Source organism: Alnus glutinosa, chromosome 7 (genome assembly GCF_958979055.1).
Source record: "Alnus glutinosa chromosome 7, dhAlnGlut1.1, whole genome shotgun sequence".
Classification (NCBI taxonomy): Eukaryota; Viridiplantae; Streptophyta; class Magnoliopsida; order Fagales; family Betulaceae; genus Alnus; species Alnus glutinosa.
The window spans coordinates 21737986-21810074 of NC_084892.1; the positions used below are offsets into that span (position 1 = coordinate 21737986).

At 35.5% G+C, this 72089-nt stretch overlaps 3 protein-coding genes and 1 non-coding gene across 4 annotated transcripts; 1 reads left to right on the plus strand and 3 right to left on the minus strand.

The window, feature by feature from the left end:
- Positions 1-12860: 12860 nt before the first annotated feature.
- Positions 12861-14297, minus strand: LOC133872183 (peroxidase 44-like). The gene is made up of 2 exons (XM_062309623.1): positions 14061-14297; positions 12861-13713 (listed from the first exon to the last, which is right to left on the minus strand). The coding sequence occupies exons 1-2, from the start codon at positions 14256-14258 to the stop codon at positions 12955-12957; spliced, it is 957 nt and encodes a 318-aa protein (XP_062165607.1). The 5' UTR covers positions 14259-14297; the 3' UTR covers positions 12861-12954.
- An 8566-nt stretch (positions 14298-22863) lies between these two features.
- On the minus strand, positions 22864-26984 carry LOC133872398 (uncharacterized). Its single transcript, XM_062309902.1, has 4 exons — positions 26738-26984; positions 26509-26620; positions 23922-23993; positions 22864-23498 (listed from the first exon to the last, which is right to left on the minus strand). Exons 1-4 carry the CDS (start codon positions 26863-26865, stop codon positions 23409-23411), a joined length of 402 nt encoding a protein of 133 aa, XP_062165886.1. The 5' UTR covers positions 26866-26984; the 3' UTR covers positions 22864-23408.
- A 5264-nt stretch (positions 26985-32248) lies between these two features.
- On the plus strand, positions 32249-32320 carry TRNAD-GUC (transfer RNA aspartic acid (anticodon GUC)). Its single transcript has one exon. It is a non-coding gene; the product is annotated as a tRNA-Asp (tRNA).
- Positions 32321-51945: 19625 nt separating this feature from the next.
- On the minus strand, positions 51946-53159 carry LOC133873067 (protein S40-4). The gene has a single exon (XM_062310783.1). It carries the CDS (start codon positions 52987-52989, stop codon positions 52477-52479), a length of 513 nt encoding a protein of 170 aa, XP_062166767.1. The 5' UTR covers positions 52990-53159; the 3' UTR covers positions 51946-52476.
- Positions 53160-72089: the final 18930 nt, after the last annotated feature.

Below are 72089 nucleotides of genomic sequence, written 5' to 3' on the forward strand. Positions count from 1 at the left end.
TTTTGAACATATCAAAGGTAAAACCACTTTGCAGCAACTAAATTCAGAAAATTTGTTGTGGGTTGATAAAAATTTTAAGTTTAAATGTCTAGTAAGGAAATGTTAATTGATTATTAAGGACAAGTGGTAAGTATTTATTTTTTACTGGTTATGTGACCACTAGTTTAGAATTTTTGGTTATTGAGTTTGAAAATTTATTGGGCTTGAGCGAGCAGTAATTTTTGTCATTTAGCAAAAACGAACTAAGAAAATTGCTACATTAGTTTGTTTTGAGGTTGTAGTTGTAGTTGTATAGGTATAAATTGTGTTACTGTTTGGAGTAATTAGTAGAAAGAATTATAAAAGGACAACACATATAATAGGAATTACAACCTGAGTGACTTAATTATGGAACTAAGAGTGACCAAATACTTAGATTTGAACTTTTTTTATTTTAATTTTTTTTTTAGGACAAGACTTAGTTTTGTCAAGAGCATAAGTTCTAATCAAGTAGTCATAAGAAACGTTTATGTGTAGGCAAGTGATTAATTTAAAGATAAATTGTGATTTGGAGTCTATTAAGGTTAGTTAGAAAATTTTGTAAACATGGATTTAGATTGAATGGTTTGACTTGTGGAGAAAAGTTTACCTAAAACCTTGAAAATTCAGTAATTAAGAAGTTTAATGATCGTATCTGGGAGATTTCCAATATTTTACAGTGGAAGATGGATATTTTGCAATATGATGAGATTGAGTACGTAAGTAGCTTTGTTGACCAAGGAAAAATTTAGGTATTGATGCTTGGATATGCTTAAAGATTTTTAAGTTGCAAGATGAATTATAAGGCCATTATTATTGATATAAAAGTATTAAAATTTCAAATTTATATGCACACTTAAGGTATAAAAGCTTAGGCGATAACTTTTGAGGACAACAAATTAATCTTGGAATAATAAATTTTTTTTTTTGGTGACCAAGTAAGGATATTTAGAGACAAAGTTTCATATTGAATATTTTAAAATATGTTTAATTATCAATGATTCATGTATAAGAATAATACAATAACAATTATATATGCTAGTAGACATTCAGAAGCACTATAAAATTTTGGATACTTAAAAGAGCATTATTGGGTTAATAACGGAGTATTAATTGGTATATTCTATAAAATTTTGAGGTTTCAGATGAGAATAAAAGTTTCTAGTAAAGGTGAATTTTTTAGGTCGTGCAAATTTCAAAGATTAAATTTTTATCAAAAGAGGGAAAATGTGAGACCCATCTTATAACTATCCAACAAGAATATTTAACAATGGGCTTAGTAGGTATATTTTCGATTCTATTTAGACTCAATTTATGAGTTTAGGACAAATGAGGTAGAAACAAATTTTAATTTTGGACTTTTAGCTCATTAAGATGTTAGATTAGATTTAAGACCTAGCAGGCTTAAATTTTTTGGAACAAATAGAAGCTTGGATCATTAATTTGTAAGAAATTACATATGTGTCCCTTAGACACATTTAATTCATTGTAACGGTTGGAATTTAAATAATTATCATAACGGTAATTATTTAATATAAAGATTAAATATGATTTATTCCACATTAAGTTATATGAAATCATAACGGTTTAAAACGGTTTTTTATATTAATTTTCTGATTTATTCTTCTTGATGGGAGGAGAATAATCAGCCATCTAATTAATAACGAGGGTCCCTAGCCTACCTATATAAAGAGCCCCGTGTATCCATCTATTGACACACTCATAGGCATAGGCCAGAAGAACTCTCTAAATTTTAGTTAGAATACTTTGTATTGCAGAAAATTCATTCGTTTCTTTGTTCTTTGTTCTTCGTTCTTCATCAAGCTTGAACAAAATATGGCTGGATAATTCCGCTGCTTATTATTTTATAGCATTTTATTTATATATTATGTTTACATGTGGTATCAGAGCCAGCCTCTATGCCAATTTGTTCAGCTTTTAGTTTTGGTAATTCTTTATTGGTTGAATTGTGCAAATTTCCGTGTATCTGTTTATTGATAATTTTACGTATTGTTTTTGGAGTTTTACATATGTGTGAAAATCTCTCAATAATTGCACATCGTAAAACATGAACACTGTAAAGCATGAAAGCATAGATATGGATATTTTTATTTACAGTTTTGCCATTGAGAAACTTGCTACACTAACATGTGGGTATTTGGGTAGGGTTTAAAACCCATGCAGTTTTTGGGTTATAAAGTGGGCTGACCCATTTATAGTAGCTCATCCAGAATTTTTTTTTTAAAAATAAAATAAAATAAAATAAAATAAATTTGGGTTATTGTGGGGTTTAGAATATCATAAATTTATTTTTGTTATGTTTTATATGTTCAGTATTAAAATTATTGTTTCTTTAATACTTGAACTTAGGAATAGAATTAATTTTTAATTATATTGTTTAAATATAATTGGTTTGATGCCTAAACCTAAGAATAAAACCATACATGCTGGAATGTTTACAGTAATATCCAAGAATGCAATGTCTAGAAAAGTTCTGGCTAAGGAAAGTCTTGGGATTTAAGTGTGTCCGTTGTGACCCCCCTCACTTTCCTGGGAACTCACCTGGTTGCACCTTGAAAAATTACTGTTTACCCCATTTAGGTATTGGTTTGTTATATTCTTGGGACTTTTGTGAGCATCTATACAGTTAATAGATGTTAATGAAGTAGTAATTATTATAATATTTTTGGGAGAGCCACAGCATCCCAATTTTAAAATAATAATTACATCAAGGTTATACACATGAACTTCATATAGAAAAAATTAACATCGATTATGTAATTAATTCATAAATTTAATTGCTAATCCCTACAGGGAAGTTTTTATTTTTATGACTTAATTAGAATAAGATAATAAATTTAATGTTAAAAATAAAATTTCTCTTAGGCCCACAGGTACGGAGAATTTTATTTATTAATATTTAAATTTATTAGTCTTATTAATAAAGGGTAAATTTTATGCGTGATGCAACCTTTGCCCACAGGTAGGTTGAAATTTACTATTTACTATTAAATTAGCATTGGTTAATTTAAAATAAAGTTTCATAGCATTAAAATTTTTTTCTTGATTATTGCAGCTATTTCTACTACTGCTATTCTAGAAAGTATTGTTCCAATGCTTAATGGGAACAATTTTTCTGAGTGGAAAGAAAATTTACTTTTCTATTTGGGGTGCTTAAAACTTGATTTGGCGCTCCGTGAGAACGAACCACCTGCCCTCACGGATACTAGTACGCCATTAGAAGTTACGAAGCATGAGAGGTGGGAGCGATCTAATCGCCTAAGTCTCATGTTTATGAAGTCTCACGTAACTAAGGGCATTAGGGGTTCTATCCCTGAATGCAAAAAGGCAACAGAGTTCATGCGGGCTGTTGAGGAACAATTTGTAAGTTCCGATAAAGCATTGGCAAGCACCCTAATGAAGAAACTCTCAAGCAAAACCTTTGACAGATCCAGAAGTGTGCGAGAGCACATTATGGAAATGAGGGATATGGCAGCTCAACTGAAGTCCCTAGAGGTTGATATTTCTGATTCCTTCTTAGTTCATTTCATCTTGAACTCACTCCCGACTGAGTACTCTCCTTTTAAGATATCCTATAACACACATAAGGATAAATGGTCAGTGAATGAACTTCTGACCATGTGTGTTCAAGAGGAGGAAAGGCTAAAGCAGGAGAAACCACAGAATGTTCACTTTGTGGCTACTCATGATAAGGGAAAGAGTAAAAGAGGAAAAAGTGCCCCGCATCTCAAGAAAGATAACAAGTTGTCAATCAAGAAAAATGACAATAAGGATACTTGTTTCTTCTGCAAGAAATGGGGGCATATGAAGAAGGATTGCCAAAAGTACAAAAGATGGCTTGAAAAGAAAGGTAATATCATATCTCTAGTATGTCATGAATCTTTTTTTGTTGAGGCTCCTTGTAATACATGGTTGATTGATTCTGGTTCTACAATCCATATTGTTAATACAATGCAGGGTTTTCTCAACACAAGGAAACCGGCAAGCAATGAGCAACGGGTCTATTCCGGAAATAAGTTGTTTTCTCATGTGGAAGTGGTCGGGACATTTAGATTAATTTTGAAAACTGGTTATATTTTAGATTTGGAAAATGTATTTTTTATTCCATGTTTATCTAGAAACTTAATTTCGGTTTCTAAACTGGATGTTATTGGTTTTAGTTTTTGGTTTATAAACTCTACCTTTAGTATTTTTAAAGGTGAAAATTTTATTGGTGGTGGAACCAAAATTGATGGTTTATTCAAAATTGATCTAGATCCCGACTTTGAAAACAATCATTTATCATTGCATTCTAGTGTTGGCATAAAGAGGAACCTTGTGAATGAAAACTCCACTTTGTTATGGCACAGGAGATTGGCACATATCTCCATAGAGATAATTAAAAGATTAGTAAATGATGGAGTCTTAAAAACTCTTGATTTTACTGATTTTGGTACTTGTGTGGATTGCATAAAGGGAAAGCAAACCAACAAGACCACTAAAGGTGCCAGAAGGAGTTCTGAGATTCTTAAAATCATACATACAGATATCGGTGGACCTTTTCCTACTCCCTGCCTAAATGGTCAAAGATATTTTATATCTTTTATTGATGACCATACACGGTATATGTATCTCTACTTTCTAAATGATAAGGCTGAAGCACTCAATGCTTTTAAGACCTATAAGGTAGAAGTAGAGAAACAAAAGGAAAAGAAAATCAAGATCGTAAGATCTGATAGAGGCGGAGAGTACTATGGAAGGTACACAGAAAAGGGACAAATGATAGGTCCATTTGCGCAATTTCTTGAAGAAGAAGGCATTGTTGCTCAATACACAATGCCTGGCACACCACAACAAAATGGTGTTGCAGAAAGGAGAAATCGCACACTTATGGACATGGTAAGGAGCATGCTCAGTAATTTTGAGTTACCTTTATTTCTATGGAGTGAAGCCTTAAAAACTGCTGTGTATGTATTAAACCGGGTACCATCCAAGGCTGTCCCTAAGACACCTTTTGAATTATGGAATGAATGGAAACCAAGTTTAAATCACTTACACATATGGGGTTGTCCTGCTGAAGTGAGGATTTATAATCCAAATATAAAGAAGTTAGACCCAAGGACAACCATCGGTCATTTTATCGGCTATGCAGTCAACTCCAAAGGATTTAAGTTTTATTGTCCTTCTAATAATACTAGAATTGTTGAATCTATGAATGCAAAATTCTTAGAGGATCTTGAACATAGTGGGAGTGCTTATCCTCAAAGGATTGAATTAGAGGAAGCACAAGAGTTGACTGATGCTCCTTTATCTAAAGGACGTTTGATTATGTTTAAGGAAATCCAAACAGATTGCCTTGAACCACAATCAATTTCAGAACAGTCAGCTCATGAGGAACAAGTTCATATTGAACCTACTCAACCCCCTCAAAATGAGGAGGAGGTAGGATTAAGAAGATCTTCTAGAATAATTAGACCAGCAATCTCTAGTGATTATATTGTATACCTCCAAGAGTCCGATTTCGATGTTGGGCCTAAGGATGATCCAAATTCATTTTCACAAGCCATGAGTGGGGAACACTCCACATTATGGTTAAATGCCATGAAGGAAGAAATGGAATCTATGGCTAAAAATCAAGTCTGGGATCTTGTTGACTTACCAAAGAAAGCTGTAGCCATAGGCTGCAAATGGGTTTACAAAACCAAAAGGGATGCTTCTGGTAATGTTGAACGATATAAAGTTAGACTTGTGGCCAAGGGTTTCACACAAAAGGAAGGTATTGATTATCATGAAACCTTCTCTCCAGTATCCAAGAAGGATTCATTTAGGATAATCATGGCATTAGTAGCTCATTTTGATCTAGAGCTACATCAAATGGATGTGAAAACAACCTTTTTGAATGGGGATCTTGAAGAAGAGGTTTACATGAAACAACCTGAAGGTTTTGATGATAACACTCAGAAAGCTTGCAAACTAAATAAATCTATTTATGGACTAAAACAAGCCTCCCGTCAATGGTATATTAAATTTCACAAAGTTATTACCTCATTTGGTTTTATTGAGAACTTTGTTGATCAATGTATACACCTTAAGGTCAGTGGGAGTAAAGTCATATTTTTAGTCCTATATGTAGATGATATTTTACTTGCAAGTAATGATTTAGGTTTACTGCATGAAACCAAACAGTTTCTTTCTCAAAATTTTGAAATGAAGGATTTGGGTGAAGCCTCTTATGTCATTGGCATAGAGATTCACAGAGACAGAAAACAGAAAATATTAAAACTGTCCCAAAAGGCCTACATTGAAAAAGTTTTGGAAAGATTCAGAATGAAGAACTGTTCGGCTTCTGTAGCACCTATCATTAAAGGAGACATTCAGTAATGATTAATGTCCCCGAAATGCATTGGAATAGGAGCAGATGAAGAACATTCCATATGCATCTGCAATTGGCAGTCTATTGTATGCACAAGTTTGCACTAGACCTGACATTGCGATGGCAGTTGGAATGTTGGGTCGATATAAAAGTAACCCAGGAATGGAACATTGGAAAGCTGAAAAGAAAGTCATGCGGTATTTGCAAGGAACAAAGGACTACGGTTTGACATTCAGACACACTGACCATTTGGAGGTGGTTGGGTATTCAGATTCAGATTTTGCTGGATGTGTAGATAGTAGAAAATCTACTTCAGGGTATATCTTTCTCTTGGCTGGAGGGGCTATATCCTGGAGAAGTAACAAGCAAACTATAGTTGCTACATCTAAATGGAAGCAGAATTTATTGCGTGCTATGAAGCCACTACATAGGCGCTATGGTTAAGAAATTTTGTTGGTGGTCTCAAAATTGTCGATTCTATAGCGAGACCAATCAAGTATCTTCGTGTGAGAGAGAACATCAAAAGAAATGAAGTGCTCGTTGAGCATATCAGTACTGAATTGATGATTGCGGATCCTATGACTAAAGGTTTACCGGTAAAGCTGTTTAAAAGTTATTTTTAATAAAGTTTGTGCACATTTGTTATATTATCCATGGGGATAAATTTAAAGTTGGACCCGAATAACTTATAGGAAGTTTATTCATAAAGTTTGATTGCCCATATAGTACTCATTTAAGAAATATTTTATATGTAATACATGGAATGGACGACTTATTACATAAAGTTTTACCGCCATGATTCATGTGTAATATTCCTTATGTGAGTGGGAGGATTTCATGAATGGCTGGAATAAATAAAGTGATAATCATATTGAAGAACCGGACATCTAGGGAATTATATGTGTCATAAGGGCCAAGTGGGAGAATGTAAAAAATTACATATGTGTCCCTTAGACACATTTAATTCATTGTAACGGTTGAAATTTAAATAATTATCATAACGGTAATTATTTAATTTGTAACGGTTGGAATTTAAATAATTATCATAACGGTAATTATTTAATATAAAGATTAAATATGATTTATTCCACATTAAGTTATGAAATCATAACGGTTTAAAACGGTTTTTTATATTAATTTTCTGATTTATTCTTCTTGATGGGAGGAGAATAATCAGCCATCTAATTAATAACGAGGGTCCCTAGCCTACCTATATAAAGAGCCCTGTGTATCCATCTATTGACACACTCATAGGCATAGGCCAGAAGAACTCTCTAAATTTTTGTTAGAATACTTTGTATTGCAGAAAATTCATTCGTTTCTTTGTTCTTTGTTCTTCGTTCTTCATCAAGCTTGAACAAAATATGGCTGGAGGTATTTATAATTCCGCTGTTTATTATTTTATAGCATTTTATTTATATATTATGTTTACATAATTATGATATTTTTTTAGGGAAAATAAGAAGGAAAAAAGGAAAATATGTGTGTGTGTGTGTGTGAAAGAACATTCTAATTTGGAGATAAGCTTCATAGCACATCAACGTTAACTAGAAGGCCACCTGTCCATACCCATTAATTATGAAAAAACATGAGAGTAAGTTTTAAAGCTTTCTTTAGCTTCACAAAAGGAAACTTTGTAAAGAAGATTTTAAGCTCTTCTTGCATGAGTAGCTTGACTTTATGTAAGAAGTTAAATTGTTTGGGACCAAGCGATCCCCAAGTGCTATAAAAGGAGAGTATGAAGAGGAAGAGCTTTTTCTTTAAGGGTCTCATGTAATAGGGAATTTTCTATATGTTGGCATCCAAGTAAGTAAATACTTGAAAACCATCACAAATGCATTCTATTAAACTGATAATGTTTTTATAAATGTCGGAAAATTTCTAAGTGCATGCATTTTTAGTACTTTCTTCTGCATTTTAGAATTCATGATTAGTGACACGGTTTACAAAACATGCTATTTTTAAAGATGTTGTTATAAAGTGATTTCCATGATGTTTTATGACCTAAATAATGACCGAATTTTACAAAAATGCTATGATATCGTTAAAAGGCACATTCAATGTTATGCACAAAGATTATGAGCTCTATGATGTATATGAGTTTATGAACTCAATGATGATATGGTTATGAAAGATGCATGTGCACTATGTTTCTCCACCACACCATTATGATGACGGTATGACCGGTATCGAGTATATTATAAGCCCACTATGATGATGTTTATGATGTATGGGTAGCATGACAAACCACACAGATGCATTTGTGGGCTATCAGTTGGGTGACCTTCACCTAGGGAAGCTCCCACTTTGGTAGCTCTCCTATGGCCACAAGATTAATTTCACGATGATCCTACGGGACAAGCCAACATGCACTGCTTAGAGTTTAAGAAATGCAAAGATGAGCTAATTTTGTAGGGCCCGTCTTGTTGGTCCACTAAGATGAGCTTGGGGTGCCTCTTGTATTGGGCTCTCTTATGATCTCGCATTGCATGTGGGTTGGGTTTCCTTAGGCTAAAAAGAGTAGCTGTCACGCCCCTATTTTGGCATATAAGGGGAAACGCGAACTTGAGTACTAAAAACATTTAAATGAAAGCGTACATATAAAATATATAGATTGTAACTTTCTATTTTGTTATTCCTGTCTATAATAGTTCTTTACAATGCCATGAACTCCAAAAAAAAAAAAAAAAATACTATACACTATAAAGGTTGGGTCGGTCCACAACGATCTATTGCTCTTAGCGAGGTCTATCAGCTTCTTTTGATCTCATCCATTGGTCGAGAATCACCCTTGAGCAGCAAGTTTGGTGAGACACAACTTGGGCAACACGTTTGGCTTCTAGAAGGGGAGATATTTGTACAAAAAAAATCAACTAAAGGGGGACTACCTGTTAAAACGAGAGAGAGAGGACTGAATCAACGCGGGCTGGGCTGAGCTTCATGTGCTGGGCTGGGTTGTTTAAATAATGTGGGTATAAGATGGGCCTATAAATGTTAGATATCAATTTTCGTCCAAAACAGGGGTAGTAGTTTTCGCAGGTGTTTTCATACTCTTAACGAAGTCCAAAAATTATGAAATTCGGGGGTAGCTAAAGGACTTCGAGACAAGCGTTCTGGCTTTTGAATTGACAAAAACGGCGTTCGTTTGACCATAATTTCATTATTCCAAAGTTTCAGGTCCGTTTGAACTTTTATTAAACTAAAACTATAAACGCTTCTTAATAAATGAATATTTATTTTTATAAATATTCATATTTATTCTTTTGCCTTATTATTAGGTCTTAAATTATATTTTAAGATATCTTAAAATACGGGGTGTTACAGTAGCCCTCAACACAAATTTATAAATCACTTCTCTCGTTAGATTTTTAACAGTGGGCAATGACATGTAGACTGATAGCCACGTCATATCCAATAAAATTTTAATATATGTACATATTGTTGTAATTAGCACCGATTAACTTTGCCACATCATTTAAAAATTGCCACATAAGAAAAAATAAAAAATAAAACCAAGAAAAAAAATGAAAAGGAAAGAAAAATAAAAAAGATAGGTGGTTGGGGGTGCCTTTGGCTAGTAGGGGTTGTCGAACCACCCCAGAAAAGGCTACTTTGGGGTGGCCCAACCACCCCTAGTGGCAAAAAGGAGAAGCCAATCCCTAATGGCCAAAGACCAAAGGCCATGTTGGGTGTGTAGTTTTGCCAACCCTAACCGGCTACATATGTTTTTTCTTTCTTTCTTTCTCTCTTTTTTTTTTTTTTTTTTTTCTTGGTTTTCAATTTTTTTTTCCTAGTGTGGCATTTTTAAAATAATATGCGAAATTTAATTGATGTTAACTCAACAACTTGTACACGTGTCAAAAAATTTATTGGATATGAGGTGGACATCAATATATATGTCATTGCTCACTGTTAAAAAAATCTAATGGAATGAGTGATTTGGTAGTAGGGCATATCTTAAAGAGTCAGTTATGTATTTAAATTGCATTTTAAATGTTAGAGTATTATTTGATAAAAGGTGAATCCATATAGGATACGTTTGTTGATGTGTTTTAGGGGGTGTTTTTAGTTTTTATTTGAAAAAGTGTTTTAGTCTAACATAAATGTGAAAACAATTTTCATAAGTGTTTTTTGGGGTCTACATTTGAGAAAATGATTTTTTATAGGGTGCATTTGCTTATTTTGAGATACTCATATAGATGTAGAGCCTTGTGAAAAAAAAAAAAAAAAAAAATACAAGATAAATTGAAAACATAAAAAAAAAAGGAGTAATTATCTTTTCTCTACATCAACTACCAAGAAATGCGCGATGCCACCACGAACTACCAACTCAACCAAAATAGAGCATTCAACTATCACAGTTACATACTTTGCCCTCTTCTGTCAGTCAGAGTGGTTAAAATAGACGGTCAACGGGTCACGTGGCCGTCACGTGCTATCTAACAAATTTCTCTTCCTATTTTACTATCGTCTTTGTTGTCAGTTCATGGGGGCATGTTGGAAGATGATGGTAGTTCATGAGGGAAAAAGGTAATTACCCCCATGTACCAAAGTTACAGTTTTTTCTTTTTTTTTTTTTGTAAACGCCAACAATTCTTTTTCACAATTCAAATCAATTTCTTTATATTTTTATCTGAAAATGTTTAAGTTTATGTAATTAAACTTTTATATTTAAATTTGTATTGATTTGTTCATATTTTTATGCTACATTTTTACGTAATTTGTATTGATTTGTATGTATCCTCTCCTAATTTATAGTTTTTGTAATTTCTTCATATTTTTATGCTATACTAATTGATTTGTTAATTCCAATATATATATATATACAATTTTATTGTTGAAAATAGTATGGCATTTGTGTAATTGTAGCTGAATATGGTTGTTTGTACATATGATTTTCTTGGTATATATTACCAACACAACAATCACCAACAACAATTCTAGTAAAATATGAAGTCAAAAATGTTGTCATAAATCGTGTCCTTCTTCTAGCAAACTTTTTCATCATTTGAGGATTGTCACTTGCAAAACCTCGTACAAAAAGCTGAGAGAAAGAGACCTACATACATGGACCTTTATTAAATATAAAAGTTTAATTACGTAAACTTAAACCTTTTTAGATAAAAATATGAAGAAATTGATTTGAATTAATTGTAAAAAAGAATTGTTGGCATTAAAAAAAAAAAAAAAAAAAAAAAAAAAAAAAAAGAAACAAAGAAAAACCATAACTTTGGTACATGAGGGTAATTACCTTTTGCTCCCGTGAATTACCATCATTTTCCAACATGCCCCCATGAACTAACAACAAAGACAAGGGTAAAATAGGAAGAGAAATTTGTTAGACGGCATATGACGATCACGTGACCCGTTGACCGTCTATTTTAACAACTCTGACTGACTGAAGGTAGCAAAGTATGTAACTGTGATAGTTGAATGCTCTATTTTGGTCGAGTTAGTAGTTCATAGGGACATCGTGCATTTCTTGGTAGTTGACGGGGGGAAAAAGTAATTACAAAAAAAAAGAAAAAGGAAAAAAGAAAAAGAGAGGCCAGTGTAGTGTCGTGGGCACCCCAACCAGCACAAGGGGTGGCTGCCAATCCTCCACTTAGGGTTGCCACACGGCCACCCTAATTATTTTTCTCTCTTCTTCTTCTTCTTCTTCTATTATTATTATTATTATTATAGTTTTGTAATCTTTCATTTTAATTTTTTTTTTTAAGAAAAATAATAAGTTAGCTCTCACCTCTTTAAAAATTAAGCACCTTTGTCAAGATATTCCTACACTAAGAGAAGAATATAGATTAATAAAAAAATGTTTTTTCTTTTGAGTTGTTTGTTAATATATTTGTTTTTTGAAAACAAAAAACAAAAAGAAAAAAAATTTAACAAACATAACTGATGAGTCTTTATTTATGGTAATTAAGAATCTTTGTCCATCAATAATTAGGAGCCATTATATTTCTAATTCCTTTTAGAATTTCCAATAATCTTAGGATTAGAAATTGAATTGTAGTCTATCAAATGCATGGTTTAGACTTACTTATCACTCATAATCAATCAACTCTACTTCCATCAAGTTTTCTTCAATAGAGTACTTTTTCTATTATATGGTAGATTCAATTAAATGTTTCTTTGTTCGATTTCAGATATTCTTGTACAACTATTGTAATTTGTAACTATTCAGGGAAAAACGTTAGCGACAGTTACATTATCACCCAAAAAAGACTAGTCAATTTAGAGCTTTCCTAAAATTTCTTATAAAGCCCAATTTCACCTAGTAACTAGATAATGTAGGACTTAGCACCCAGTAATATATTTATAAACCACTCACTCTATGTGAGTTATTCATCTCTTCTCAATATAGGACCGGAGAATTACAACTATTTATTTAAGTAATCAAACTAAGAAAAAAGACAAAGAAAGCCGTTTACTTCATTAAGAAACTGAAAAAAAAAAAAAATCAACCACATTTTCTTTTTTGGTAAGTGAAGATCCGCTGATTAGCGAACGAAGATGCAGCTTCGAATAATTTGAAAACACTGGATATAAGTTCTTAAACGGCCCTAGTTTGCTGCCTTTCTGTTGGCCAGATTGAAAGCTCTGCAGTTGTTTCGAATTTCCCCTGCTTTTCCTACAAGAACTTGGAGGTTCCCCAACTTTATCATAGCTTTTGCAAAACTCTGCCGGAATCCAATCCCATTTGATGCAAAACCAGACACAATACGAGAAGTTGAATTATCCAATGCAAGTTCCTGATCAATCTGCAATATTCCTCTTCTCAGAAGAATCTGTTTATAGTACTGGTTGTCAATAGTAAAAGGCGTCCTGCTTTGATCCAAAAATGCAGTAGCCTCATCATTCCCCGCACAGGTCTTCTTGAGCTTGGCGACCAAAGCAGGATCCATTGTAGGATCAGGACTCGAAAGCCGATCGTTGAAGAAGAAGCAATGCGCGACTCCGACCGTATGTGCTCCCAAAAGTGTAACCATTTCATTGCCGGTCATCCCTTTTGCAGAAAACATCTGCAATGCCCCAGACACAGAGATTTCTGGTCCCGGCAAGATCACCTTACTGGGACTGGACTCCAATCCATCGCGCCTTCCCGTTGCCACTGTGTAGTTGGGGCCTCCGGCTAGAGCAACCGCATCACGGACAGCCAAAGTAATAATATCTGCACAAGAAACGGTTGAAGGGCATGCATCCTCTAGGCGTTTCTTGGCCTTATCAATAACCTCGTATCCTCGTACGGTCTGGTTTGGGCCAGCCTCTTTCTCTGATGGCTTTTTATTGGTTGAATCTATTAGTATGGATGCATCACAACCCTAATATAAATAAATAAATGTTAATGCATCGAACAAAGGAAAAACAACCTTAATTAACATACTATTTTTTTTTTAGGTGTTAAATTACCACTTATTTCAAAAGTTTAAGTTATTAGAAAAAATGTAAATTTAATCATTTAATCAATATTTTAATGCTCTCCTTTACGTGTGGGCTCAAACTTTATTTTAATATGTAAGGTTTAACACGTGAAATATTTAATTGAAATGAAAGTATATGACCGAGCCAAGAAGTTCAAACTCAAGATAATTAGATTTGATATCATGTTAAACTTTGACAGTAGTGAAGTATGTTAATGCAGCCCTAAATATATATATATATAGCTTACACTGACAAAACAATCGTGAAAATGCATGCGGAGCAGGGCTGCGGTTATGGATCGATCCCCAGTGAATTCATTTTGCACCACTTGTCGTACAATTGATTCTGCTTGTGGACAGGTGGGTTTGTAGAAACCAACCTGCAGGTCGGCCATGACAAAAGGAAGAGCAAAGAAGAAGAGCAGGAAAAACATTTTCATGTGCATTTTTCTTAGGATATATATAACGATTATATGTAGCACGCATTCTTGTTATTGGGTTTTGGGAGCGGTTTTGAGAGCGTCTATATATATAGAGGGATGGGAGAGATTGGAATAATTAAATAATGCAGAACAGCAGGCTAGGCGTGACGTCCAAGGTGAAAGATAACTATCATACAACTATATACGTAAAAAATAAACCTATTACGTTCACATATATTCATTAGTACCAAAACAAATTATGGTATAAGAGGGATTATTTATTCTTAAGTACATATATATATATATATAAGAGGTGCATGGCAGGGCAGGACGGCTTCAAAGCAGGTACCAAGAAGACAAAGAATGATTGTGTTGGGGCAGCTGCATGCATGCCATGCATTTCATGTGCCATGCACCACTAATATAATTTAACGGATAGGGTTAGATTTGATTGCATTAAGTTACAAATAATAATTTGACAATGTGTGGTTGTATCTTTGTGAATTGATTGAGTATATGACGACAAGTTTAGCTAATGAAGTGAAACACATACATATGTCGCTAGGCGAGCTAGTGTTGAAAGCTTCATGCTAGAGTGGACATCCTATATATATATATATATATCCTCTGGATTTATTATTATTATTATTATTATTATTTTTATATTTTCTGTTTTTCTTTTAGGAATGAATAAATTTTTAAACTTTTGCTTACCATTGCTATACAAATAAAAGGAATACTGTACAAAAAGAAATTACAAAATGACATGCCTGTGTGCACCAAATTTCAAATGCAGGGCAAGTTCGATACATTTTGAGGGTTAAGACGATAAGCTACTACAAAAAATGGTCACTAATTAGTGGTTTTTATTTTCTTAGCTTCTTAGAAAAATGATGCTAACATCTCCATTTGGCACTGGTTTTGTTAAATGCTGTAAATTATCGTCTTTTCTATGCAAATGACGCCAATCTATAAATATTTTAATATTTTATGTTGTTTCTTAAAATCATCGTAAGATTAGTGTTTGTTTTTATGTAAAGGACGTAAATTTAGAAATGATTTTCGTTGTTTCTTTCAATATGTCGGAAAGTTTGACAAACTTGTTCTTTCCATATAAACGTCGACGTCCAATATCCTCGCTTTTTATGGAAAGGACATGTATTATTATTATTATTATTATTTATCATATTTTAGCATCATTTAATGCAAATGACGCTAACAATATGTTATAAATAAGAAGATTACAAACAGCTAGCTACTCAATGCTCATTACATAAGCCAGTTTTATAATAATTTATTTACTAAGCGTTGGACATACAAAATTACTTTCTTCCACCGGTGGAACGCCTCGATGTTTTGCAGTGTAGCAGGTTGTCAGGATATAAAGTAAAAAAATTTGCTGGAATGAAGATGCTCAACGAATGACTTGCATTATCAGGTTTATTTAGACAGAAGTTAATTGTAAATGTTATTAGAAAGTTTGTTTGGAAGCTCTGATTCTATATTAATGATACATAATGCATGTTATTGAAGGCTATATCTTACTTTGTCTCAGATTATTTATTTCCTCTTTCCGTTATGGTATGCTATGATAATTAGAATTGTGTAATGAATTCAGCTAATTAATTACTAGTTCAATATTAGTTTGAAGGCACTACGAGTAATACGCCAAGTAAATTTAATTATTTTGATTTTCGGGCGTTATAACTTAGTATTGGGCTAATTTGGCTCGGTGGTTTGAAATGTCATTAAAACACTAAATTGACATTTTGTGTCCACTATCCATCAATTGACATTATTTGAATGCAATTAAAGTCAATTCATTGGATTCTTTTTTTTTTTTTTTTTTTTTTCTCGAGAATACAGTTCAATTCAATTGTATTTTGTATTTTTTTTTTTTCCTTTACTTGTACTGTCCAAAGTTTATAAATAGATGTATTTTTTCATATTAGAATTCAGTTTATAAATACTTGTATTTTCCCGATGTTTACAATTCAATTTGTATTTTTATTTTACAATTTATAAGTGTATTTAGTTTAAAAAATGGATTAACCCCATCTAAAAAACCGCATAAAAAGCTTTGAAAAAAAAAAAAAAGCCCTTTTGGATTAAGCCCATAGTTTAAAAAACAAAAATCAAAAAGCCGAGAAGAAGCCCAAAAAAGAATTCAAAATACATAGCGAATGTCACAGGCAGTTAGTACAAAAAATCCGTCTTCTCGAGTTTGGTTATGAGCAGATTCAGCCCGCCCTAAATAGACGGGCAGTTACTAAAATGCACTAGCTGCAAAGTGCAAATTCATATGCAGAATAAGGGAGATGCACATATTGTGCATTTTACACCCCTTATGCACGTTGGACATTGATGAATATGAAAATTGGAAAGTAAACAAGTAAGAATTAATTCCAAGAATTTATGTACTTTGAAAAACTTATGATATCAGGGGCCTTAATTAATTATTTGGTTGTGAAATTGTTTTTGTTTTTGGTACAAATTTCTATGTAAGTTTAGAATTCAGTCATGTAAAACAAATTAAAGTTTTACCTTCTTCTTTTTCTCCCTAAAATTTAGGCTCGGTACAAATTTTAAAAAGCACTCAAAGTATCCCTAACCACGTTCATTTCTGAAATTTAAGATCCAAATTTGAGTTTGAGTTCACTTCTAAACAAGGACTCATGAAAAGTCCCGTCATTATGAACATAAATTGTACACATCATAAGAAATTGAATGATTACATGTCTAGCTAGAATCGATATATTATTATTTTCATGTCTAGAGATTTTTTAAGGCCTCAATATTGTAAAATTATTATTATTTTTTACCATAGAGGTCCTTAATTAAAGATTATTTATTATTATTTTTTTACAGTATTAGAGTTTAAAATAAAAATGGAAAGAACCTCTAATGTACAATTATTAATTGATGGAGATTATTGTTTTAAATTTTTACCATATTGGAGCCTTAAAATATTTTTTTTTGAAAAAACTTTTATTATACAATTATTAATTGGGGCCTTACGCAACTGCCTAAGTTGCCTAAGGGTTGAGTCGTCATTGGTAAAATGAATGAAGAGTCAGGCTATATGAAACTACAGTTGATGAAAATAACTGATCACCCAAACCAGTAGACCAGAATTGATCGAAACCGACCAAAGTTGGGCGATAATGTAACGCCCTAAAAATTAATTAAATAAAATAATTAAATTTGAGTGTTACTCATATTGTCTTCATACTAATTAACCCATAATTTGCTGAATTTATTACCCTTAACACTAACTGTCTACGTAAAATATAGCAAATAAGGGAAAAGAACGATCTCATACAACTAAATATATATGTATATGATGATCAACGGTATATGTTCAATTCCAAAAATAAAGTTATCATTTGCAATTATAATCGTTCGATGAAAATATTATGCTCATAAAATAAATGAATTAAGAGAAGTTGAAATTTAGGCTCCATTTGTTTCGATGAAAATCCTTTTTCCTGGAAAAGGTTTATTCTATTTTCATGTACTTGGTAAGACCGAAAATATATCTTGATCAAACAGAAAACATTTTCGATTAATCAGAAAAACCTCTTTAGGCTTCGTAAAATCGTTTCCCGTTTTTATTTCCGTAAAACATTTTTTGAGTTTAACTTTCTCTCACATTCTCCACCGCAGCCAGAACTCGCTAGCTAGAATCAGTCACCGGAGGTCTCCGGAATCTGCCACTGGAAGTTTGCTGAATGTGGCTAATTTTTAGTATGAGCCGAATGCCAAAAAAATGAATTCATTGAAAATTTGAAAATATTTTACTTCGAAATAAATTAAATGGAGCCTTAGGTTGATTTTGTTGTTGAATTTGAATGGGTGAATGACCGAATGGGGAGAAGTCTGATTAGATATTTAATTTGTTGTTTGACAAGCCTAGTTCGCTGGATAGCATGATGGCATCATAGTGTTTGATAAATTCCTTACGCTAATTACAAATGCAATGGTTAATTAATTAGATTAGTTGTATATAAAGAAGATGGAAAGGCCATGCTTTTAATTAGCGTGTACTCTAGCTGTTGTTCATCGACTACGCCTTTCGGCCTCATCTTAGGCCCGAGTCAGGTTTCTGTTTTTAGAGTGGTATTCAGTTTTCACAATTTAGAACTTTTCATATATATAATGCCAACATGCGAAGTCCAACTGATCAAGTGAAGAATCGTATAGTTTCAAGGGTTTAGTCATCAGTATTAGCTACCCATTGGAAGAACTCATAAATCCTGATCTTGTAGCTGTCCAGAATTTCCACCAAGCAGTTAGTTTCCTCTGCTCCCAGTCTCTTTCATCCACCAAAAGTCAAGTTTTTTAAACCCTAGCTAATTAAATAGCAACGCCCAAGATCACAACTTTTGCTATCCTAAAGCCAAACAAGCACAGCGTAGACGGATTTCTTTAATTTGCTTACATCAGATCGTGTAATAGAGCAAAGATCGATCCTAAGAGAAGATTTTTGCTGAAATTTTCTTTCTAGTGCATTGTGGTGACTATGATGGAACCCCACAGCTAATAACAGAAATACATTGATAATATTAACTCATTTCGGATACAAGAGACCACAAATGAATTCAATTAGGGCTAGAAACAAATCACAAACAAGCTTTTACTTAATAATTCTTTTCTAATCGTTACTCACAATGAACCCTTATTTATGCTACTCTTATCTATGAAAAGAATACATAATAGTATATATACTAATTCATAGAACTACTGCCAAACTTAGACTACCTACTACTAGCTACTACAACTCATGTTAGAGCATTATTCTTTGGCTTCCCATCTTGGCTAGCTAGGATTCTAGCTACTGCACCATGATGCGGAGCTCGATCTATCATACTAAAGTGTTTATTTTGTTTTTTCACTAATTTTTTTTTTTTATTATTATAAGTAAGTCATGTCACAATATAATTAGTGCTGACGTGGTATATAATAGATTAATTTCGTCAAACTTTTTAACGGCTTGGACCTATTTGTTTTTTGTGTCTACCCTGAAAGTATTTTGTCACTTTTTAAACCTCATCAAACTATTTGTCACAACCCCAAACCACACAGACTAAAAGAGTTCCTTAACTTTTAACCAACCACCTTCATCAAACCAGGAAAGTCTGGAGTCCCTATCTTGTTTTATTTAGGTTTTGTTTTTTTAATAGATGAGTGAAAATGACATTACAACAGCAAACCAAAATTACATATAACCAAAAAACAACATGATCCATTCCACAGCAGTACTAGAAGGATTGAAGGAACCTCAAGATGGAAGTAGTAAGAGGAAAAACTGCCAGCGGCCCACTGTGGAATTTGTGTGCATAAGTCACCTGAAAGATTCTAACTTCAAAAGAAATGCATAAAGAGCTACGAAATCTAAGAGATAACTGTACAATCAGATTATGAGTCTCACCATAGATTGTGAAACAAATTTCAACATAGGCAATATATTATGAGGCCCAAATCTGGATCTGAAATTTTCTTTGGAGCAAAAGAGTTTCCCAACGAGCCAGAGAAGCAGGAATAGAAAACTGTCAAATCTACCAGAAAGAACCAAAATGGGTGTTGGCGCTTGCCACAAATTACTCTCGTTGATACAAAAAAAAGTTTACAGTTTCAATCATTTGGTTTTAACGCATATCAAATTCTTGAATTGATCTTGATCATCCCAGTCGCATTTTGCGTGAACAATTGTGAAAGTGCCTTTTAGGGTTTGTATTTTGAAAGCACATTCTTCATGCTTATACTTTGGTATAAAGGGGATAATGCTAATCATTTAATTAGTTAATCGTTTTGATAACTACCGTTGGAAAGCAATTATAAGTTACAGAATCTTACCATAAATTCGAGGTTTCTGTGAAAGAAGACAAATTGGCAACCTCCAACCATCTACTTTTGCCTCATATGATATCTAATAATATTTCACGAATTTCATGCCTCTCCGTTTTCTTTTCGGTTCCCCTTTGACCACAAAAGCGTGTCAAGCATGTTTCAACTTTCCACAGTCGATGGAAGCATCGATCTTGTTCGAAAAAGTCTGTGATTTATCAAATAAAAAAAATTAAAATTATGTTTGGTACGAAAGGATGACTATTTTATTAAGAAAATAAATAATTTTTGTTGAAAATTAAAAAAAAAAAAAAAAAAATGTAAAATGAAATAGCCTTCGAATAGCCATTCTTATTGTATATAAGAGAATGAAATAGTCATTTTGCATACCAAAAATAACTTAAGAATTTGTTTGGAATTGAGTTAAAGAACTTAAAAAGTATTTTAAATACATAAAAAGCTGTGCAAAGCAAAAAATGGATTCGTTTAGTTAAAAACTCAAAAAAAAAAAAAAAAAAACCTCTTTGACTTTTTTGCTCTAAAAATACCAAAAAAAACATTTTTTGAAAAATTTGGAAAATGATATATTTTTTTTCTTAAAAGCTTTTTCTGGATATAAAATCTCAATTTCCCAACATAATCCCTAAGAGCATGTTTGAAATTGTGTTGAAAAATAAAGCTTTTATATATAGAAAAAGCCTAAAAATCCAAGTTTTTTCCAAAATGCAGTTTTTTACTTTTTTAGAACAAAAAAATAAAATAAATAATAAGTATTTTTTAAGATTTTAACGAAATGAACCCATTTTTATTTGGCACTTCTTTTTATATACTAAGCCTCTTAATTAACAAAATTTCAAATAGGCTATAAGAGTGTTCTAAGAATTGAAAATATTAATCGAGTCAAGCCTTTGTTTAAAGATTTTTTCTTTTTCTTTTTTTTTCTAAGCTTAGTTTTAAGAATGTTAATAAAATGTAGTTTTTTTTTTTTTTTTTTTTTTAAAAAAAATTTCCCTTTATCTGGCAAGGGGTTTACTCTCTTCTCATTGGTTCTCTTAATTTGTGTTAGCCTTTGCAGTTACAAATTAAGTCATCTCTCTCTATCGGAGAAGGCTTTGACGACGGAGTTCCGAACTTCCGATCCTCATCACGAGGATAATGTTTAAATGCGTAATGGAGAAGTTGTGGCGGGGAAGATAACGGTCTTCTTATCTTCTTTCTATTGCCTCTGCAGAGGACAGTTTGATAACGGCCATATCAGATGTCTTAAAGCAGCCATCTCTTCCCATGCCATTGACATGCTCCTTAAGACCTTAACCCACTATATATACGTCCAGCTTAATTCCCTGTCATCTTCACCAACAATCTGTCCCAAAGAGAGACACACACAGAGATCGTCGTAGGTTTGATAATGTCCAACCACGTTGAAGATGAGACAAGGCTCTATCAGTGTGCAAAGAAGTACGAAAAAATTGTAAAACAGGTACTTCATAGTTCCATACATGTCTATTGTACGATAAACACTTGGGAAAAACCAGAATTTCATTTAAGGTTTGTGTGTTTTCTGTTTTTTCCAGTTCGATGAGCTGATAGAGATGATGAACACTAAGACCAGACTGCCAAAGCGACGAAGGGTAATGCTATTTAGTAGACTGTCATACAACTGTCACATAGCTTGATAATAGAAACAGTGAAAATCATTTATTAAATCAGCACTTCTAAAAAATAAAAAATCAATGCTGAATTTTACTGTCGCATCATCACAGTTATATGATAGTTTATTAAATAACATTACTCTTTTTTAATTACTACTTTATTTTATGAGAAACTTCACTTAATCCCCCTAAAATTTCATCGCTTTTGCACTCGCCCCTAAAGTTTAAAAACTCTCAATTTAGTATATTCAACTTTAAAATATTGGCAATGTCACCCATCCGCTAGGATTTAACGGAAGTCAAAATGCTTAAAATACCCTTGTTTAAAAATTAAAAAGAAAAAAGTTATGTCGGACTAAGCCACAGCCAAGCTGTGAGTTCCATGTTTTTTCTTTTCTTTTTTAAGAATTTTTAATTATTAAAATTAAATAATTTTTAAATATAAGAGTATAATAGACATTTCACCTATATTTTGTCCAATTTAACCCCAAAACTTAACAGTATGGGTGACATTGAAATTTTTAAAAGTTTGATACACTAAATTGAAAAATTTTCAACTTTAAGGGAGTGCTTGCAAAAGCAATGAAAAATCAACGGGGTTAAATGAAATTTTTACTTTATTTTATGATCAATAATTTTTATTTTTATTTTTCTTTTGGTAGGGTTCAAGAGGAAGCAATTCTACTGCAGCCCCTGGCTCCTCGAGCCAACCTGAAAACAACGAAGTTTTAGTGCAGACGATAACAAGATTTCTCCATGAACTAAAAACTAACCCTACTGATCCTGATTGCTCAACAATTACCCGAGATTGAAGGCAGTTCTTAAGGAATAATTGTTATTTTACAACCTAAGAATCCGATACTGTAGAGACATGATCTGCTCCCACCACCTAACTAACTAGTGTAGCCATTTGCCTTAAAAAGGCAGGGACAATTATGTGAATGAAGGACCAGGGTTCACCATGATTAACATCATAATCGTTGTCTTCTGAAACCGCATGAGTAACTTCAAAGCAATGAGAGAGAGAGAGAGAGAGAGAGAGAGAGAGAGAGAGAGAAGAGGAGGATTTATGCATGCAATAATTTCAAAAAGCCAAATGCTACACACTCTCACTTCCACACTCACATGGCTTTTAAAATCCCAAATTTAATGGTGATCATTAGCACTTCTCTGTAGAGGAGTTTCAGCTTAACGGGCGACATTTGTTTGGAACAAGAGAGATTACAGCAAGAAGACAATTATATAAAATTTAATCTTTTGCAACCAAATAAATCTCCGCCTAAATTTCAAGAAACCCTATTGACAAGAGATTTCCTCTCCTAAAAGACTAAAGAGAAAGTTACATTGGTAAGACAGGTATTCTTAGACCAACCAGACCTCCCCCTCAGCAATTAAGAAGTTGAAAAGATGAGAAGAACAGAGTCGCCATTCTTTAAGCACCTCCTAGTGGAAAAACTCACTGTCCTAAGCATTCTACACGATGGCTCAAAAGGAACCATGTATCTCATAAAATATATAGATATATTTCCCACGGTTGATTAACTGAGAAGAAAGCTGCAAAGTCACTTGGAAAATTTTCCTCAGGAAACACTGCTTCCCTCAGAGACATGCTAATGAGACATGAAGGCAAAGCTTGATATGAAGAGTTGTCTTCCCAATATCAAATTATTGGTGATCAAGAAATCTTATGCAAGTTGCACTTTAACTTTACATCCTCAAGCTCCTGTCTCAAGGTTTCCACCCTTTCGAGCAAGGCCGTATTTTCCTGATAAAGTTCAAACTTGTGAGAAAAAGAAAATATACTCGAGTGGAATCATTTTTTAAGTTATTCTTCCTATAGTGGAACTCCATTGTCTTCCATGATTAATGAAGTAAAAACATGTAAAAAAGAATGTTTGATGTAAATTTTTTCTACTGGCCTTTTGGAAGAAATATCTTCAATTGCTTTTGACACAGTTTTTAGGGGTATATAATAAAAGTTCAATTTATCTCAAGCACTGTATTTGATACTAATTTGTAAGCAATTTTTAGCTTAGTTGTTATTAACTGTTGAATTTGGTGTTTCCCGTGATGCAGAAAGGGAAGGCATCCTAAAACATGTCAAATAAAACATTGAGGGAAAGAGGAAAAGAGAAAAGGATAAGGAAAATGCATGAGAAATCATGATGATATGGAAGTAAAGAGTCACCTTTTGTAGCATTGCCCATTTCTCGTTAATGTTAACAGCATCTTCCGCCTTGTTTTCGAAAGACTCCTTAATCTGTCAATGGGTTACATACTTATTCAACTCAAAGAAAGAGAGGCTCAAATTAGACCTCTAATTACTTCTTAAAAGGGAGGGACATGTACAGAATAGGAAAAGAGAGAAGTTTAATAATTCTAAACATGTATGGGGGTTCCTTAAAACAAAAACTGCCAAGTACATGGCTAAAGCAAATATCTGTCAACTATTTCAACTGCTATATATTGATTCATCTAAATGATATATATATATATATATATATATATATATTTTTGGATGAATAACCTTCATTTACTAAACAACAAACACAATACAAGACTCAAGCAAACCGGATCACATCTGCTGCAGAATTCACAGCAAACAAGACCATATTTGCAGAGTTACAACTCTAAACCACAAACTGCAACTAATGCTCTTTCTACTACATCTGACTACTGAAAGACATTAATATACAGCATCTGCAGAATCAGAATCAACTATATACTAACATCTATTACAAACAAGACAAGAACACCTGGAGTCTCTATATCCAGTTCTCCACTGAAACAAAGTCCTACTTCAAGTAAAATTTTGCAGGACGTTAGTATGCAGCATCTACAATCTACCATATACCACCATCTATACAAGCCAACCAAACACAAACTCTGTCTCTGCTCTTATCTATAAAGAACCTTATCTTGAATCCCTCGCTGCAAAGCTCCATATGTTCCAATGTTGTCTTAAATCTCCCAATACCCATCATCCTGATTCTGATTTCCCAATGTTCCTCTGTTCTTGCTGCATTCCTGTGTTTTAAATCATTTCGTTGCCACCATACATGATAAACAACCGCACCCAAAGCCTGTTTACACAAGGAAGATTTCAGACTTTTTTCCCTTAAGCTTCTTAACTCTCCATTCAATCACATCTTCCTATTCAATTTTTGGATTCTCTATTAAGCATTTCTGAAGGGCTACCCTCCAAATTCTACGACTGAAGCCACACTGAAAGTACAAATGCTCCCTGCTCTCTATACATCCTCGACAGAAAGGACAAAGAACATCTCCTTGAAATCCCCAACTCAATAAATGATCTCCCATTGTTAAACTGTTTCTGAGAGCTAGCCACGAAATAAATCCATGCCAAGGAATTAATATGAAGTTCCAAACAATTTTCCACCACGACACTTCATTAGATTTCGTTATAATAGCTTCCCACATTTCATCACACAAATACATACCATTCTTAGAAACAACCCATCTCAGTATATCAACATCTCCAAAGGGAACCAAAGCCAATTTGCTTTGAATTCCCACCACTTTTCAGACCAAGCCGGGGACCAACTCCAATCTTTATTTTTTAACATACTCTCCAACTTGGCATTACTCTTACACACTGCTTCATACACCTTTCTAAATCCATATCTTTCATATAACACTCCATTCGGGGTGCCACCTATCCCACCATAAGTAAATATCTTTCCCATTCCCCAGTTTAAATTGTATGAAGTTTTTAGCTGATTCTCTCATCTTCATGATCTTCCTCCAACTCCAAGAGCAACCTTGCGGCACTTTAATTTGCCACAAACTCTTTCCTTTTAGAAGATTCATCTAAATGATAGTTCAAAAGCATTCAGTCCACCACCTCTATGTGCATTATACACATACAAATTCTCTTGTTTCTTAACAAGCCATTTCTGGGGAACCATGTTGGAAATGATCCGAGGGGATGAATGGAGATGATATCCATACAAAGAGACCAGAGCCCAACTTTGTGGTATTACAACCAACACAATTCACCAGAAAAAAGTAACTAGATCATCTGGTGCAGGGGCATTGCCTACGAGTCTCTAGTAGATCCCTTCCAAAGTTTGGCCCAGTCCCACTTCACAATTCATGAAGCCAAAGATCAAAGGAGAAAGATTTTTGGTTTGACAAAAAAATATGGTGTAGTTTCCCAAAAAATGGTTTTCTGAATGAAGAATTACAGGTCAATTTCATACTCCACATTTGCTCAGTCATCCAGAGGACTCTAACCATGCAATGTCACCAACTCACTGTTACAGTTTATAAGCTGAAATTTGCAACAGCAAAACTATCATCAGCCCCACAGTACAGCTTTTTCTCTAGACTTGGTTTAGGAACCTTTAGTATAAGAACACTACAAGGCTAAGCAAGGGAAAATGAGTTTCCACAAAAAATGAAGGCAGAACGTATCAATTATTACTGCAATTCATAAATATGAAAATAAATAAACTAAAAACTTTGCAAGGTTATCTGTCATGGAAATGATTCATAGTAGATGATACAAGTACATGACAGCAGCATTATCATTATCGATTTTACATGTACTTCAAAAAATCCCATGGCTTGATATGGCTAAATCACATAGATATAAATAGATATCTATAAGTCTGCATCCAACAAGCCCAAAGCACAACAACTGAACGAAAAGCCCCATGGATTTAGCTAAAAACAAAAAACCCACATAAGAATGAATTTCAATATTATTCAGTTAACAAAGAAGAAAAAGAAGAAGAAGCTAAAGAGTACACCTCTTGAAGCTCCTTCACACACTTGTTAGCGCTCTCTGCTTGTTCGTCATATTTAAGCCTCCATTCAGCAGATTCATCCATTGCTTCCTTGCTAGCAAGATCGAACTGTCTCCTACAAGATTTGAATACCAGACAGACAGAAACCTCGTTTAAATGACAATTTGAAATATCATAAAAGAAAAAGAGATTACGAACTGAAATTGAAGGAAGAGAGAGAAGGGAGCCAAACCTTAAGAGTTCATTGTCATCGGAAGAAATAGAATAATCGATGCTCCAAAGCCTAAAGTAAACTGCAATTCCCAAAAACATTGCCAAAGCCAACCCCACCAACGTTCTCCTCCTCCCTCCTCCACCCATACCCTCTCTCTCTCTCTCGTAAGGCTCTGTGCCTGGACGGGCAAACCAACAACTCGGACAGCTACTTGGGCTCGAGGCTGTCGGACACGCAAAAGGCCACTCTTTTCGTCGGTTTGAGTTTGGATATGATGCAGTTACCAAAAGGCCTCTCATTTCTTCTTTTTTTCTTTTTCTTTTTTTTTTTTTTTCCCTTTTTTTTTCAGCTTTTTTTTTTTATTCAAATGTGGCAAAATGACTAATGGCTATATGGGATCGAAGAACCATAAAGGAGTGAACACCATAACAGCAAAGCCCAAACAGAAAAGACAATACAGAAAAAAGCGCAAACAGTTAGGAGTGAGCATATCCCCACAGAACCCGCACCGCCCCGCAAAGCCTAAAACCCGCACCCATGGTTCGGGCCACGGGGCCTTATTTGAGCCCCCCACACGGTGCGGGGCAGGTTCCGAGGGGGGACCTTGAAATTTCTTGGGTCCCCGCCCCGCAGATAAAAAAAAAAAAAAAAGAGAGGCAGAAAAATGTAAAAAACGTTAAGCAGGCTAAAGCAGCCACTAGTCCACTGCAGCCCTTTCAACTTTTCTTACTTTCCTTCTAAGTTCTAATCTAACCCTAACTTTTAACTTCTCTAACTCCCTAAGCGCCGCAGCCCGCATCAAAGAGACATGGTGCTCCTGATGTCTTTGCTTCAATTGTCTCTTTCACAAGATTCGACAATGGTGTTGTCGGCCTCAATAGTGTCTTAGGGGGTGCCTTCTTTGTTTCTAGTATTGTTGTCGGAGTTATAAGTATCTTAGTTAGCCCACACCAGATTTCAGTCGGTAAGCCTAGCTTTATTAGAGATGTCTTGTTCTTCCTTTTCTCTCTTTTTTTCTCTTGTCCTTATAATAGCGAATGGAAAAATCAACTTGTGGGGTGCCATTTGTTTTACTTCTATCTACTTGATTTATGTTTGTGTTGTTTGGGCCACTCATTTCTTCTGTGGAAATGAAGAGACTATGCATAGCCACAAAAATATCAGCGAGATTTCCATACCATTACTAACCTATGTTGATGATGAAAAACCAGTCTTGGTGGAGAAAACCGACCTTGAAGATCAACAAGCAAAAATTCCAAGCTTTTTGAATCATTTGGGCAGAATCTTACATGTATTGGAGCTGCCTCTTTACTTGCCAAGAAGATTGATAAGTGGCAACTAGCGAGAGTTTTCAAACAGGCATAACCCGCGGGGATCCTCGCCCCATCCCCACCCGCACCGTGCGGGTGCATGGGGTTTTTCGCGGGGTGCGGGTTCCCTCAAAGGGAACCCGCACCTCTGCAGGGCTGGGTCAAAAAATCCTCATCCCTGCCCCCCCCTCCCGCGCCCCATGCTCAGCCCTACAAACAGTAGGCAATGGTTTTATCTATGATTTCAAAAGAACCATAAATAACTCGAGCCTTTCTAAAGGCCACAAAAGGCAAAAGGACTCAGAATAGAGCCTCAACAGGTAAAGGCAACAACTAGAGTGAAATAGTTGTTGCAAGAGATATACTACTAAAAACCAAAATGGATCTTTTGAGGAATAACGTACACTGGCTACAAAAGTCTCCAACATTGGATCAAACCACATAAAACTAATGAGACAGTAACTCAAAAAAAAAAAAAAAAAAAAAAAAAAGAACTTCACGTATAACCCCTGAATCCCTGATCTTTCATCACTTTCAAAAAAATGTACCCTATCTTTAAAAAGTATCAATTTACGGTATTCATCTTTTAATTTTTTTCAATTTCAACTCTCCATTAGAATTTTCCGTTAAATCCTATCAAAATTCTCAAAATACCCCTCCTTTTTTATGGAAAAAAAAAAATAAAAAAATAGAGAGGTCAAAATTGCTATGATTTTAGGTGCTGGTTAGAATTTAACAGAATTTGCAAAAATATCCATACTTGAATCTTTGAAAAAATTTATAATTTTTTTTAAATAAATAAATACATAGGTATTTTGGAAATTTTGATAGGATTTAACAAAAAAATCTAACTGATGGTTTAAATTAAAAAAAAATTGAAAGATGGATACCCTAAATTGAAACTTTTAAAAGGTTGAGTTCATTTTTTTTCAAAAATAATAAAAAATCAGAGGCCATAAGTGAAGTTTTCCCTAAAAAAATTATAAGATACAGAGAAACAAACAATAAAACAACCAAAAAATCCCAAAACACAACATCGTCTGCGGTGGGTGAGACTGAGGATCTATAGGCTGGTGGAGGTCCGGCGTGTGTGATCCACGTATGGGTGGGTGTCGGGTATATCAGTGTCGGAAATGGTGTTTCTGACTCTCGACTGAAATTGTCGGTAAAGTCGGGTAATTACCCAACTTTATTCCGATAAGAAACATTTTCAAAATTTTTGGTTAATTATGAATAATCGGATAAATCAGTAATTATCGGTCGGATAAATCGAAAATTCAACCATTAATTCAACAAGATTATAACAAGATTATAGCTTAAAATTCCAAGTTTCCAACAAACCTAATAACCCAAAACTCTCATACTCATACTCAAACAATAATCAAACCCACAACTGAGATACCCAGTCCCCACCAAAAATTCAAAACCCTTGACCACAAATCAAGAACCCCATTTACCCCTATTTTGCTGAACAAGCAATGGTGCAAAACCCCATTTAGAGAGAATGAAAATGATCGACTATAAATCATTAGCAGATATGAGCCATAAATCACAATAAATATAAATCAAAGAAAAAAAAATAAACCCAGGTACCAATTCAACAAGATTGGCTCATGGTCCTCGTGAATCACGATCTTCTTAGTTCTGACTTCTTGCTGCACAGACCAGACGTGACATCGTGGACGGTGGACCTTGTGGTACATGTGGACAGTGCAATGGAGGCTTGCAGAAGCAAAGGGCAGCAGATGTTTTGTGAGGTGTGAGTGGGGGGGGGGGACTGGGGATGGAGTGTTTAGGGTTAGCAAATGATGCATTTTGGAGGGAAAAATGACTATGTAGAGTACCAAAACAACGCCCTTTTGAAATACTGGTTGAGTTGAGTCGGGTCAATAACCGACGAAAATAAATTTCCACCGATTACCGACTGACTATAATTTCGAAAATTAAATTTATTCCGATTTTCGAATTTTTAAATATTCGATAAGTGGTAAGCAGTTTGGTGGCGGTCGATAGGTTTTTGATAGTTGGTAATCGGATAATTTTCGCACCCCCTAGATCCACGCAGGGGGGCATGGACACCAGATGGTTGAGCGAAGGGCATTGGCGGGAAGCTGAAGTGCTGGAGAAGACGATGAGAGGGCACATAGGAGGCTAGGAGTGAATGAGGAAAGTATATCTAGCTTTGAAACTAGATATGAGAACCAAACCCATCTCGATTGGCGAACGGTGAGGGGGAGAAGGCGACTGGCGGTGACGAAAAACCAGCTGGGCCTATAGTAGAAGGGGAAAAGACCCGAAATAATCAGGAAAACAAGAGGGGAAACGAGAGGGAAAGAGGGAGGGAAGAGATCCCTCCTCCCCCAGCAATATCGCACATGCAAGGTAGAGGCTAGACCTTACAATAGAGGTAGAAAATCAACACTGAGGTTGAGAGCTTCTCTCTCTAAAAGAAAGAGAGAGAAGCGGTTATTACTAAAATGCCACTCTTATATCTAGTTCGGCTGGTACAAAAACTCACCTTATCTTTTAAGAATTTCAGTTTTTTTTTTTTTTTTTTTTTTTTTGCAATAAATTTAGAGTAGACCTACAATTGGTATATGACTATTTTTACCTTTTTTTAAGTAAAACTTTTTTAGTGATGCTAGAAATCACTTTTTTATTTTATAATACTGACTTGTTAATCTCAACCAATCTTTGGATAAGTATTTGTTAAAAAATAATAATCCAATAGTTAGTTGGGATTGCCACATCAGCATTGTGGAATAATTGTAGAATAAAAATGTAATTTATAGCATTACTCAAAAAAATTACAACTATGTTCCAACTAAAGATTCAACATTTATTCCTTATCTCCCCATTTTTTCCAACAAACCCACCTATTTATTAAAAAAAGTCTAGCTGGCAAATTAGCCATATATGTCGGAAGGCAAATTCCACTACACATGGTTTAGCGAAGATTGTCATTAAACATATTTGTGATATTGTTTTGTTAAAACGATATGCTTTATTGATTAATAAATGAAATTCAAATATTTATTAAAAAAAAGTCTAGATCGACATAGCCAACTAGCTACCCAACTCTCATACCTTGCTCTCCAACTCCGTTTTATACTTGCTTTCTTTGAATATTCAAGTTTTTTCAAGAAAGCTTTGAGCTTTGTTAATGGAAGAGCCCTTCTCGTCCACCCATCAATCAAAATATCACCATTATCTTCACACACTCACGCATCATTAACTCAAAAAATTGTTGGGGATTATACCCCTAAATCCCAAATGTTCGATTGACATCCAAGTTTGTAATGACTAAAAGATGTTATTCAGTGATCTATTTATTTGAGCATAGGGCATATGATCTTTTACATGCTTATTATAATTATGTATATTATGCATGTGAAATACCCTTGGGTTACATTGAATATGGTATATGGTGTGAGGAACAAGGTTATCACACAAAGTCTTAATCCATAAACCTTGTAATGTTAAACCTTAAGTAATTCGTAGTCGATAATGGAATTGGGAATGCCATTTGTGAAGAGTTTTACACATCAAATATTGATGATTTACCTTGATCAAGCAAAGTTGGAGGCTTGGGGTTGATGTGTAGGTGTTATGCACTGAACGGACTATGAGATTTGTTTTCCCACAAAAATAATGTAAATGGGACAACTGTAACTCTCAAAACTTCTTATTATATTGATTCTAAATTCTGAGATGATTGTGTACTCATATGTGAAGTGTAGATCATTTTGATGCATTTTATGAGTGCGTGTTTTGTTATGGTCAACATTCTCGGTGCATTAGATGATTACATGTAGCATTGTAAGAAAGTTTTTCTGAAAAATGAATCCAAGTCCTTTATTCAAAGTATAAGAAATTTACCCTTGACATAGATTGTATAGATTGGATTATTTTCAGTCTCTAGCCAGAGCATTTTGGTATGGATTACCGAAATACTATGTACATGTGATAAGTCTTTCACAAGTATGAGAATAATAAATAAAATCAATGATTCGAGAATAAAGAGGTAGAGAATTAAGTGTCAATCTCTTTGGCCTTAATTCTACTACGAAAAATTTTATGGAGGAAGCAAAAGTCAATATTAAGTCTAAGGGATTAATTGATTTAATAAAAACAATAAATACTATAGTGCAATTACATTTCTTTAGTTGAATTAAATGTAATTAAATAGAAGCCTGGTGACAGTTATAGAGATAATTGGGTCGTTGTAGTATAGTGGTAAGTATTCCCGCCTGTCACGCGGGTGACCCGGGTTCGATCCCCGGCAACGGCGCCAAAAACTTGTTGTGCAAATATCTACCTAAATAAATAGGCAAATACTTGTACGTTTTACTCGCAAGTGCACAAGATCAAAACAATAGTATAGCAGGCAAATACGAGATCATTCCCACGAGGATTGGTATAAATTGTCTTTAAAGAGAAATTCCTAAAAGCGATATGTTGAATAAGACAGGATAAAAGATTGAATTAAAAATACTATGAAGAAAAGGTAGGGCTTCGATATCCACCGCTAATCATACTCAAATAAGATTCGCAATATGCACAATACTACAATCATAACATGATGCTTAATGCTTACCAGCCACAAGGGAATGGTATCTTCTCCTAAAGCTATTGATTTCCCTAAACAACGAGTTAGGCATGGTATCTACTCTAACTCTTTTCTTCCTTGAAGGATTTAGCATGGTATCTACTAAATTGTTCTTCAAGGAAGCATAAATCTATGGAAATCGGTAAACACACTCAGATTGGAATATGGTATCTATTCCAGTTGTCTTTATGTTGATTAATCCAAGAACCTGTGTCGGGGTTCTTTTGTTACTCTATTATGCCCAGGACTCGGTCATCCAAATTGACATAAATAACAAATCCATACCACATGCATATGATGGCCAAACATAAACATATGAGGAATTCAAGAAACTAGGAAATAATCAAGTTAAGCATCAATATATGAATTGTAGCAAAGGCGCCAATTGAAAACCTTAACGAGACATAATTAGGGCTTCAATCGAGCCCTAACTAAAGTATTAGTTACAACTAATATAAACTAAAATTATATACATATAGAAAATAAATAAATAAAGAAAATAAAAACTAGGAAGAACCTCCTTCTTGATGGAACCTTTGATTCTTCCTCAAAGCTTGTATGTCTTTCTTCAAAGGCTAGAGGCCTATTTATAGGGATTAGAGAAGCTTTAGAAGCTCTAGAATTCCTATTACAATTCTAAGTAGGTTTTCTAGTCCAAAAAGAATAATTACAAGTCTTCTCCTTTTTCTGAAATTTCTATCCAAGTAGGAAAAGGATTCCAAAATTCGTACAGATTTGCGGTCTTTTATTGCGGGGCGATTTTGGCATGGAAAACGTCTGAATTAGGAAAAACCTATTTCTGACATATTTGTTTCATTTATTATTATCTTTCCAACGCCATCAATTTTGTTGCAATCTGATACTTGATCCGAAAGTTATGATTAAATTACTGTGACGTGCTCATTCTGAATTCTTTCCAAAGATAACGAATTTTTGCCAACTTCTCTTTCCTTAAATTCAAAATTGATTTGGAGTTTGAATCTATCCAAAAGTGAGTTTGCTGACTTCATTATAATCTTGGAATTTGATTGGTTTTTTCTTCTAAAACCTGTAAAATATAAGAAAACACAAAAACAACACAAAACATCAAATTATAACAAAACTAAGAGCATAACATATGTAAATTAAGGGGCTTGAATGTGTAACATTCAGCACTTATCACATGCCTATTAAGCTAGTTTTATTTTTTCCTTTTAGGTTCCTCATCAAGCTGATGTAATTTAACCAAGTCAGACTTTCTTATTTATTAGGCTATTTGTTTTATTTATTAAAACATGGATTAAAGAAAAACTGTGCAGAAGAAACAAGAGATGGAGATTGGGTTAGATAAAAACCCAAGCCCAAAAGCCATGTAGTGGACGCATGGGCCAGGAAGCAATTCCCTGGCCCTATGCATCACTTATGGAGGAGGTGGAGGCTAGTGTTTTCCTACCCTAGCCGCCCACTCCTAAGCCTATACATAAAGAAGTATGTAGCTCTTGCAAAATAACTAATCACAACAGTTCTTTAGTTTTTACGAAGAACTAATATTCTTGAGTGAACTCTCGAGAATAACTTGAAAATTTTTAAGAGCAAGTTGAGAGAGCCCACACTCTCGGTTATTATTAGTCATTGGTGAGAAAATCCAAAGGTCTCGTAATTCTTGAGACTACACATGTTCTTTGGAGGAGTAAGAAAGAAATTTTTTGCCCAAAGGCCAAGTAGTAGCCGTGATCTTCAAGTTAGTATTCTTGTTTTGTAGTTTAATTTTAAATAGCATAGTTTTTTACCCGTTCTTCTTAAAGTGTGATTTTGGCATGAAAATTTTTATTTTTCGCTGCACACATATTTTTGCAATCATATTCCCTACAAAAATAACAAACCATGCACAATAAATCACATAAACTTCATGAAAGCTAAGAGAAAAAAACCTTAGGTTCTGACCCTTGACGCTTAATCCACACATCTATACTCAAAGAATACTCGAAGATCTCATATTTCTCCCCCTCTCTCTCTTTCTCTCTTCATGCGGTCCGGAGGAATAGGGTGGTTCAAAATGAACTAAACTCTAAAACTCCCTTTTTTATAGCTCATATCGTGACCTATATCTAGCACTACCAAACCATCTCATTCGAAGAGACCTCACTTAATACGTTACACGTCCTGCACATGCTTTAACTCTCGTCCCGTTTGAACGGGACTGAGTTTCATTTGAACACGGTTCCCAAGTATGCATATTAGGGACAACATCGTGCATTAAAATGGGCATACATTTTACTACAAGTTTTAGAATTGTGCATATTATCACAACGGGAGAGAAATGATTGAGGGGGGACTTTTAACCGTCGCCCTCATTCCCTTTTTAATAAAAGTTTTAATTTTATTTCAAAAAGTGTATTTTTTTTTCTTGTTTTGTTTTTTTTTTTTGAAATTTTTATTAATACAATTGAATTTTTTATTAAAAAGGGGGTGAGGGGGTACGGTTAAAAGTCCCCCTTCAATCATCTCTCCAACCTGAAAAGTTCTTTTTGAAGCGCTTGTCATGGCCTTGGAGAAAAGTTCGTTGAGTGTTGTTTTCGGGCTCAAAATTCAAAATTTACTGTTCTTCCATCCAATTTCAGTTTTTTTTTTTTTTTTTTTTAGGAATCATATTTTTAACTTTAATGCCTTAATTGTTCCAATAATCATTTGTCTAAGTATTCCCTTTTTAGGTACTAATTTGTACCACGTATTTTTACTGGATTTTTATCATCATTATATTTAGTTTTACATTTTAATTGATGTGTTTATAAATGGAGTTTTACACTAAACCTCCGAGACCACCCCTCACACAGGTCATGGAGAGGGCCGAGGGTCCTAGGGCCTCTACGACCTCGGGTGGTTTTCCATGGCCGACAGTAGAGACCTATGGCTAACCATGGGGAGGAGACCCTGCCATGGCGAGAGACCCTACTGAAGGGTAATGTTAGGGAAATATTTGTCCCACTTTGGAGTGGGCCGGGTTGGCCCACTCATGGGATTTTGGATCCCGGAAAAGGTTAGTCCCCGGACGAGAACCTTGGTTGCAGGAAGCTTTCAATATTTATGAGACCAGTCAAATCAAGTCAGAGAAGATATCAGACGTCTCCATTGGGCCTTGTGCTTGACAGGGGTAAAAAGGACATATAGCACATCGGGGTATAAAAAGGGAATAAAAAAAATAATGAAAGGGTAATTCATTATTCTCTGAGCTCTCTCTTTCTCTCCTCTTCACTTAAATACTGGACTGACTTGAACGTCAGAGGAGGCTCCGTCGGCCAACCCCCGGCGGGTCTTTCTTGTTTTGCAGGACAAGGCGCGGATGAAGGGGACGTCTCTGATCATGCCACGTCACCGGCCTAAAAAAATCATCAACAATTGGCACCATCTGTGGGAACGACGTGGTCGCTCCTACCAAAACAAAAATTCAGAACGATGACTGGTGACCTGAAACACCCTTCGTCAAGAAAGGGAGAGCAGATGGAGTAGATGTGGGGTTTATGTCTGACAGATCTGGACGCAAGTGTTATGGACCCAAACTCAATGTTTCCGTGGGAACTCGTCCTAGTATGACTTGCTGTTGGCAATCGTCTCTGTGTGTGTGTAGACAAGATAAGTTCTCTACTCTTCTTCCATGGTTTGCATCAGTTGCGACTCTGTATCTTCGTTTTAAAAAAATTTTAGATTCAAAGTGATATTTTGATAATCTTGACGGAAGAAGGTAATTTCTTGGTGGTCAACCTTGGAAGACAGAGGGTGAGTGAGGATTCCCATAGTTGATTAGAAAGCTTATGGAAGGTGATTGGTGATTTCACACGTGTGAAAGGAATGGCTTTTAATATTAAATGTATTTGTGAAAAGCACAAGGTTAAGAAGTGGACACGTTTCAGATTAAAAGAAGGTTGTAAGAAGTATAAGCCTTTGCTTTATTGGTTGTCGTGTAAAATCATGATTACCTGACAATATTATTGATTTTGCTTGGAAACTAATGAGGGTAAAATTTTCATAGTGTCCTTATCTTTGAAGGGTGAATAAACTTTCTCTTTGGTATTGCTGGGACAGAAGTCCGACATTGAAGTGGGGTCCATTTGGCCTCATTAAATGGAGCGAAGATCTAATATTCAGCTCATCGGTTATGTATATTATGAAGGAGAGGTAACAACGTTTTAAGCGGGAAGAAGGTCATGAAATGTGGGTCCCATTTTGGTGACCCTTGCAGAGATTGGTATCTTTCTCACGATATTTTTACCAGTTATGGCGAAAGAAGAAGCCTGTGGGAATAGATAAAAATTTTCTTGACTTCCCCGAATAGTTCACCAAGTGCAAGCTGATGTTCAGTTTTGCATGTTCATCATCCCCTCTTCTTGATTGGAAGGCCCCTCGTGGGGCATGTGCTTGTTAGCAAGAATTGAGGGCTTGAATGGTTCTGAAAAGAGTTTTGGGTTAGTCCGAGGATGTCCAACGTTATAGTGCGCTATGGATGGCCATCTCCGTGCGTAGGCAAGGAGTCTTGCTTGAAAAAGACTCATCTTACCGGAGGATCAGGGTCCCATCAGCAGATGGTCACTTCCCTCCTTTGCTCCTCAGCTATAGGAATTATGGTGGAAGTTACTGGAAGGGTAGCCCATGAGAGATCAACTGTTTCTTGCATGACTGGAGGGCGGTCTTCTCCTGAGGAAGCAGCAAGAGATCTAACCTGGACCCTGGACTTCAAGTTAAACCCCGGACCCTAGAGATAGCAACGTGTAAATGAAGTCTTCACCATATTTTTGGGAATAAGTTGTGAAAACTTTTACCCACACTGACCTCGGCGACAGGTTAGACTTGTTTGGACGTCGTCGATATGGTGTGCGTTTTGCCAACCAAATCTAGATTGTTCAAGATCCTGACCGGACCACGAGTGGCTGAGACAACCTCATGCTTTTCTTTCCATAGCACCTTACACGCATGCTTCCCCAGGTCTAGTTGCTGAAGCATATTTAAGTATATTTTAACATGTACAAGCCGTACTGTACAGAGGGTGTGGGTGTTGCTTGGTTTGAATGAGAAATGGTGCTTTCCGATGACATCAGCGGCAAGATATGAGACTCAAGATCCTGGGTACCACAGCGGAAGAAAATCCAAGTTGGCTAAAATTCTTTTTTAGAAAAGAAAAGAGAGATAGGAAGAAAGAGGATGGTCAGGAAGGTGGGACCTCGACGACTTTGACAAAAATAAAGAACAAGAATTTAGTGAGCTAAGGCCCACTCCTCGGACACGAAGAGGCCAAGGATGCTAAAGAGAGAAAGAGCACTGAACAGTTGTCAAAAGAAGACAGCTGAGACCCAGTGCATATCGTTCTGGTCACCCCCGCCCTCTGTGTGCTTCCGATGTATTCCGACGGGTACTCCATTAGAATGCATGTCCCCCTGGACACATTTAGTAGCAGGATGACAATCCATCAAAGTTTAGGCTTAAAGATCCGAATGGATGGGGGGCTAAGTACGCTCTCCAGAGATCGGAAGAGCTGAGATAAGTCCATTTCTCTCTTTTTATTCCATTTTATTAAATTCTGGATATTAAATATTGATGGCAGGGATACATGAATATATATACATATATATATATATATATATATATATATATATATATATATATATATATATATATATATATATATATATATATATATATATATATATATATATATATATATATATATATATATATATAAATTTCGGAGTGTCAGACCTGGGAAGGTCTCTCCAGCGAAAGACAGAGACTAATAATTAATTAACTATTGTGCCCTTAAGAGGCATAATTTATGAGACCTTTGATAATCTCATGATTTCAAGAGTAAATGCTAGATATACATGTTTGTATTTGCTGACTCCTAACAAATATTGGAGCTCATAATACAGAGGCGGGAATTGATCCCATCTTGATGGTCTCCCATTGGATTTATTGATCTTTTTCCGTAGCATTTTTGCATGAGCTTTGTTTTTATTGCACAAACAAATAAAGCGAAAAGGGAAGCTCTCGAAGTTACATTCCGAGAGCACTGTCTGGGAGCGAGAACTGGATTAATCTCCGATGATATTTCTGAATTGGTTAACAGGCGAGGACGTGACCTCGTTAGAAAACAAGGGATCCGAGGACGTGACCTCGTTAAAAAACAAGGGATTCGAGGACGTGACCTCGTTAAAAAACAAGGGATTCGAGGACGCGACCTCTTTAAAAAACAAAGGATGAGAGGAGTAAGAACCTCGTTAAAAAATCAGGAGCCCGCCCTTAATAGGGGACTAACGGGAGAACGTCCAACCTCGGACTTGGCCCCCTCCTGGTTATGGACAGGGGGGTGGAAAGGAGCCCGCCCTTAATAGGGGACTAACGGGAGAACGTCCAACCTCGGACTTGGCCCCCTCCTGGTTATGGACAGGAGGGTGGAAAGGAGCCCGCCCTTAATAGGGGACTAACGGGAGAACGTCCGACCTCGGACTTGGCCCCCTCCTGGTTATGGATAGGGGGTGGAAAGGAGCCCGCCCTTAATAAGGGACTAACGGGAGAATATCCGACATCGGCATTTAGTTTTTTGGCATTGATTCATTTTCACAGGCTTTATGTTCCCAGGACAAATCACTCCGGCTAGCTCTCCTCAGGCCGGAGTGCTTTGGGGGGGTAAGAGCTTGGAAGATTGGTTGTCAAATATTTGATATGTAAAATCCCGTTAACATTTCTGATGACATTTTCGATAACTTCCGTATTAGATTAAAGGAAGAGGAGTAATAACCTCGTTAAAAAATCGGGAGAGGAGTAATAACCTCGTAAAAATGTCCGATCTCAGACAAAGGACCGCCCCTCTCGGTAGAGGACAAGGGGGTGACGAAAAAAGTCCGATCTCGGACAAAGGACCGCCCCTCTTAGTAAAGGACCAGGGGGGTGAGGAGAAAAGTCCAATTTTGGACAAAGAACCACCCCTCTCGGTAGAGGACAGAGGGGTGACGAGAAAAGTCCGATCTCGGACAAAGGATCTCCCCTCCTGGTAGAGGACTAGGGGGGTGATGAGAAATGTCCAGTTTTGGACAAAAGATCTCCCCTCCTGGTAGAGGACCAGGGGGGTGATGAGAAAAGTCCAATTTTGGACAATGGACCACCCCTCTCGGTAGAGGACAGAGGGGTGACGAGAAAAGTCCGATCTCGGACAAAGGATCTCCCCTCCTGGTAGAGGACAGAGGGGTGACGAGAAAAGTCCGATCTCGGACAAAGGATCTCCCCTCCTGGTAGAGGACCAAGGGGGTGATGAAGAAAAGTCCAATTTTGGACAATGGACCACCCCTCTCGGTAGAGGACAGAGGGGTGACGAGAAAAGTCCGATCTCGGACAAACGATCTCCCCTCCTGGTAAAGGACCAGGGGGGTGATGAGAAATGTCCAGTTTTGGACAAAAGATCTCCCCTCCTGGTAGAGGACCATGGGGGTGAGGAGAAAAGTCCAATTTTGGACAATGGACCACCCCTCTCGGTAGAGGACAGAGGGGTGACGAGAAAAGTCCGATCTCGGACAAAGGATCTCCCCTCCTGGTAGAGGACCAGGGTGGTGATGAGAAATGTCCAATTTTGGACAAAAGATCTCCCCTCTTGGTAGAGGACCAGGGGGTGAGGAGAAAAGTCCAATTTTGGACAATGGACCACCCCTCTCGGTAGAGGACAGGGGGGTGACGAGAAAAGTCCAATTTTGGACAATGGACCACCCCTCTCGGTAGAGGACAGGGGGGTGACGAGAAAAGTGCAATTTTGGACAATGGACCACCCCTCTAGGTAGAGGACAGAGGGGTGACGAGAAAAGTCTGATCTCGGACAAAGGATCTCCCCTCCTGGTAGAGGACCAGGAGGGTGATGAGAAATGTCCAATTTTGGACAAAAGATCTCTCCTCTTGGTAGAGGACCAAGGGGGTGAGGAGAAAAGTCCAATTTTGGACAATGGACCACCCCTTTCGGTAGAGGACAGGGGGGTGACGAGAAAAGTTCAATTTTGGACAAAGAACCACCCCTCTCGGTAGAGGACAGGGGGGTGATGAGGAAAGTCCGATCTCGGACAATGGACCGCCCCTCTCGGTAGAGGACAAGGGGGTGACGAAAAAAGTCCAATCTCGGACAAAGGACCGCCCCTTTTGGTAGAGGATCAGGGGGTGAGGAGAAAAGTCCAATCTTGGACAAAGAACCACCCCTCTCGGTAGAGGACAGAGGGGTGACGAGAAAAGTCCGATCTCGGACAAAGGATCTCCCCTCCTGGTAGAGGACCAGGGGGTGATGAGAAATGTCCAGTTTTGGACAAAAGATCTCCCTTCCTGGTAGAGGACCAGGGGGGTGATGAGAAAAGTCCAATTTTGGACAATGGACCACCCCTCTCGGTAGAGGACAGAGGGGTGACGAGAAAAGTCCGATCTCGGATAAAGGATCTCCCCTCCTGGTAGAGGACAGAGGGGTGACGAGAAAAGTCCGATCTCGGACAAAGGATCTCCCCTCCTGGTAGAGGACCAAGGGGGTGATGAAGAAAAGTCCAATTTTGGACAATGGACCACCCCTCTCGGTAGAGGACAGAGGGGTGACGAGAAAAGTCCGATCTCGGACAAAGGATCTCCCCTCCTGGTAAAGGACCAGGGGGGTGATGAGAAATGTCCAGTTTTGGACAAAAGATCTCCCCTCCTGGTAGAGGGCCAGGGGGGTGAGGAGAAAAGTCCAATTTTGGACAATGGACCACCCCTCTCGGTAGAGGACAGAGGGGTGACGAGAAAAGTCCGATCTTGGACAAAGGATCTCCCCTCCTGGTAGAGGACCAGGGTGGTGATGAGAAATGTCCAATTTTGGACAAAAGATCTCCCCTCTTGGTAGAGGACCAGGGGGGTGAGGAGAAAAGTCCAATTTTGGACAATGGACCACCCCTCTCGGTAGAGGACAGGGGGTGACGAGAAAAGTCCAATTTTGGACAATGGACCACCCCTCTCGGTAGAGGACAGGGGGGTGACGAGAAAAGTGCAATTTTGGACAATGGACCACCCCTCTAGGTAGAGGACAGGGGGGTGATGAGGAAAGTCCGATCTCGGACAATGGACCGCCCCTCTCGGTAGAGGACAAGGGGGTGACGAAAAAAGTCCAATCTCGGACAAAGGACCGCCCCTTTTGGTAGAGGACCAGGGGGGTGAGGAGAAAAGTCCAATTTTGGACAAAGAACCACCCCTCTCGGTAGAGGACAGAGGGGTGACGAAAAAAGTCCGATCTCGGACAAAGGATCTCCCCTCCTGGTAGAGGACCAGGGGGTGATGAGAAATGTCCAGTTTTGGACAAAAGATCTCCCCTCCTGGTAGAGGACCAAGGGGTGATGAGAAAAGTCCAATTTTGGACAATGGACCACCCCTCTCGGTAGAGGACACAGGGGTGACCAAAAAAGTCCGATCTCGGACAAAGGATCTCCCCTCCTGGTAGAGGACAGAGGGGTGACGAGAAAAGTCCAATCTCGGACAAAGGATCTCCCTTCCTGGTAGAGGACCAAGGGGGTGATGAAGAAAAGTCCAATTTTGGACAATGGACCACCCCTCTCGGTAGAGGACAGAAGGGTGACGAGAAAAGTCCGATCTCTGACAAAGGATCTCCCCTCCTGGTAGAGGACCAGGGGGGTGATGAGAAATGTCCAGTTTTAGACAAAGAACCACCCCTCTTGGTAGAGGACCAGGGGGGTGAGGAGAAAAGTCCAATTTTGGACAATGGACCACCCCTCTCGGTAGAGGACAGGGGGGTGACGAGAAATGTCCAATTTTGGACAAAAGATCTCCCCTCTCGGTAGAGGACCAGGGGGCGATGACAGCAGAAGATGACACTAGTTAATTTGCCAATATTAAAGACAGAATTAATTGTGGCAGCTCGTCCGTCATCGGGAGCTATCTATGCTTGGGGTTATATCAAGGACGAAAAATTTCCAGTCTAACGACCCAAAAGTCGAATAGGGAAATTGGGGTGATTACCTCTTCTTTGAAGAAATGGAAAGGGCAACTGCGCCTCTAGCAGTCCCCTAACTTTAGGCGTGCCGGTTAACGGGCATCCATCCACCAAAAGAAATTAATGGTCCGACGAAAGGTTTCCGACTATTGGGAACGGTGGATATGTTAAAATGCCATCGGAATCATTGTCCGGGAAAGCATAATGCTAATGCATGGCATGATGTTGTGCGGGCGTAATTTTACGATTTATGAGACATCCATTTCGGTGGTCATCCGAGGAAATTATTAGAGATTAATTTGGAATTCACGTCATAAGGGCGTAACTTCCGTCAAAGAAGAAGATTTTATTAGATTTACTCAGAGGGCACACGTACGCGAAGACGAAGAGAACAGACAACCTCGAAGGAATACTATGCATGGTAGTCATCTGATTGCAAATAATCCTAACACTGCAAAGAGGAATTGCCTGGAAACCTTGAAGGGATCGTCCGCGCAAATTCCGAGCGCGGCTTGAACAGCTGGGCTCCCACGAGCCGTTGGGGCAAAATTTGGGTGTTGCACAGTTCCTGTAGGCTGGACAAGAACAGGTTGGTGTGAAGCCAGAAGACGCGCACCCCCGTACGCCTAAAGCCGGAGATCGCACATTCGATGGAACCGCCGTGGAGAGCCGATGCTTTACGGCGGTGAACTTCTAAACCAAAACCATCCTTAATGGATTTGTGAATATGCTCGGTCGTGAAGACCGCACCAGGAATGAAGAACATTGTGAGAAAGTTTGAAGAGTTCAAATAGGATAAAAGAAAAAGATCCGATCTCCAGAAAGGGAATAAGAAGAGAGGGAAATCTACTCAAATGAGCAATCTGGAGACCAATGACCTTCTTGCAAAGGAAATGGCAAATAAATAGGAAAATAATGATGATCAAGGTACGCATGATTTATGGGGTGTTAGGTGAGCCTAACTAATGGTGAATTTATGATGGAAATAAATTCCTGATTGCTTGCCATAAATGGCTTGGAGCCGCGTGGAGCGGCAGTCAAAGAAACACTTAAATTTCCACGGAGTCCGAAGAGGGCGTTACGCAGAGTGGATGAAGAATGATTGGCAGAATCAACTGAATTCTAGGGGTCCCAATAGGTGAATTCTCCATACCTTTATAATAAAGATATGAGAATTGGGGGGTAATTGTTAGGGAAATATTTGTCCCCACTTTGGAGTGGGCCGGATTGGCCCACTCATGGGATTTTGGATCCCGGAAGAGGTTAGTCCCCGGACGAGAACCTTGGTTACAGGAAGCTTTCAATATTTATGAGACCAGTCAAATCAAGTCAGAGAAGATATCAGACGTCTCCATTGGGCCTTGTGCTTGACAAGGGTAAAAAGGACATATAGCACATCGGGGTATAAAAAGGGAATAAAAAAAATAATGAAAAGGTAATTCATTATTCTCTGAACTCTCTCTCTCTCTCTCCTCTTCACTTAAATACTGGACTGACTTGATCATCGGAGGAGGCTCCGCCGGCCAACCCCCGGCGGGTCTTTCCTGTTTTGCAGGCCAAGGCGCAGATGAAGGGGACGTCTCTGATCATGCCACGTCACTGGCCCAAAAAAATCATCAACAGGTAATATCATATTTTTTGAATGAAATATTTTTCATTCGAATAGTTGGTAAGTGCTAGTGCTAGTGCTTGCTTTAACAACCGTGTATAAGACCTTTACTTTTTTTTCAATCTTAGCACGTAAGGCCTGTAAGAGCATCCATGTCTGGTCCTTCAAACACCATTTTTCTTCAAATTTTGAAGAACCACGTCTTAAAATCACCCCCACACCCAATTCTTTCTTATCCATCATCTTAAACAAAATGTTACAGTGATCCTTCGTATATGAAGGCTCTATTTTTTATTTATTTATTTATTATTATTCTATTCTCCTTCTTTAAACAAATAAAAAAGGGTAAACTTCAATTTACTCCCATGAAGTTGTCAACAATTTGCAATTCATTCACCAATGTTTTAATTTCGTCAATTGCAACCCATAAAGTTGAAAAAAATTTCAATGTACCTCATTCCGTCCAAATTTGCCATCTCAAGTGACGGAAGTAGTACATGTGAATGGCCCATGCGATTTTTGGTCTAGATTTATCGAAAATGCCATTATTTGAAACGCAGCGTTTCGTGAAAAATGTCCATGTCGTCGTCGTCTCTGAAACTAACCAATGCATGCCCTTATTCAACGGTTGCTGGTAGGGTTCCACCACAACCCTCTCCATTGGCGAACCAGCCATTCTCTACACTAGAATCGACCCATAGAATCAGCAAATCCAAAACTTGGCCGTGCCCAAAAACCTTTCTCCCTCTCTCTTGCACGCCGCCAACCACATGCATGGTTAAAGAGGTGGGCACTTCTTTAGTACAAACCAGACCGGATCAAAAGGGCGAGCAACATACGTACAGAAATCCTCTCCATAAGTACTCACTACAAAAAAAAAGGCATTTCTTGACATTTATTATGTGTCAAGAAATATGTATTAAATGTCAAGAAACAATTCTTGACTTTTAATTCCTCACATATCTCTAATGTCGCAGCTTTGTAGTCAAGAAAGTTTATTTCTTGACATATAACTTATGTGTCAGGAAAATTTCCTGACACATAAGTTATGTGTTAGTAAAATTGATTTTCTGACACATGATATATGTGCAGGGAATTAATTTTGCTGGCACATAAATCATGTGCCAAGAAACTCAATTTTCTGGCACATATATATGTGCCACGAAACATAATATATGTGCCATAAAATCGTGTTTCATTGCACATGATTTATGTGCCACTAAACCTTAGTTTCCATTAGTTTACTGGCACATATATCATGTGCCAGGAAAGTTGATTTTCAATTTAAAAAATTTGATTATACTGGAATTATTCCAATATAATCAATTTTTTTAAAACCTTATAAAATATATAATCAAAATTGACAAATAACCAAGGGAAAACATATTATATATTTAATTAATATAACAAAATAGCATCAAACAATCCCAACTATTAATTAAGAAACATCCAAGTACTATACTAGTTGTTACAAAAAATTAATATGATCAATCACATAGTCATCAACAAGCTACAAAAGTATTTAGTTAGATTTTTAATCAATCCGGACTGTGTCTCCCCATTCTTGAAGGTGTATATCCCAAGTCCTTGCATTTTGTCTGCAAAATATTCCCCAACATGTATTCTCATTCCTGCATTTTCATATGTAGTTTATCATCAGTAGTTTATCATTCTCTGAAAGATGACTTGTATGGAAGATATCGAGAGAGAGAGAGAGGGGTAACATACCGATGGAGTTCGAGGGAGGAGATCGAGTCGATGAGGGCAGCGCTGCATCTGGAGAGAGAGAGAGAGAGAGAGAGAGAGAGAGAGATCAGTACTGAGATGGAGAGATATGAGGGGAAAAAAGATTGAAAAAAAAAATAAAACAAATAATGCTACTTACAGGAGATGAGGGAGAGATATGAGGGGAAAAAATTGAAAAAAAAAAAAAAAACAACAAATAATGCAACTTACGGGAGATGAGGGAGAGATATGAGGGGAAAGGGAGAGATATGAGGGGAAAAGGAGAGATATGAGAGGAAAAAGAGCAAAAAGATAGGAAAAATTTATATTAATGCGTACGTGTGCATCAGTTAGTAAAGGAAAACTGATTGAATCGTGAAAACAGAATTAGAATTAGGCGGGCTTTTAATTTTGCCAAAAATATTCATGGCATATGTCTAAATGTCAGGAATTTAAAATTATATGACATTAAATTATAATTTTCTGGCACATATTTAAAAGCCACAAATTTTTTTACAATTTTCTTGACCAATAAAATTATGTGTCAAGAAAGTTTAACATTCCTGGCACATTGTGAAATGTCAGGAATTTTTTTCTTTTTTCCTGACATTTTTTGACAATGTGCCACAATAAAAAATATTATCCTGACATTTATATAAATGTCAAGATTAAAACGTCAAGAAAGGCATTTTTTTTTGTAGTGACTCTTCAATTTTATGGGCTGAAATTGACAAAATTGAAACATCGGTGAGTGAATTGCAAATTACTGACAACTTCATACGGTAAAATTGAAGTTTTTCCAATAAAAAACCTCTCCCTCTCCTCCCTCATTCTCTCTCACAGATTCTTTCCCTTCAGCTCTCAGTCTCTAAGATAAAACAAACAGTTTTTTATATCTCATGGGAAAATTTGTGGGAAAGCTAGGCAGGTGAGTGTGGAAAAAGGGTGGTTGTCAGGTCAAATAGCTAGGGTTTGTAATTTTTTATATGACTCGCAAATATGACATGAATACAATACAAAATTATAGAGTTGGAGTTTAGCATAAACGGATCAACTCACTTATAGGGCTGGTGCAATTAATTAGAATAATAGATGGTGCATCTACTTCCATTTCTATAGCAGCCCAAGCTGTAAAGGACCCATTAAGTAAAGCAGCCCGATCTATATCTACAGTACAGACACGTTTCTATGCTAACCTTATAGAGTTGGAGGTGACGGATGAAAAAAATATATATATTAAGGGTTAAAAATTTGATTTAAAAAAAAAAAATTATATGAGTCTTTTAAAAGAATTTTGGGAAACATTTGAAGTCCTCCAAAACCCCTTACTAGTTCCGCCCATGCTAATTAAGTTGACACGAAAACTACTCTTTTGATATTGTATTCTTTGGAGGTTTCATCCCACATTGATGTGTTAATGGCGTTTTCATCGGTCTTTCAGTCAGCCATGGTTTAAAAAGAAAAATATCTGTAGATTGATGGGCAATCACACTGTAAAACCATTTCTCTTATTACAGTGTCATAATTTGGAAGCCTATTCGGAGTTTACTTTCCTTGACATCAACCTATACCAACAAATTAACCATCAAAGCTAACCTTAAGCTAGCTCTCTAGATCCTCCAAAACTTTAATTAATATTATTTTATGAACCAAACCTAAATATTAGCTCTCTAGATACACTGAATGGGTTTTTTTTAATCAACTGTCCGCTTTACCTTTTGGGCTCTTTTTTGAGTTTCTTTTAGGCTTTTAGTTTTTTTTAACAGAAAAAAAAAAAATTATGAACTTAATTTATATGGTCTTATTTTTTTTTTTAAAGCTTTTTTAGATGAACTTAATCCAATTTTTAAACTAAATACATTTGTAAATTGTAATATGAAAATACAAATATTTATAAATTGAATTCTAATCTGAAATATATAGATATTGGAAAATATTTTATTTGATAGGGAGAAAATCATAGAAATATGATTTTTCACTTATATTCCGTTTGTTTCGACGTAAAATGTTTTTCGTCGTAAAATATTTTCGACAAAATCATTTTTTAGAAAATATGATTTCCTGAAAAATATTTTTTGGCGTTTAACTCGTACGAAAAAATCACCAACGGCATAAAACGGAATCCAGCAACGTCCGGCAGCCGTCTTTGGATTTCGGCCAAACTGTCTGGAATCCAGACAAAAACAACAAGAATTCGGTTGTACTGGTCGGATTCCGGCCGTACTGGTCAGATTCTAGCCAATTTGGCTGAAATCTGGTATGCCAGAATCTGACAAAGTCGTCAGATTCTGGCAGAAATTTTTAGATTTCGGCCAAATTTGTCAGAATCCAGACAAAACGACCGAAATCTGGTTGTACTGGCCAAATTCCGGCCGTACTAGTCAGATTTCGACTAAATTGGCCAGAATTTGGTCTATTGGAATCCCACAAATCACCCGAATCCAGCCAATGCCGCCGGATTTCAATAATCAGATACTAAAATTCGAGAATTTTCGGCGGTAGAGTCAGGTTACCAACAAACTTCAGTACTTAGCAGTGGCAGATTCCCACAAACGTGCGTGCAAGAATGCATAGTTTAAATCCATAAAACGAATGATGATTTTGAAAATCATAAATCGATTTTCAAAAATTAAATAGGCTTTTACGGTCAAGCTGAAAATGATTTCTGTTGACCATTATTTTCGCCCCTCACCAAACACCAAAAAATGATGAAAATATTTTCCAGAAAACATTTTACATAGAAACAAACTAGGCATTAGTATAATTTGATCAATATATCAATTAATCCCATAAACCTCTCTACTCAATATTTGACAATATCATTAATATAATAAAAGAAATATTACACACACTCCTACTTCTACACTCTTAAGTACACACCACTTAACGTGATAGTAAAAATAATCATTAGATTTTGAACGCTAAATCATACAGAGGGAACAACTAGGACTTTAGGTGCGGTAAGAATTGGATCAGGCGGCGGACCGAGACCAAAGTGGTTACGCTGAGTTTGCTAGTCTTACAGCGATGGCGAGAAGTCCAGGCGAGAATCAAGGGAACGTGATCATAATTGTAACCATTTCATCTGAGTTGTAGGCTTCAACCGACAACGGTTTTCTTCGAATGAGAGAGAAGTTTCTTCGTATATGGGCCACACGTGATTGATTGTAAACCTCCAACATGGAGATTGTTTTGGAAGAAATATAGGTGTATGGCTAGATTGTGTGAGGGACGAAAAAAAAAAATGTAGGGATAAAAATTTGATTTTTAAAAAATTATATCATTATGAGTCTTTTAAAAAAAAATTTGGGGAACATTTGAAATCCTCCCAAATCCCTTACTAGTTTTGCCCATGCTAAGTTAACACAAAAGTACTCTTTTGAAATTGTATTATTTCGTGGTAATGCAAAATACTATATTTTCATCTTTCATTAATGTGTTAGCAGTGTTTTTATCGGTCTTTGAACCTGCCATGGTTAAAAAAAGAAATAATCTATAGATTGATGGGTCTATTATAATTACAGTGGCATAATTAAGGAAGCCTATTCGGAGTATACTTTCCTAGACAACAACCTATACCAACAAATTAACCCTGAAAGCTAACCTTAAGCTAGCTCTCGATCTAGATCCTCCAAAACTTTAATTAATATTACTTTATGAACCAAACCTAATACTAAGGGAAACAAACCAGGGAAACAAAATCAAGCAGCGCCCCATGTTTGAAAATTTATTACCACTGGATAAATTAATTACTTTTGGCTTTTGATTAATTACCAAGTACTGGTAATTAACTTTCAGTCAAACTCAGATTTGAACACGTTGCCTTCAAATTATGACTTTCTCCCTTTTCTTTTACACGTACCCTTTCCTAAGCCGATTATGATAAACTTGAAGGAAAGTCTAGATAGATAGATAGATAGGTAGATAGATAGATACACCGAATGGCGAGCACATTGGTATATATTGAGGCTTTTTAAAGTTTTGGCAATTGGAAGAGGCAATGGCAGTTTTCTGTTTTCTGTTTTCTGTTTGTTTCCATATGGAATATTGGAGAATACACTGAATGGGTTTTTTTTAACTAACTGTCCGCTTTACCTTTTGAGCTCTTTTTTTAGCTTCTTTTAGATTTTTAGTTTTTTTTACGATAAACTTTAATTTATATGGTCTTTTTTTAAAATAAAATAAAAAAAAAAATCCTTAAATGAGCTTAATCCAATTTTTAAACTAAATACATTTGTAACTTGTAATATGAAAATACAAATTGAATTGTAAACATTAGACAATACATATATTTATAGATTGAATTCAAATATGAAAGTTTTATATATGTACACGCCCGCATATGTGAGATAGCATATATGGTATTTGTCAGCTTGGAGTAATCGGATGTAACCTATGTGGATGGATGAATATCTGATGTGGAGTGGTTTTTAACCGCTCACTTGAACACTAATAATTTTGCATCTATGAACAATTTGTCCTAATTATTAAATCTATATATATATTACAAAGGAATACCTACATTTATAAGATATTAAAGATATAACATCATACATGGAAAATATTTTATTTGATAGGGAGAAAATCATAGAAGTAGGATTTTTTACTCATGCTCCATTTGTTTCGACATAAAATGTTTTCCGTCGTAAAATATTTTTGATGAAATCATTTTTTAGAAAAAAAAAAAAATGATTTTTTTGAAAATATTTTTCGGCATTTGGTTTGTATGAAAAATTAATCACCAACGGCGTAAAACGGAATTCGTCAATGTCCGACAACCGTCTTCGGATTTTGGCCAAACTGGCTAGAATTCGGACAAAAACTACTAGAATTCGGCTGTATTGCCGAATTCTAGTCGTGCTGGTCAGATTCCAGCCAATTTGGTGGTTTGCCGGAATTCGACAAAGTCGACGGATTCTAGTAGAAATTTACAAATTTCAGCCAAACTGACTGAAATCTAGACAAAACGACCGGAATTCGGCTGTATTGGTTGAATTCCGGCTAGTTTGGCCAAAATCAGGTTTGCCAGAACCCAGCAAAGTCGCCGAATTCTAGCCTATTTGCTGAATTCTAGCGACCATTGCCAGAATCTAGCCAATGCCGCCGGATTCCGGCAATCGGATACTAAAATTCGGGGATCTTCAGCAATAGAGTCAGGTTACCAACAAACTTCATTGCTCGGCAGTGGTGGATTCCCACAAACGTGCGTGCAAGAATACAGAGTTTAAATTTATAAAACAATTTACGGTTTTAAACCGTAAATCGTTTTCCAAAAATTAAAAAGGCTTTTACGGTCAAATTGAAAATGATTTTCGTTGACTATTATTTTCGCCCCCACCAAACACCAAAAAATGTCGAAAATATTTTTTCAAAAAATTTTACGTCGAAACAAACAGAGCATTAGTATAATTTGATCAATATATTAATCAATCCCTTAAACCTCTCTACTCAATATTTGACAATATCGATCATTAATATAATAAAAGAAATACTACACATATTCATGCTTCTACATGCACACCATTTAACGTGGCAGTGAAAATAATCATTAGATTTTAGATAAATTACTATTGAATGTTAGATCAAATAGTAATTTTTTTCATTGCCATGTCATGAAGTGTGCATGCACTTGTACTTTTGAGAGTAAGAATGTGTGTAGTATTTCTCATGCAATAATACCTACTATATTTATTCAATAGATTCTCATATATTCTTCCAATTAGGTGATTAATTAGGCAATGCCCCATGTTTCTAGTTTTTCGTTTTCATTCAATAGATTCTCTCTTATTTTCTTAGCTAGCTAGTCAATATGGGCTGTATCCCATAATTCTTTTAGAGTTTATCCTAGTGGCTCTCCTGTGTGCATGTAAATCCATATCAGCCCCATGTTTTTAGTTAATTAATATACCGTTTGAGAAATGCTATAAGGTTTTTCAATTTTTTTTTTTTCTATTATTTTAATAAATAGAGGCATAAAGGAATAAGAAGGTGAGAGAAACCACCAAATTTAAAACATAGCAACATTTCTCATACAGTTTTTGGAACAAAAGAGATACAAGTCAATGGCCAAGGACATATTTACGATCCTTAAGGAGGTTGAAAGGCCCTCTTAGATTTGAGGCCTGAGGGACATGGATTTTACTCAAAGGATTGTTCTAGCTAATCTGTACTTTTCTTACCTACCAGTACCACTAATCCATATGAATTGAATTCGATCACGTCACCTTCCTCATCATCTCCTCTGCACAATCGATCAATTCCCACCAAAATAGAAATCAAGAAGTAAAACGAAATGAAAACATACAAGAAAAAAAAATGGCGATCTGAACTCGTAATGATCACTGAGATTTAGCTACAATCACAAAGTTAATTAGGATTACACGCACGAGTGATCGATCCTGTTAGTAAAACTCGATCAGACACCCAGAATCCATAGAACTCGGGAAAGAAGATGAACAGAGTTGCAGAGAAAAACAGTGAGTGCATGATATGATCTATGTGGTCCAAAAAACAACCCAATAATTCTAATCTCCTCTGCTAATCTTCAAACCCAACTTTCTTCCAAATTGCATTCCTCACCTGTCGCAAGTCCCTCCCTTTCAAAGTCCTCCCTATCCCTTCATGAACAGAAAAAGAAGCGCCTCGAGTCCTCGCTAAATACTCATGGGGAGGAAGCCTATTGTCATGATCTTCTTCATCGTCAAAAGTATCACCATCTTCGTCGCTCTCTCTTTTCCGGTGCTCAGTATAGTCCTCTTTAAGAATCTTCGACCAGTCTGGTATGTTCACCGGCAAGGATGCCGATGCCACTACTGGGGTCCTGTCACCCACGTCTGTCGACACTGTCTTCCTAGGGATCACTACTTTCTTAGGTTGCCGCCAGATTGGCAGAGTTTTCTTGGTCTCCAATGGTGAAACATGACAGCTGGGATTAACATTCCAAACATCAGCCTCATCAAACTCGAAGACATCATCGGAAGCTGTTGGGTTTTTAGCATGGAAGATTTTCCTGGATGCCATGTCTGTTCTTTGTCCACTGCAATGATCCATCTACATATTCTCCAAAGCTTGAATTTTCTGCATTTTTATAATGGTGTAATGGATAAGCTCTCTCTCTCTCTCTCTTTCTTTGTACGAACTACAGACAATAAAAGTTACTAAAAAAGACAACAGGAAACTTAGGAAAAGGGTGTATGTGTAAAATGTGTATGAATCCTCCGTCCTCGTGTAGTCGTGTGTTTGCATGATGAGTTTAATTTCTCAGTTAATCCAAATGTCGGACGAAGAGGACACGTGGGCCAATCAGAACTATCTGATCGACTACTCGAATGCAATTGACAGTTTGGAGCCTATGACACGCTTTTGTTCTGGTCTTTCACCTACTGGCTACGTCAACCACTGAGCCCTACCGCCCATCACGGTCTAATAAAGATGAAAGATCCGAATGTCCATATCGTGCCACGTCAGGTACACAGAATTTCCCCCATTTCGATTTTTTTTGTCGCGACGCGGAAAATAACCAGTATCCTGATATCCATTATCCACCGCCATAAATGTTTTTGTGTGGTCGATTATAGGGCAAGCTTTTTATTATTAAGGTTGCCAGCTGTTCGTGTTTCTAGGGATGTGTGTTCGTTTACTGATCTTGATAAAGATATATAATTGGTTAGGCATGCCGAACTATACATATATAGACATGATACACGTTTATTTAGGAGAAAGAGATATGTGAGAGACATGATACACGATTATTTTTTACACGTAAACCTCTTAAACTATCGCTTTATTATTAATATTTTATTAAATTACTAATGGTAAAATACTGTTATCCAGCCCCTTTCCATCGCACCATCATTTTACCCACGTGACATTTTTTTTTGAAATATATATATAAAAGTACACATAACTCCCTCAAACTACCACTTAATTGTCAATGTTCCCCCTAAACTACCAATTGTGTCAATGTCCCCCCCTAAACTACCAAAAACTGTCAATGTCCCCCTAATGACAAAAATACCCTTCATAAAATTATTAAAATAAAATAAAAACTAAAAAAATATTTTTAAAAAACTTTAAAATAAAAAAAAAATTATACCAAAAAAAAATTAAAACTGATTTTTCTTTTTCTTTTTTTTCGTTTGTTTTTTTTTTTTCAAAAAAAAAATTGTTTTTATAAGTTTCAGTTATTTTTTTGTTTGGTTTTTTTTTTTAAAAAAAAATCATTCTTTTTCATTTTTTTAATTTAATAAAAAACTGGTTTTTCCTTTTTCTTTTTCGTTTGTTTTTTTTTTTAAAAAAAAATTGTTTTTATATTTTTCAGTTATTTTTTCGTTTATTATTTTTTTTATCAAAAAAAAAAACTTTCTTTTTCGTATTTTATTAATTTTTTTTAATTTTTTTTTAAAAAAATTAATTTTTTAGTTTTTATTTTTAGTTTTAGTTTTTATTTTTATTTTTTTGAATTTATAAAGACATTTTTGTCTTATTCAAAAAAATTTAGGGTTATTTTTGTCTTTTTGTTGGTCTTAGGGGGGATATTGACATTTTTTGGTAGTTTGAGGGGGGCAATTGACACAATTGGTAGTTTGGAGGGTACATTGACAATTGGGTGGTAGTTTGAGGGGGATATGTGTACTTTTCCCATATATATATGAGTACAAGTGCAACACTTCAGCTTTTTAGTCAATAAATTATGTATGGGTCGGATAAAAGTCAGATAGGAAAGGGCCAGATAACATTGCTCTCAATTGTGTCAATCTCCCCCCTAATCACCCGAAAAATGTCAATGTTCATTTTAATGACAAAAGTATCCTTCATAAAATTATTAAAATTTAAAAAAAAATATTAAAATAATATAAAATAACAAAAAAGTTATACAAAAAAAATAAAAAGAAAATAAAAACAGGTTTTTCTTTCCTTTTTTTTTTCGTTTGTTTTTAATTTTTGTTTTTAATAATTTTCAGTTATTTTTTTTATATATAATTTTTCATTTTTTTAAAAAAATTTTTGTTATTTTATTATTTGTTTTTTTTTAAGTTTTTTTTTTTCTCGAATTTATACGGATATTTTTGTCTGATTGAAAACAAAAATTAGGGTCTTTTTTGTCTTTTTGTTGTTTGGGATACATTGACATGTTTTGGTAGTTTGAAGGGGAACATTGACACAATTGGTAGTTTGAAAAGACATTAACAAATTAGGTGGTAGTTTGAAAGGGATATATGTATTTTTTCCTTTATTTTTTGTATTTTTTTTTTTTTTTTTGGTATTTATGATGTCCACTGTTTTAACAAATTTATTATTGAATTTGTGGCAAATCTAATAATTAATTTGCAAAAAAAACAAAAAAGAAGAAGAAAACCATACGAAAATATACTGCAAATAAAAAGAAAAAATTTCTCATTTTCTTTACAAAATTAGTTGCATTTTGTGAATTTGACCTATAGTTTAAGGTGATTGGACTTAAGAGCATATCCGCAAGTCAGCCTAATCAGGTAAAAGTTTCATATTAATTATATTTTGCTAAGGCTGATATCTCCTTGCTAAGGCTAATATTTTCTTTACAACTGTTGTGGACACACTCATGTCTCTTGACTCCTACACAACAGATATAATTAAATTTTTTTTAATAGTTATATAACTGTTGTGTAATAATCATGTCTTTTTTGCTAATATGATCGCTTTTTCCTGCATATTAGCTAGAAACTAGCTAAAATGCAAAAAGTGAATAGCAACCTTTTGTTATTCACTATAGTACACTAGATAAATATTTTATTGTTTCTCTATATTACTTTTTAGTTGTTTATTTTTTTTCTCTTTTTCATGAAAATAGAATATGATAATATATATATAAAATAAAAAAAAAATAAAAAAAGTGAGAAATAATATTTTAAAGCAGGAAGATAAAAGAATAGATAATTTGTTGGAGATTGTATAGAAAAATAGTAGCTGAAGTAGAGAAGTAAATTTTTTTCACTAGGTATTTTACTTATCGTTACTGAAGATGCTCTAAGTCTTTAAAATCATTTATTACGTTTAAACTTTAGTTCGTGAAACTTTTTTTATTTTTTTATTTTTTTTTATCACAACAAAAATATTAATAAATAACTTAAACATAAAACACATTTTAAAATGCAAAATAATTTTTATTTTTATGTTACATCAAAATATTTTTTTCAAATTAAAAACAAAAAAAAATCTCATTAAACACGTTAACATTTTGATCTTGAAACTATTGTTAGATTTGAGTAATTAAACTCATCCCAGTTAGCCATTAACTTTGAAAACTTTTTGAAAAACGTCGCTTTCCCTCAAATTATCACTCTTTTTGGGATATTTATTTCAAAGTTTTTTAAAAAATTGCAACGTGAGGTTATAATTTATCAATTCTTTTTAATCACCCTTATCATTAGGAATTTTCATTAATTCAAATGGCTTACAAGTGAAATATTTTTATATCCCTATAAAATTTATAAAAATACAAATAGACCCCATTAATAAAAAATAAAAGAATAAAATGGAAAAAGAAAGAAAGAAAAAAACAAAAAAAATAAAATAAAATAAAAGAAGATGACCCACCGTCACCCACGGTGTGGAGACCCACAACGTGCCTTTTCACTTTTCTTTATTTATGTATTTCTAATTTATAAAAGGGTATTTCAATACTTTTTCTTTTTCAATTATTATTTAACGAAAAATATTAATGAAAGGAGAGGGTTGAAAGAGCCTAATATATCGGATACTTACGTTTTTTTTTTAAAAAAAAATCAGCTTTAAAAAAAATTACAAAATTTGTAATAGTTTAAAAAAGTTATGGGGAGAACTTTACTTACAATTTCTGATCTTTCATCACTTTTTTTTTTTAAAAAAAGTACTCAACTTTAAAAAGAGTCAATTTAAAGTATTCATCTTTCAATTCTTTTCATTGCACCCATAGACTATCGTCGGGTGCAATGAAAAGAAAGAAATAAATTAATTAAAAATTAAAAAAAAAAGTTTAACGGAATATTCTTTTGGATAAGTGATGACAGGACCTACCTACCCAATAAGAGACTTCTCTTATTTTATCTTTTTTGGAAGAATACCCAATAAGAGACTTCACGCAAGCAAATGCATTTTTTTAACCTTACCAAGCACTCCATAATGACAAAAGATGCCCAATCTTTATTAACATATTGTTTACGATATACTATAATATAAATAGATAAGATAGAGATAGAGATAGAGATAGAGATAGCTTCATATTCTCACACTAAAAATAATCATCTATGCTTTAAAATATTATCATTAAGGACATCATAATTGGGCTGTGTAATAGCACTTAACATCTTGTTTTGAAATCAACTCTTGGGATTCATGAATAGTTTATCTCAATCGATACCACCCGAAGGGTTGAGAGATCTCCATTCGAGATTCAAGGTTCGTGCTTATTCTCTTATCATAAAACCGTCAGTTAAGGCCGCGGCTAATATTTTTGGCATTTGTGTGAAGATTTAATAGAACCGTATCATTTATCTAACTCGTACATTCGATTATATCGGGACTTATTGTTGAGTTGGCAAACCCTATTTGCATATATATATATATATATATATATATATATATATATATATATAGGTGCTGCACAATGTGGTAGCTCCTGAAAAAACGTAAGAGCTATTAAATTAGGTCTGCATGGGAGAATCCAAAAGTGTAAAGACCAAAACCTCTTTATTTATCAAGAACACGTACCATTGCTTTCAAAAAGAAAAAGAATACCTACTATTATTGGTGCAAACTGTTGTTCATTCTATTCTAAATGCACGTGTTTTGAGACCCACCACCAGATCTTATTATATTTAATTCAATTATACATTTAAATATAATAAAATTGAGGGCAAACCGAGAGAGTTAAGTGTAAACTCACGACGTTTGTTAAGAACTAAGCTGATTTTCACTGCTAGTTAATTTTAATTATATAACAGTCATATTTTTAGCTGATTTTCACTAACTATATAATTGTTATACAACTAAAATTATACCACTAAATAAAATCAAGAAAGGATGTCGTTAGCTTATATATAAGACAAAATAAAATCAAGAAAGGATGTCTAATCTCTTTGTTTGATGAAGTTGGACATGATTGATCATAGAATTAATCGAATTTGATGGGAAGTGATGCTTGTACGAATGAGGGGGACAAATTTGCAACTTACACGGAATCGTCCAAAGCAGAGGGAAAGATACAGTGAGCACTAGAATAACCCAAAGTTTCAACATCAATTCTAACAATTTTCGGGATCTTGTGAGAGCTTTTGTCTCTAGGTGATTAAATTTTTATTTAATAAAGATTATTATATTTTTTTTAAAACAAAAATTATCGAATCTTGTGAATATTTTTTGTTTTTTGTGTTTCGATTTCTTGTCGGGTTTTATAGGCAAATCGATTTGTTGATTACTTTGTCTAGCCCTACATGACATAAGAAACAAGATCTATTTCAATAATCGTAGTTGTATTTAGAAGAAAAAAAAAAAGGAACAATAAAAAAAAGAGAAAAGAGAGATAGAGAGGGAAACAAAGAAAAAAAAAAAAGAAAAAAAAGAAAAAAAAAGGGAAAATTTAGTCAAGGAAGTATTAAATTATGAGAAAAAAAATTTAAAGGGGGTTTTTTTGGGTTGAAAACAAAAATGTGAAGTAGTTTGAGTGTTTTGTATTTGGAGTTATTTGTAAATACTTTTACCTTTTTGCGAAAAACTAAAAAACAAAGGAAAAATTATATACCCGAATTTTCTTTTCAAAAGTTGCTTTCTAAATGATGTGTCACATTCACTTGAGATCTATTATTTTGAAAAATGTGTCACCATCTCATAGGATAATGACATGTCACTTGGAAACTAACTTTTTAGAGAGAAGATTTGATAAGTGTAGCACTTTTCATAAACAAAAAACTTATCCAAAAAGTGTTGTCAAAATTTGCTAACATCTTCTAAAAAAAAATAATTCAAAATTCAAACTTACTTTCACCACCTTAAAACACTTTCCAACAAAAACATTGCTTGAAAAATGCTATCAAACCAATCATTGTTTAAGCTACATAAAGATCCATCAAAACCTTATATGACTCGTGATTAGAAAATAGAAGATCTTATTAGAACGCTTTCAAAAACAAGATTGGAAGTAGTCCACTTAGCTAAACAATGTACACGACAATTTGTACTACGATACACTTTCAAAGCATTTCAGCTTTAAAATGAGGATAAAATTAAACTAATATCAGAAATACAATTTGCAAAGACCAAGAAAAAAAGAAAAGAGAGAGAAGGATTATTAATAGCAAAAACTACTAGCAGGGGTGGAGCAAATTCCTGGAAGGGCGCCGAACCTAAGTGCGTGTGTGTGTGTGTATATATATATATATATATATATATTTCCTTTATACATGCGCTCGCTTTTAAAATAAAAGAAAATAAGTCTTAAATTTAATTTATAATAGTTCATATTATCATTAGCAAGCGAAAAAGCAACAATTAATTAACTAAATCAAACCCATCAAATTAAAAAAAAAATCAATAATCAAAGTAAGTTAGTATTTATTAAAAATCTTAATCTAGAAAAAATAGCAAACACAGAAAAATATAAACTACTTGACAAATAAATTATGCACAGTTAATAGGGTCTAAGAAAAATGAGTACCTTTCAATGAATCAACGTATAGAAAAATAGAGGAGCCCCAAATTTTAAAGCAAAATCATATTAGAGATTTAGAAGTTAGAACCTACAGAAAAATAAGAGCAGATAACTCACGGTGATGAGTGTTGACTGCTACTGGACCACTGGTGGTGTGTGAACAGGTGGACAGACTGCCAACGGTGGATGCACATTGCACATCCAAATCTTAGTCTTAGACTCAGTTCTCTCACTCATTGTAATGGTGGAGTGTGATTTTGAAATTTTGTAGATATATTTGTGATGGAAAGATTAGAAATGGATAGAGAAAAGAAATGGAATTACACTGCTATATTGATAGTGTGGCTGATTCGAGCTCAGCTAAAGCTCCTAACATGGGAGATTCGAGCTCCACCCATAGGCTCCAAGTTCAACTTTAGAATATAATCAACTTCGATACCCAACCCACCGATTACATTGGGCTTTTATAACTCTTCAATCTACTAACTTCCTAACAATTCTACTAACAGAAAACCCATGAAATGCGTTAACAACCCAAGCCCAAAACTGATAAAACGGTGCGTATTTACAAGTAATAAAACTGTGCTTTTTACAAGGATAAAACGGTTCGTTTTAAGCTGTGCCGCACTAACTCTCCAAAGCAAGGGCGGAGCCATACTTTGGCTTGGGGGGGCCCAGGCCAAAGGCCTCCCCCCCCCCCCCCCCCCCTAAAAAAAAAATCTAAATATATATATATATAATTTTTACCCCTATTTTTAAAAAAATATATAGTTTTGGCCCCCCCCCAAATTATTTTTTTTCAATTTGGCCCCCCCAAAACCTAAAAGCTAGCTCTGCCCCTGCTCCAGAGGCTTCTTTTTGTCAACCACCCGTCACTTCTTGTCTTGTCTCGCATTGCTCGATGATCCATCTCCTCAATATTCAAACTCATTTTCAACTAAAGACTCCAACGTTCCTCGGGTTCTTTGAAAGGAAGTTTGAGAGTACTTGTAAAGTAAATCTTGTCTCCTTTTTTTTTGTGCAGTGTGATTTTATTTTATTGAGAGTTGTCGTGTTGCAGAGAATTTGCTGCTGATTATTGTTATTATTTTTTTTATCTGCTGGGTCTGGTGGGTTTTTTTTTCCTAGTTTAATTTTTGCTACGTTACTGGGTTTTTAATATTTTTTTTTAAGAAGAAAAAAAATTATAGTAGATAATAGAGTAAATTTTTTTTAGAGGGGCTTGAATTTTATTTTTGCCGGAGCAAGATGCTTAACCTTTTAAAAAAAAAAAAAAAATTAGAAGGCTTTGAAAATTTTTTTTTTTGGGGGGGGGGGGGGGGGGGGGGGGAACGCCAAACGTACCTCCGCCCCTGACTACTAGAAGAGTATCACCCTTGTAAAACAATTTTCTACAATCAGAAGAAGCAGACAACCGAGAAGCCAAAAGGACAATAGAAGTTTCCCCAATAAGCACATCAGTAAAAATCAATGTTGGATTAACAGCTTGAATGATATTGCCTCGTGATTAGAAAATGTTATCAAACCTAGGCTTGGCAATTTTTGACACGACCCACGAACCCGGCACAAACATGACACGAAAAAATCAAGTTTGGGTTTAGCATTATCAGGTTGACCCGATTATGAACCGTTTATAATCGTGTTGTGGGTTGACCCGCGAACACGATTATGACACGGTTCTTTAATTTAATTTAATTTTTTTTTTTTAAAAAAAAAAGAAGAAAAAAAAAAAAAAGAAGAAAGAATGTGAAGGCCAAGGCACTTGAGTGCCTTATCGGGTACTCAACCGAGTCTCCTATTTTGACACGATTATGACATGATAATGCACTTCCTGAAGATAAAATTCCTCTCACAAAAGCTGGGAAGCTAAAGAGTGTGAAGGCCAAGGCACCTGAGTTCTGAGTTTTCTATATCAGCCGGCACCGAGAGAATGCCGCCCAAAACCAAAGGGCATTCCTCTAAGGCTTCAGCTGCCAAGATGCCTTCGAAAACGCCTCGAAAAAGAAGGCCCCAAAACTGAGAGACACAAGTCTGAGCAACGAGCTACCAATCAGCTGGACATCGGAAGGGGGAACGGGTAGACCATCGAGAAGGTAGCACATGGAAGGGGGAACAGGTGATTTCTTTCTCATCCGGGTCTCCTATTTTGCTCAGAGGTTCATTTCTCCGAGTGCTTCAACGGTTCAACCCCGATCGTGGCTGAGAGCATCTCGGTGCCTGTTGTTGAGGATCGTAATCGAGATGCAGTTCAAGAGGCCAGGTCCTTCTCAGGCTGCTCCCTCCTTCGAATTCCTTGGTCGGCGGTTACTCGGCGACCCCTTGGCTTGGAGGCTCTTATCTCTGTCGTCCCCGACGACCTGACGGTGGATATTGGGGGGACAACTCCCCTCCAATTCGCTAAAGCTTTTGTTGAGTCTCAAGTTGAGGTGTGTTCTTGTCGCTTTCTACGGTTCTACCTCCTTTCCTTATAATCGTGTGAGCGGGTCGTGTTCGGGTTACCCGATTATTAATCGGGCCGTTTTCAGGTCACGGGTTCTAACCCGATTAATAATCGGGTCGGGTTCGTGTTGAACCCGTTTGCGTAATCGGGTTGACACGAACCCGACCCGTGAACCCGAATTACCAAGCCTAATCAAACTAATCCGTGGTATATCCTTTTGGCTCCATAAATATCCGTTATCTGACTATGACATTAGAACATTACCCACTTTGCAAAAATGCTTCAGTAGCTGCAGTGTAGAATTTCTTATTATTATCATATATTATTAATTATGATTGGTTTCTTTATTGTTTTTCACAAGTATGCGAGGTCCCAATTCACGGATTCGGCTTCTATGCGGTACTAAAAAGTGCCGCATAGATGCTGTAGTCTTAAATGAAGTCGTTTTAGGCACAACATGATCCCTCATTTAATGCTTCCACTTTTTGTGTGTTTCTAATCAGTTTCTAGAATTTGAATCCTCTCCATTTGAAATGGAGAGAATCCTCTCCATTTAGTGTAAAGATAAGGGTACAGTTGTCTTTTCACATTCTGTAAAATGTGAAAAGACAACTAAACCCTCCCTATTTAACTAAATGGAGAGAATCCTCTCCATTTGAAATGGAGAGGATCCTTGTCCCAGTTTCTAGACTTTGTACTCCACCACCTATATCTTTAAGCGCGAGTTACTACCCATTAAGGAGTATCAATAAAGGAGTTCTTTTGATAATAAAAAAAAAAAAAAAAAATTTGGAAAATTTATTTACTTTTTTTTTTTTTTTCCCAAATTTTTTGTTTGGAAGAATATATATTGAATTCTTTTGAAATTATTTTAAGAAATAATGATAAAGTTGAAATTATTAACTTTCTCCCATCCAATGGTAGTGACTTCTATATTTTGATTAAAAATAATTATTACAATTAATTCTAAATATAAATTTAATTATTTAAAGGATAAATGTACGACAAATTCATAAGTAAATGCTCGATTTGAAATCACTTTTTAATTTTTAATTTTTTGTGAATTCTAAATTAGGCTATTCGTTTGTTTTCCGTCCAAATTTTCAAACGTTCAGTCATCAACATTTTGTCAAGTCATCTTAAAAAATATATATATATATATAAATGTACGACAAATTCATAAGTAAATGCTCGATTTGAAATCACTTTTTAATTTTTAATTTTTTGTGAATTCTAAATTAGGCTATTCGTTTGTTTTCCGTCCAAATTTTCAAACGTTCAGTCATCAACATTTTGTCAAGTCATCTTAAAATATATATATATATATATATATATATATATATATATATATATATATATATATTAAATATGTTATAAATTATAAAAAAAGAAAAAAGAAAAAGAAAAAAAAGGGTACCTACCACGCAAGGAGAATTCCCATTGTTGGCCCTTAGGGGTGGCTTGCGACAGTCTACCAAAGGTGGCTGAGAGTGGTTGTCCCCCATCCTCTTAGTTGCTTTAATTAAATTTATATTTAGAATTAATTGTAATAATAATTTTTAATCAAAATATAGAAGTCACTACCATTGGATAGGATAAGGTTAATAATTTCAACTTTATCATTATTTCTTAAAATAATTTCAAAAGAATTTAATATATATTCTAAAAAAAAAAAAGTAATTGAATTTCAGAATTTTATTATTATTATTATTATTATTATTATTTTTTATCAAAAGAACTCCATTATTGATATTCATTAATGGGTAGTAACACGCGCATAAAAATACAGGTGGTGGAGTACAAGGTCTAAAAGCTGAGAAACACACAAAAAGCGGAAGCATTAAATGAGGGATTATGTTGTAGTCTAAAACGACTTTGTTTTAGCCTACAGCATCTATGTGGTACTTTTTAGTACCGCATAGAAGCCAAAGAGAAATGATCCCTGCACTCATTTCTCACAACAACCGCACAACAGCTGACATGGAAAGGCTGTTTTTAATTTTCTTTTTTTTTTTTAGCTTGAAAACCGGTTGGACACAGCCCCCCCTCTCTCTCTCTCTCTGAAATTTCTCCTCCGTACAGTCCCCGTCCCTTCGGCAAATTTCCTCTCTCTCTCTCTCTCTCTCTCTCTCTCTCTCTCTCTCTCTCTCTCTCTCTCTCTCTCTCTCTCTCTCTCTCTCTCTCTCTCTCTCTCTCTCTCTGTGTGTGTGTGTGCATCGTCCGTAGCTCACTCGTCAGTAGTCCCCGTCCCTCTCGGCTGTCGGCCTCCTCCGTCGTCCGGCGTCCCTCTCCGGCAGATTTCCTCTCTCTCTCTCTCTGCGCATCATCCGTAGCTCACTCGCCGGTAATCCCCATCCCTCTCGGCGATCGGCCTCCTCCATCTTCCGACATCCCTCTCCGGCAAATTTCCTCTCTCTCTCTCTCTCTCTCTCTCTCTCTCTCTCTCTCTCTCTCTCTCTCTCTCTCTGTGTGTGCATCGTCCGTAGCTCACTCGCCGGTAGTCCCTGTCCCTCTCGGCAGTCGGCCTCTTCCGTCGTCTGGTGTCCCTCTCTGGCAAATTTGGTGGCCGGATCTGTCTCCGGTGACGCTAAAAAACCAGGTTCTCTCTCTCTCTGGCCGGATCTGTTGGTACAAAAAAAAGGGATGAAATTTTTTGGCTGCTTCACATAGTGGAGGTAGCCAATGCCCGATTTTATTTATTTATTTTTTTATGCCATAAATTATTTTAGTAGGAAAATAAATTTCATGCCTATTTATGATTAGCTTCGATTACTTTATGGTTTATGATTAGCTTCTCTGGGTGTACCTTTTCATGGTTAAGAACAAGTCAAGAACTTAGAATAAACGTAGGAACTTGCTACTTCTCTCATGCTAAACATATGATTAGCTTCTCTGGGTGCACCTTTATTGATTCATCAATTACCATTAGCTGAGAAAATTTTATATATGTTAAGTAATTAAATAATTTGAAGTAATCAAATCGAATTAAGTCAAACCCAAAAAAAAAAAATAACTGGATTGAAACAAACATAGCCACACTGCCACTCTCACAATCATTCACATTACTAGTGGTTAGACCACTATGTTAAAGCTAATCTCAACTGCATTATCTCTGTATTATCCTACACTAACCTTTTCTAATGCAGGAAAAAAAAAAGAAAAAGAAAAAGAAAAGAGAGAGCATATAATCCACAACAATGACATATCTAAAATGATTTGGATTTGCATTGGCTACTTGAGTTGTATAATTAATGGTCATTGCTTCTTATTAGAAATGAAGGCCAAGAGATCCTTACGACTTGTAAAAGTTAATGTGACTTGTGTCTTTTCTCATGTCTGGTACTGGTAGAGCTCCAACTTGGATTGAATTGCTTCGTCTTTGTACTAGAAACTACTTGTCTTTTGTCACGGTGCGGTTGTATGAATGAGGACAGCATCTTAATTCCTATCATCCTATGGATAGAGACATGTTTCTATAGACTAGTATTCTCGATCCGTGGCAGGGGATCGAGAATACTAGAATGTTTGTAATAATCCCATCAACCCAAGAATATTCCCTTACTACCTTTTAATTCTCACAACAAAAATATTAACAAACAATCTAAAAAACACTTTTCAAACAAAAAATAGAAAAACACCCCCAAAACACATCAACAAACATACCCGGTTTCTGCATATATGATATATAGTAGTTCCAATGTTTGCCACATGTGGCTTACAATCCCAGTTTCTAGAAGTGGTTGGCCATTTAGAGAAAAGTTCAAGATGTCCTAGATTTTGGTTGGCTGAAAGCCCATGTTCTAATGGCAGTTCCCCGTTTTGATCACATCCTGCAGAATCAACAATGAGAAGAAAATGACTTAAGAAAAAAGAGCAACATGAATTGGGTGTACGTTGTTATGAATTGATTTAGTAGTAGTATAGCTGTAACTGGCCGGTGAGGTAGAAAAAAGTTGTTCCAACCTAAACCTGCCTTAGCATAAAAAAAGAGATTTAAACAAGCAGATAATTGACCAAGATGACAGGATTGAAAGAGATTTAAACCCTGGAGTAATGCTAGGGAGACTCTCAAAATACTCACCCACCATCTCTTAGTTGGGGCCACCCCACGATTCCCGACCACTTGATTTGGTGGTTACAATGGCCACCTAATAGGAGATCGAGATCGATCTAGCGGCCATGGCCATGACTGCCAAATCACATGTCGGGGGTGGTGCGACCACCCCTAAAGGTTTGGTTGAGGTGATATGAAAAATAGGTTTAAGACTTAATATGCCCAAAAGATTTAATTAATTCATTACGACATTACATTTTTTGGTTATTCAAATATTTTTTTTAGGATCATACATATATGAACCTGGAATGGAACTTTATTCATGGTGCATGTACATGATAAATGGCATTCAATTCTTTAACGTGTAATGGAATTTTATTGTTATTAGCATCGACTACAATGTGTGATTTAATTGCTTAGAATGCATAATGAGCTTTACAATTTTTTTGGTTGGGCAACATATCCTTTTTGTTCTCTTATTGTCTCATCTTGTTAATATATTCATTTGTCGAGCAGAATTACTCTCTTGTATTGGATTCACTTGCTTGATATGTAACCTTAAAACTGTCGTATCGGGTGTGGGGAGTATTTTCTCTAAAATGCTAACAACATTTTTCTTGTTTTTTTTTTTTTGTTTTTGCCCTTTTTTTACCCTATTGGCATGATTAAAACTCAGACCTATAATCCACTTTATTCTTTTTTATCATATGATCCAAAACAGGGTCATGCATATAGTGAAAGAATTAATATCCGTACTTAGGACAACAAGTTAAGGGAAATTCCAAGGTAGATTAAATAACACTAAAACATAAACAATTTCTCCTATAACCAAAGTTTTTTCATCTCTTAAACAAAAAGAAAGAAAACGAGTGAAGAAAAAATCAACAAAATGCAACTTTTTATGCACCATTGAAAAGTGCACAATTCTTATGGGGATGAAGCATTCACAATTCTTTTTATGCACTATTGAAAAGTTTACCCTATTGGCATGATCATTATTATATATATATATATATATATATATATATATATATATATATATATATATATTTTTTTTTTGTAGGCCCGAAAAAATGTCGGTAAATAGTGATGCGTCAATACCCCCTCCGTTATGTTACTGTGGAGTGCGTGTATGTCTAAGGTACTCATGGACTAGTGACAACCCCGGAAGAAAATGTTATGGCTGTATAAAGTATAAGGTAATTTTAAAATTAATTAATTGTGATTTATTTTTTCATTAGTAGTTTATGACATTTATTCTTACGTTCTCACATAGGAAGCTGGGGATTGTGATTTTTTTAAGTAGGCTGATAACCAAATGACTTCTTATGAGAAGAGATTGGAGGAACATATGAGAGACATGGAGGAAGGGAGACGGGCCGATATTGATAAAGTTGAAAAGATGACAATGGCCAATATTGACAGATTTGAGAAACTAATTGAAACAAAACACAAGGAACAATATGCTAAACTCCGGTTGGAGTTGGGTCTGTGTCAAAGTAATAGAAAGATGTTTTAGGCAGCAGTAGTCATAATCATTTTGGGCCTCGTAATTTATCTCAGTGGTTATAGTGGTTCTAAAGTTAGCTACTTGATGTTAGAATGAAATGATGGAAACATTATTAGGTTAAAAATGGTCATTGTCAGTACTTGATTAATCAAACCCATATTGTACAAATTTGGTATCTTTCAAGTGATTGCTCTTTCGCTTGAATCGAACCGGCACTTGTTTTAAAACATTTCGTTATATTGGTGTTACCATTGTTCAAAGAACTGTTGTTTGAATCCTGAAAATTGTTGCTATAACTTCAGGGCAGAAAATTTGAAAATGGGCCAGAAAGCTGATGGTGGACACTTGCTTATGTACTGTGCACTGGAATGTGAGGCCATTTTAAGGGCACTTTTGCTTGAAGAGAAACCAGTTTCATATAGACAGTCAAGTTTTATTACCTTAAAGTTATCATAGTTCCTATACATCCAAATTGTTGATTGGGTAGGTGATTTTTTTTTCTTTGTTTTTTTTTTTTTTTTTTAAGTTTCTTGAGATTGACAAATATGTACATTACATTTGTTACTAGAAATTTGAAAGGTATAATCCTTGTTTTTGTACATGTTATGCATAAAAGCCATATGTACACTTGAAAAATTAATATTCTAACATGTATAGAAACAAATTGGTGGCTATTTGTTTGGCTAAAGTCCAAAGGATTTTTAATAACTTTTTGGGTGTATTTACTACTTAAGAAGATTGTATCTTACAAAATATATGCGGTTTTCAGGCTAAATGGCCCATCACGAGTCTTCTGGAATTTGAGTTACTTTTCTGGAAACAATGTCCCAACGGATATTAAGTAGCATTATCTCCTTTGGACAAGAAGATGTACTAAGCTATAAGCACATCTTTAATCAAAACAACTAGAAATCTACAACGAGGAACACAAAATGTATTTACAAAACCCTCAGAGACTCATATTTACAACGGACATATTCTTTCTCGCTCAAACCTGAAAACATGGTGCTATAAACTCCCGTAAGAAACTAGCCAAAAGCTAACATATGAAAAGAATAACACTAAGAAAGATTAACAAGAGAACTCAAAGGCCAAAGCTAAGCTTTTCAGCATGAGGGTTGCATATAACTTATAGCCCAAATTTCAAATAAGAACATGCCACTAGATCCAAAAATGGTGTTAAAAACTCATCAGCAATCATGTTTTCATAAGGATTGTCAATTTTGCACACGGCAAAGGCAATGAAAACAAATCATCTTTTTTCTTTTGGGGGTCAAAATCTTCACTTAAATATACCTTGTTCAGCTCAAACTATAGTTATTGCTATTTTATTCTAGTTACTGCTCCCAGATTTCTAAAGATAGCTCTGACTTCAAATACAATTTCTTGCAACCCACCCGTCAAGCGCACCTTGATAGCCTCGTTTACCACCTGTCCCAAGAATTGAATCAAGTAGTGCCCATTTCCATAATGCAAAAAACAATATTTAGATTAAGTGTAAGCATATATACTTGCAAGATTGCTTGAAGAACACGAGTGAGTTCTTCCTCTGTATACACCACCTGATCATCAAGCTTCAATTCAATATTGTAACCGATAGAATGTTCAACTTTCTCGATGGCCTCTTGCAACATGCATAAAGGTTCATCATTTTCATCCTTCCACTCAAAGATCTTCCCATCTTTTGTTCTTCTAAAAGGAGGTTTCCCTGCCTTCATTTTGACTAACTAACATTTTAAAAAGAAGCATGCATGCAATACAGGGAGAAAAGAAAACAATGACGATCAACAATTACACTTTCGGGCTGTTTTTGGGGTCCATAAGAGATAAATTCAGCTAGAGTGAGATCCGTGACTCTTTTCCCAACAATGGCACCCTAAAACGAAGATAAATGATAAGATCAAAAGTTTAGTGCATATACATAATAGAGTGAGATTTTTGGGGATACAATCAACCTTGTCTTCAGTGAGGATGAAGCCGTCATGGAAAATGACTGGACAATCATCTTTAGAAACCTACAAAAATAGGTTCCATTTACCTTCTTAAGGTTTCTTTTCTTCCATCACCCAATAGTAAAAAAGCAAGCCAAACCAACAAAGACAGACAAGTAAACAAATTAGTACCCATAAATTCAGACAATAATTTAACATTTGTGGAACAATAGTACTTCTAATTAATTCCGATGTTAAAGATCAAACAAACGAAATCTGTCATGTCAAAAAAAGATCAAACAAATGATATTCACGTATCATTGTATAATTTACATAAATGTAATTAAACCACCACATGAAAGGTTAATTAGGTACAAAACCTGTAAGAGGTTTATATAGAAAGCTAAGCATGTTTGTGAAGAACCATATACAACATCCACAATACTTTTATCACAATATTACTAGTGAAAGTTGTTCTAGACATCATTGTGATAAGGATAGTTCATTATTCCTTCAAATATGAACATCATATAAGAACCACCAAAAAAGAAAAAATAAAAAAGAAAAAAGAATGGAGTCAATCTTTTCCAGTATATCAAGGAGTCCATTTGAAAGTCAGCTCCATTACAACTCCCACACAAAATATTTATTTTAGCTCTGCAAGAAAACACATACATATTATAAAACAGGACTATTATATTGGTCTAAAAAAAACATAACAACAACCAAAATGTATATCAAATACCATTAACTATTATATTGGTCTTAAGGTGGAAGTAAGAACTTGATCAGAAGACGGATAAATGACCGCACATCATCGGTAATTGTGGGCAGGACACTTAGATGGTTGAGTGCGGCATAGACTTCATTGAAGATGGGCTGCACATGCATTTCAATTGCCGGATCAGTTGGGATTATGGAATTAAAAACGTCTGTCATCCAAGCAATTATTTCGGCTGGGTTGGTATTGATACAATAGGGTAATAGCCACAACAACACTGAAGCAATACTTCTTGGCTCAAAGGGAGAGGATCCATAGTCAAGACCCACCATATATTAACCTGAAAATATCAGCTTCAATATTCAGACATCTAAAATGGATGAATTTCAATAACACAATACAATCAAGTCATTCTAAAAATTTACCTGGGAGCATAGCCAATTCACAATTGATACATCACGCATTTGTAAGGCTGTAGTGAAAGCCTCTTGGTATTTGTGTTGGCGTACCAATGTGGATAACAAATTTCTAGGGTCAATCGACAAATTCACCTAATGCACACATGATTCGTTTCCCTTATTGTAAGCATATAAATTCGTTTCCCTGAGAAAGAATAGAATCATGGTAACCACCTAAAGTGTGAGCAACTGTCAATGATGAAGCGATAGAATCCTGCAAAAACAAACACTAAATAAATACGTGAAATATCAAATAATTGTCAAAAATCAATTAATAAAAAGAGAGATGTTGGCTAATCACCTGAGTACTATGATCGTGAGCTGCAGAAGGCAATGGAGATTGACAAGTGTTGTCTTGATTTTCCGTTGATTTGGAGGCCTACAATTAAAAAATGGTTTATGCAATGTGGGGAAGTACACACGTTTTTAAGTAAGCAAAAGGTGGACAAACAAAAAAAATACTAACTTGAATTTTTCATCTCTTTGTTTTAGTATTGTTGTCTCTTGGTGGCTTGCTCGATACTTTGGATTTCTTCACCACTGTTTGTATAACAGTCACCTTTCTCTTTGTTCGTGGCCTTAACCTTTACAAGATTAAGCACTTTTTTACAGCTAGAAGACGCGATAGTAGTTGGAATGCTAGAATAAGATTGATTTTCGCAACGCCACAACTCCTTTAACTGATCCATTCTTTTCATTAGTTCCATGTAACGTTTTTCCGTGTTTACTGATGTGAGCGATAGTAATTCGTCAAAATTGTTTCTCAACTTGTCATGTATTTGGGCATTAGGATTATCACCAATGGCATCATAACTACTCTTAAGCTTTGAGTACTCTCGCTTAATATCCTTCCTCCATCTGTCAAGAAAATATCTTTGTGGCAAAGTTGTCACTTTTTTTGTTCGTAACACGGAAAGTGAATGCCTGCATAAGATTCCTCTTACTTCAAACAATGCACATGTGCACTTCACTTCCAATTCATCTTCATTGAAGTAAACAAGAAATGTTTTTTCTGTTAAGTGGTCTCCAACGGCAACATATTCAATAACTTCAAAGGTAGAAATCGCACCTTCACTTTTGAAAAGAGAGTTATTACAATACATCATTTTCACAAACTGCTCATGTACTTCTTTGAACTTCGCATTTGTGTAAACAACTTAAACCTGTTTCTCTAACTGCAAGGTGCTTATACATGGGATTGTGCGATTGAAAGAATTGAAATCAGCACGTGTCTCACTCTCGACCATTCTCCTTAAACCATCATCATATTCATCAACAAATTCTTTGAATGTGGTTTGTGAGTACACGTAACCATCAAAAAAATGCATTCATATTTTCACTTCGCTGTGTAGTATTCATTCCCGTCCAAAACG

Excerpts from the sequence above, each read along its gene's own strand:
- LOC133872183 (XM_062309623.1), bottom strand. The coding sequence starts at position 14,258 with ATGCACATGAAAATGTTTTTCCTGCTCTTCTTCTTTGCTCTTCCTTTT. Across the intron at positions 13,714-14,060 it reads TTCACGATTGTTTTGTCAGT|GGTTGTGATGCATCCATACT; the intron begins GTAAGCTATATA and ends TATTTATATTAG.
- LOC133872398 (XM_062309902.1), bottom strand. The coding sequence starts at position 26,865 with ATGGGTGGAGGAGGGAGGAGGAGAACGTTGGTGGGGTTGGCTTTGGCA. Across the intron at positions 26,621-26,737 it reads GATGACAATGAACTCTTAAG|GAGACAGTTCGATCTTGCTA; the intron begins GTTTGGCTCCCT and ends CAAATCTTGTAG. Across the intron at positions 23,499-23,921 it reads AATGGGCAATGCTACAAAAG|GAAAATACGGCCTTGCTCGA; the intron begins GTGACTCTTTAC and ends GAACTTTATCAG.
- LOC133873067 (XM_062310783.1), bottom strand. The coding sequence starts at position 52,989 with ATGGATCATTGCAGTGGACAAAGAACAGACATGGCATCCAGGAAAATC.